We start from the raw sequence: 72,089 nt of genomic DNA, 5'->3' as shown, positions 1-72,089 counted from the left end.
GTTGTGAGTACTTGAAACAGAGCTATTTGTGATCAGTAGGTACATTTGCTATATTTTCTTCTCATTTTATAGTCTTGCCTTCTTTTTCTTTTGAACTTTAATGTACTCTGTTATCTTATTGTCTTTTCAGGACCTTCAGCCTACTAGTTAAAAGTAGATAAGATATCTTTAAGAACCATAATATTTTAAAGCCTGCATACTACTGGATTGTATTTATGAATACTTACATGCAAACTGGTAATGCCTGGGCAAATCCAATAGTTACTGGGATTGAGTAGAATGTTTTGAGACAAAGTTTTAAAATTCCTCTGTTTTGAACTTGGTAAGCCATTTCAAGATCTGTCAAACTATTAATAAGTAGGTTTATATATATATATATATATATATAAGTCAAGTAAATATTCTCTTTCATAATGACTTTCAAGGAATTCTGTCAAGACAGTAAATGAGCAGCTTTTCATGATCATGAAAAGAAGATACTTAAAGAAATATTTTGCCAGCAAAATACAACAAATACTCTTTTAAAAGCTGCAGAACTACATATGTGTAATTCCAGTACTTTGCTGTTTAATGTTTAAAACATTACAATATACAACTCATTAAATGAAGCAGGAAAAGAAAAAAAAAATGGAGAAAGATGTCTGGTAACTTGGTGGTGTATTCTTGTACTAGCTTGGTTAGTACAAGATCTTATTTGTGTCCATCACCAAAGTCCATCATGAAACGAAGTATAGCAGCCAGATCAATGAGCTTTTTGGCATTCTGCACATAGAACCATATTTCAGTTGTATCATCAATCTAAAACCAATTAGAAACATAATTAAAGGGTTATACAAGCAGGTCATCCTCTTTATACAAAAGTATAGGAAAGTCATGATGTTGTTGATAGTGAAAAAAAGTGTTCAAAGAAATAAAACCACCTTCAGATCTAGGTCACATAATGAAGAAAAATAATGCTTGCAAATCAGTCTCAGTTCCCTTCCAAGTTGACTTCAGCTTCACCTTAGCAAGTTTCTGTGTCTTCATGTTTTCAAAAGCCAAGTCATGGATGAAATTGTTTTAGATATAGTTGGCATGTTTGCTTTGTAACTGCTCCAAGAATATTGAAAACTAATTAACTTGTCAAGCCAGAAGCACTGAAATAAACAATTTATGCAGTAAGCACAAAAATGTGGCAGATTTATTCACCCCCAAAATCAAAGAAAAACTGAAAGAGCAAATCAAGATGTAAAAAACTTGGATGGAAAACAGAACACAAACAAATTGATAATGAAGTTCTCAGGAGCATCTCAGCAAATCTGGTTTAACAAATGTTTGGATAAAGTAAATTGCTAAGAAAGAACAGAATCATTAAGAAGTATTTATGCATGCTAGTGTAAATATAGTCTATCACAACAAACTTGCTAACAGAACTACAGTAATCCAGAAAGAAGTCATCTGTTTGTGGCATGCCCTCAGCTGTTAGTAAACAAACTAAGAAATAAGAAATTGTTGCTGAGAGAAATTTATAATAATCATAGATCGGTAGAATCATTAAGGTTTGAAAAGATCATCAACTATCAACCCATCACTACCATGTCCATTAAACCAAGTCCTTCATTGCCACACTACACATTCATTGTGACTCCATCATCTCCCTTGACAGCTTATTCCAGTACCAGACCACTCTGCTGGAGAAGAAATTTTTCCTAATATCCAGCCTGAACCTCCTCTTGTGCAACTTGAAGCTATTCCCTCTAGTTCTTTTGATAGTTATGTGGGAGCAACCCCCATCTCACCACCACCTCCTTTCAGGTAGTTACAGAGAGGAATAAAGCCTCCTCTGAGCACCTTCTTCTGCGGACTAAGCACTTCCTGTTCCTTCAGCCTCTCTTTCATTCATTGTGCTCCAGACTTTCAACCAGCTTCATTGCCCTTCTCTGAACACACCCCAAGACCTTAATGTCTTTCTTATAGTGAGATGCTGAAAACTGAATGCAGTACTTGATGTGTGACCTTACCATTATCAAGTACAAAGAGACAAAACACCTCAATGGTCCAGTGGGCTGCACAGTTTTTTAATACAAGTCAGAATGTCAATGGCCTTCTTGGCCACCTGGGCACACTGTTAGATTGTGTTTAGACAGTTATCTACTAGCATACTTAGATCCTCTTCCTCTGTACAGCTTTGCAGTCACTTCTCTCCAAGCCATAGCAATGCATTGGGTTGTTGTGACCAAAACACACAACCCAGCACTGAACCTCATACAACAGGAATCAGACCGTCAGTCCTGCTTACAATGCATATAGAATCCCGCTATGTATTATAAATACTAAAAGCATATACCAAAAATGTAATAAGATCATAGAACATAATAAGTATAAGAAGTTCCCAGATATGCTCTGGCATGTGCCAAAGTGACCCTTGAGAAGGTGAGGTTCACTATGACAATAAAAAGCCTATTGACCCTGTAGAATTTGTCTTCAAATACTGAAATCTTCAAAGTTAATGAACTCATAACAAAGAAAATGGTAAAATGTATCAGTGAAAGATATACCTCCATAGAGATAATGCTCTCTTGGTTTGGACTATAAAATCAGTTCTGAACTGAAGACCAAAAGAAAATGCACAGGAAGTAGAAACAGGGACAGGTACCGTAGGAAGAGCATAAGGAAGCTGCTAGGCTGTTTAGGGATGGGGTCAGGAAAGCCAAGGCCCAGTTCAAACTGAACTTGGCAAGGGGTGCCAAAAAGAAGAAAGGCTTCTACAGGTACCTCAACCAGAAAAGGAAAGTCCATGAGGACATACCCCCTAATGAGTGACATAGGCAAGCTAGATACAGCAAACAAGCAGAAGGATGAGGAACAACTTTTTTTGCCTCAGTCTTCCCTCATAACTACGTGCCACACAGCCCTCAAATGTTTGGTTTGGTAGGAGGGGATCGAGGAAGCAACATCACTCCCACCGTAAGCAAAGATCAAGTTAACGACCACCTGAGGAACCTGAACATTCACAAGCCTATGGGTCTTAACAAGATGCATCCCAGAGTCCTAAGAGAATTGGCTGATGTGGTTGCCAAGACACTCTCAATGATATTTGAAAAGACAAGGCAATCAGGTGAAGTCCCTGGTGACTGGAAAAAAAAATAACATCATACCTGTTTTTTAAAATAGTAAAAAGAATTACCCTTGATACTAACAACCCATCAGTCTCAGCATTGTGTCAAAGAACATCATGGAGCAGATCCTCCTGGAAGAAATGATAAGGCACTTGGAAGGCAAGGAGGTAATGTGGGAGATCCAGCATGGCTTCACCATGAGCAAATCCTGCCTAATCAACCTAGTGACCTTCTATGATGGTGTCACTGCATCAGTGGACAAGGGAAGAGCCACAGATACCATCTATCTGGACTTCATTAAGGCCTTTACTATGATACTCCATTATATCCTTCTCTACAAATTGGGAAGATACGGATTTGATGGGTGGACTGCTCAGTGAACAAAAAAACAGCTGCAAAATAGAGTCCAGAGAGTGGTGGTCAATGGTTCAATGTGTGGATGGAGATCAGCGATGAGTAGTGTCCCAGTCTACAACTGCCTGAAGGGAAGCTGTGATGAGGAGGGGTTTGGCCTCTTCTCCCTGGCAACAAACAGGACCAGAGGAAATGGATGCAAGTTGTATCAGAGAATACTTAGATTAGACATAAGGAAAAACTTTTTCTCTCAGAAAGTGGTCAGGCACTGGAATGGCTGCCCAGGCTGCTGGTGGAGTCGCCGTCCCTGGCAGTGTTCAAGCTCTCTCCCACATCATCAAGGATTTTTTCACAGAAACATGATTGAAATATGTTTACAAAAGCATGTATAAATGTCAATAAGTCACAAAGAATGAAAACAATTAGACAATACAGAAAAGGTATAATCTTTGCTGATGAGAACTAAAGCTTGCTCTGAAGCCATATATTTTATATATATGACCTGTAGGACTATAGAATCATAGAAAGGCCTGGGTTGAAAAGGACCATAATGATCATCTGGTTTCAACCCCTGCTGCCATATGCAGGGCCACCAGCCATCAGACCAGGCTGCCCAGAGTCACATCCAGCCTGGCCTTGGATGCTTCCATAGATGGGGCATAGATGGGGTATCCACAACCTCCCTGGGCAACCTGTTACAGTGTGCCACCACCCTCATGTGAAAAACTTTCTCCTAATCTCTAAACTAAACCTCCCTGTCTTAGTTTAAAACCATTCCTCGTTGTGCTATCACTATCCACCTTCATAAGCAGCCATTCCCCCTCCTGTTTAAATGCTCGCTTTAAGTACTGGAAGACCACAATGAGATCTCCCTGGAGCCTTCTCTTCTCCAAGCTAAACAAGCCCAGTTCCCTCATCCTTTCCCCATAGGAGAGGTGCTCCAGCCCTCTGATCATCTTTGTGGCCCTCCTCTGGATCCACTCCAAGAGTTCCACATCTTTCCCGTATTGGTGGCCCCAGGCCCGGACACAGTACTGCAGATGGGGCCTCACAAGAACTGAGTATAGGGGAAAAAATCACCTCCCTCTCCCTGCTGGCCACCCCTTTCTTAATGCAGCCCAGAACACAGTTGGCCACATTGGTACATTGATACTTTCCTGTTTCTCCACCATTAATGCTACATAATGTATTTCTTACATACACTAAATTTTAAGGGCAGTGTTCACCTGACATGATTTTGACAGTTGCTTTGGGATGAAATTGGTTCTGGCTAATAGCATTTATTTCTCTCTTGATTCTAGAGACAGCTCAGAAACTGATATCTACAGCACAGATAAATATCTACAGTATAGTTTATTCAGATGGATTCCATCTATGGAGTTCTAAGTATAATATTCTTTATTCACAACACCATTTTTGTCCTTAAATAAAGATGATTACAAGTCATGCAGAATGATATCTTCCTTCCAGGATCTCAGCCCAACACCAATGCCCTGTTCCAGGGAAGAAACCCTACCTCAGAAATTTCCCCTGGTCAAAAAAGATAATAAAAAGCAGCTTGTTCTGCTACCAACCATTTTCTTCTACAGGAAAGTAGAATGTCTTCAGCTGCAGCAGTGGTTGGATGCTGTCCTGCAATACAGTTATTTACAGGAGTTGTTAACTTGCCTCAAAAAGAATCTGAGAGAAAATAAATTATCAGAGCTGCACCTTCTTATACCTGCATAGTGACACACAGTAACAGTTCTCATCAGTAACTTAAACCCAATGAATTTATCTTAAAATGGCATGCTACGCTCATTTCTGAGGTAAATAAAAGGAAACAGTGGAAGAATACCACCTCATATGCATTTGTGACTCTACTGTACTACATATGCTTATATTAGGAATTATTTAATGGAATAGTCTGTGCAGAATATTTTAATTGGAGCTATAACAGAGAGAGAGACAATACTATTTTTCCCCAAAAGGATTTGTAAAATGATTGAAAATGGCAAACCAGCTGGTACAAAGTGACGTAATCTGAGCACATTATGAAAGTCGTTACTTCAGTATTTCTTGATATTAAAGTATCACCTTGGCTGTGTCACATAATCTACCATTTCACACATCATTTTGCATATTGAGAATCCTAAAACCAAGCTATGACTGTCTTCTGGCAGAACTAAAGGTCTCATGACAAATTTCTTCTGAACACATTTCTTATTTTATCAATTAAAATTTGTTTGAGCTGTGTCCAGCAACCAGATACTTGGATCAGCCAGCGAGGGAAGGGACGGAACAACTTGAACTGAAAACATAATAGATGCCCTGCATGCATGTCACAGTCTCATGACCTCATAGCCCTTTTTCTTTACTTCTCTTTGCCACTGTCCATTTGTTTTGCACTGTTGCCACTTTAGTAGATGTGCTCAAAATGCAGTGACCACTGACTGCTGTCAGGTTCAGATATGAAGGGCACGTTTCCCCCCCAAAATGATATGTGTGAAAGTAGGAGTGTTTAGGGTTAGCCCAAGTAAATCTGGGGGGTAAAATAATTTCAGTGATGCTGCGCTGATTTGCAGCAGCCGAGGATCTGACCTTTTCTGCAGACACTGGTAAGAAGGAATGATGAACATTTCACCCCTGAAATAAAATCAATCTGGCAACCTTCACAAGTCTATAAACAGTCTATCAGGAGGACCATATCAACAACTAATCAGTTCCAACCACAAGTCTATATTTGCCCTAGAGGAACTAACCATGGAAGATCTCTATTCAATAGAACTTTTTCTAATTACAGCACAAGGCCAGCCCACTGCGCTGATCTCTCTTTTTGTAACTATCTCAAAAATCACCTGGGCTTTTACTTCAGTCTCCTTTCTGTGAGTGGTAGAAATGTCATTAATAACCCCAGCAATTGAAGGAAAAGGCACAGTTGGATGAAGAAGAACCCTCAGATAAATAATGAAAGATGTTTAAAAGAGATCTACATAGATGAGGTCTCTTTACTAAAATTAATGTAAGCACGCCTTTGTTGAATAATACTTTCTTGGCAGTCCTTCAGGAATGGTGGTCCATGTCTTCAGTAGCTGCAGCATGGAGAGGTGAAAGGAAAATAACTATGAAAATCCTTTTAGTTTTGGACAAGCCAGGTCATGTACTTCTCCTGAGATATGGGTGCTCAGTCTGTCTTAGTTAAACATACAGAAAGAATAATTCAGTCATTACTGTCACTACTAACCCAGGGCACTCACACTCCCTGTGCTGCATCTTGTGTGGGTGAAGTACAAAGAAAATACTGAAGCCCCACATCCACTTTGAGCCAGACAGCAAACCTTCATCCTTCTCCTTCTCCTTCCTCCCCCCTAGCTAAATTATAAAAGGCATTTGTAAAAGCTGAGGCAGAGATAACAAGAACCAAAGAAGTTGTAGCAGGTGTTGAGCATTAGAGTACCATCTGGGGCTGTCTAATTCCAGCCAAAACAGTCTCCTCCTCAACTGCTCAGAAGGGTGGGATGGGATCGTTACTCAATGCCATGTGGACTGAAAGGAAAGCAGAAGCTCTGGCTCAAGCCTGGAGATTGTTACTAGAGCCTGAGAGATTGTAGCAGTGCTATTAATTACAAGGAAGCATTAACACAAATGCCAGCTCACATTCCTTCTCTGATAACTTTTTTTCTGACTTATCATGACATTTTGAAATTGCCTTTGACTCCAATGGTGTCAGTCAGATTCCAGAAACATGCTGCAAACCTCATCAGTAGATGCAGGAAGAGAACTGCTCCTCCCTTTTTGAGGATAAAATAAGCTAAAAGATTCCACACCTTCCTCAGACAAAAGCTTAAAAAAACTGAGGCTACTATGATGTTCTGAAACTCAAGCATCCCTCAAAGCTGGTAGCACAGGTGCTATTCAACACCAAAAGGCTTACAAGAAACACATGGAAGTCAGTCCATGCTTCCCACCTACAATTTTGTTTGCCACTTTTGTCTGACGCTTGTTTGACAAGCATCCACTGAGCCTGGCATTGTGAACTTATCCCTACTCTGTATTAGCTGCAACTTCTAAGGAAATTTAGGAATTCTTCACTCTAAAATACAGTGATAATATTTCTCAACCAACAATCAACTGAAACACATTTTATGATCACTTATACTATGATTATTTTTTTAGGGTAAACTGCTGTAAATCCCATTAATAGATCAAAGCAATTTATTCTGGAGCTACATTTTTACTGGAAACATAGGGGGATATCAACAAATACTTTTTAAAATATCTTACATGTTCAAACAAAAATACAGTGAAAAGGTAAAGCCAGACTAAATGTACATACAGTGGTGAGACTCACACTTTTTGGAGTTACTTCTAAAAATTTTTTTGTTTTTGTTTTTATTATGCAAACATCTGTGCAAATAGTGAAACACTAACCAACTGCTTCGAACTGCAACTCACAAAGTTGATAATAAAGTATTATGACCACAGATGAAGATAAGAATGGTCAGCCTGTTTCACAGTATAGCTTGTGACTCACGCCACTGAGTCACATGGCAGAGGAGTTAGCCTGCACAGAAGATGGGTGTCCTGACCTTGGTGAAAGCCATGCCTGGCAACACATCTCATCACTCACTCTGTTTTACAGAGGTCCGGAGCTGATATTTCAGAAATAAAAAGAGTTAGCCACAGCATGTGTACCAGAAGGGAGAATTAAAAAGCTATATTGTACAATTTTGCTTTAAATAAACATATAACTCAGACTGAAATCAGTGGGAGAAATGAGCTTTGTCTTTGGTAATATTTGAAAAGCTGAAGCCAATCAAGAGGAAGCAGCAGACAATGACTTTGGCTTGCCTGTCTGGCTGAATCTGTGCTGAAAGTTTTGAAGAATCCCATACTTACGGGATATCATCTCATTCTTCTCTAATGATGTTGACTGCAAATGTTTATTTTCTAAACTGGATGAAGTTAAGTCATCAGTTCTTCTTTGTCCTCTAATATATTTTACAGAATCAATTAGTTTTAAGCAAGACATTTGCACTATTCTTTAATTATATTCTCATACACACTAAATTTTGTTTAATAAAAGAATAACAAATGTGAAACACATAAGCAAATTTTGTACATAATTTCCCACAACACGTATCACTTTTGATCTTTGTAATTGCTGTGCCTGTAACACTGAGAGGGAAACACAGCTATAGTTTTACAAGCAAAGAAAGAAAAAAGGAAAAAGAAAAAAGAAAAAAGAAAAAAGGAAAAAGAAAAAAGGAAAAAGAAAAAAGAAAAAAGGAAAAAGAAAAAAGAAAAAAGGAAAAAGGAAAAAGGAAAAAGGTAAAAGAAAAAAAGAAAAAGAAAAAAGAAAAAAGGAAAAGAAAAAAGGAAAAGGAAAAGAAAAAGGAAAAGAAAAAGAAAAAGAAAAAGAAGAAGAAGAAGAAAAAGAAAGGCTATTGTATATTCTGATTCTCATGTATACACACCAGCAACAAACAGCATGATCACACAGGTCAAGTGGCAGCCAGAGGCCACTATTTCCTTGGCAGCTTTTATTATTTCACTTCGGTTTGGTTGGAGGCTTTAGTTTCAGCTATCAGCATCACAAAAACAATACCCTGATATTTGTAATAATGGTGATTTCTGTTTCAGTAATACATAAGAACCGACAGCAAACAGCACTTCTATAAAGACATGTACTCCTGGGTAGCCCCTGCTTTTTAAGCTATTTAACACAATGACCACTCAGCTCCTCTTGCATCACATCTTAGAATTTTGGACATGTTCCCAGTGACTGATATATACTTCTTTAAACTACATCCAACTGTCAGCGCCTAGGCTTAAAAATACTGTAGCCTCACAAGAAAATGATATTTTATCACAGAATATAGACATTAGAAAACAATGATGTCATCTATGTATGTCTCTCCCCATGAATGCAGAGTGGTTTTCTACAGCATATGCCAGGCAGCTTTGTTCTTGCTAGTTAAATGACTCTTGGGCTTTCATCAGACTTTTACAGCTTAACGTATCTTACTAGCATGATGTCTATACGGATATTCAGCCTACATTTTACTACACATATTTTGAATTGCAATGCTTCCTCCTAACTGAATAATTAAGTATGCACAAAATTAGGATCTCTTTGTGTTCTGTCTTCCAGGGAAATGTAAAAAGATTTGACTTCGGGTGCTGAACAAACCGCACAAAGACAGAAAATACCAAATTTAAACTTTTTCAAAAAATTATATTCTTCATCAGAGTACAAATGCCTCTAACATAGACCTATTCTGAGGACTAAATTGGGCCATCATTTTCTATCTCTTTCAGTAAACCTTCTATCATCATCATTTCTGTTTCTTCCTGACTGCATTTTGTGCACTTAAATTCTTCAGATTCGAAAGGTTCAATTGATTGTCATTTGAATATCAACTGAGTAGATACAGTGACTCCTATAAAACAATTGTTGTTTGTTTGTTTTCCTACTAGCACTTTCTAAATTGATTGGTTTAAAAAGCACTTCCACATAACACTGATGTTTTCACTCCTGCATACCCTGCAGCATCCTCCTTCTGACCTTGATCTCACATGGTCACTTGTCCTCCACAGCATTCTGCTTCATGCACCAACATAACCTCAAAAAAGTCTAGTGGATAGACCACCCCTAATTAACAAGGAGTGTTATCTAACTAATCTCATTAGACACCATAATCCTGATTAAAATGTCCAGGCAGCCAACATTTAATGGGATGAGTAAATACATGGATCCAAAGAAAATCTGGATTTATAATTGTTCCCAAATAATGAAATCCTGTCTTTTTTACATTTGAAGAATCTTCAGAAATAATATGCAAAAAGAAACTGGAGGCTTTGCAATACTTCTTTTTAGGTAACTGCAGCATCTCATAGGCCCTCAGTAGCACCTCAAATAGTTGCTTTATGTATTAGACTTAAATCAACTGTAGATACATACCAGTTTACCCACTACATATGTGCATAAATGCCTATAAAAAGGTGGGAATGTACAGACACAGACAAGGACATGCATACACACATATGCAGGTCATCCCGAAAGTACAGCCTCTTATTCATTTCCATTGAAACTACAACAAAGAATACAGTAACGCTATTTGATAGAGCACAGTATCAGTAACAAAACACTACTTTTCAACATAGCAATCACCATTAGCCAAACACTTTTGCCAGTGATGAACAAGAGCCTGAATGCCTTGCATGTGAAGATATGTACCAGGTGGTCCCCTGTTGCTGTTGCCATCAATGAAATGCTCCACCCACCCCTTCACTGTGCTCACATCCACTGTCAGTGAATGACAGTAGGTGCCTTTTTTTTCCACATGGAGGAATTCAGTGGCACATCGTTTCTTCATATGCATTTCCACGTCAGATGCCATTCTGTCAGACTGCCCCTCTGCTGCCATTTGTCACATGGCAACAAAATGTAATGGAATATTGGTGAGAAGGTTCAGCCTCTACTGCCATACCACCAACACCTGCCTCTGACGGTGTGGGCCAACATCATAACATAGGAGGCGCTACTTTCAGAGCTTCCCCATAGAAACATACATACATACATACATACATATATACATACATACATACATACAGGTTCCAACGTGTTTATAAGATGTTTAGCACCCAGGATAGAAAAAAATAAAAATAAAAAAATTATAAGAATATCATATTATTTGCAATGTTATAATCTTTTGTGATAGCAGAAGAATTAAAGCCGAGGAGTGCTCTAGCTCATGAAACAACTGATATACCCTACACTTTAGCTCTTACAGCTTTGGCACTACTTGTTTTGGTATTGCAAACATTCAGTTTCTACCATACAGCATGTGGCCCAATGACATCTAAGGGTATATTTACTCCACCTCTGGTAAAAGCATTGTGAAACACTGTCTTCCCCACCCAAAGCAAAATGTGGCAGCAGATTGCACAAGAAGTGGCCTTACTCTGTAAGCTAAAGTTGGTGTTTGCTAAGCAATTTTAAGCATGCTAAGCTTTCTAGCCTCTTTACAGTCTAAGAAAGAAGTTTATCTCCTCTTTTCTCTTGAGTATTCTCCTTCCAGAGGAAAGTAAACCTGCTTCAAGACACTTGAAGCACGATGACAGATACTAATGGTGGGTATTTTGTACTACGTCTATGGCTGCTGTTTTTCTTCTGCTTTATTAATTACTGACCTAAATTAATCACTGACAGAACTTGATTGATTCAGCAGCAAATCCTCCTGCAAAAATCTATCCCCATGTTTAAGCAGCTGCCGTACCTGTTCTGGCTCTGCTTTACATTGACCCTGTGGTCACCTGAGAAAACACTCATGGAAATCTCTGCATCCCTTTCCTCATATAAAGAAGAAATTATTTCAGGAAGACCTTTTCGTAACTTCTTTCAGTGTATCTTATTTCATTGTTCTTACTTGTAACACTTTGGCAGAGAGATTTGTTTGCTTCTACTGGAAGAAATCAATTCTGCTGTTCCTCATTATTGCAGACTCAAAACATCTGCACTGGCTGTTGGCTTAAACATCTACATAGAAGGACCATCAGTGATAGATCTATAAAGTGAAGAACCCTGCAGTGAGTAGAAATTACAAGATTGCTGGGCACAACAAATTTAAACAAGTAATTCAAGTTGGCATAGAATCTAGGAGTATATGCTAGTCCAGTAACCTATAAATATGAGGAATTGCTCCACTGATTACACTAGTCATAGTCACCCGGGGATGATATCCAGAACAGGAAGCCCCCAAAACATGGATAGGTAGCTGGTAACTGGGTACATATCACAGGAAAAAAAAATAAAAAATAAAAAATAATATATATATATATATATATAAAATTAAAAAAAAAAATTAAAAAAATAAAAAATAAAAAATAAAAAATAGGTTATTTCCCTTCCTACATTTACAAGTTACTGCTGCTCACAGTTGCTGGAGATGGCCTATCAGTCTCACAGAAACTATAGTTCCTGTCATCTAAATATCTCTGAAATTAAGGCCACTGTTTCTTATATCATCATGCAGTATGGATGCATGATACCTCATGATGTTCCTGTTCAGATAAGCCTTCCTTCCAGTCAGCTACACAGTATTTTAATAGCTTCATTAATTGGGATGTTGTGTCTACACTTGTCGTCTTAATTTCAAACACCTCTTTCTAGACTGATGGAGTTCTGATGAAGTGATTTTACATGGATCCTCCTGGCTGAGCTATAAATCTGCCATGGGTTAAGCAGAGCTCACTGGAGCCGTGGGGTGGATTGAAGGACGCACAGCTGCTCCCCATGCATGTGTGCCATGCATGAGGAGCAAAGACAGTCTTCTGTTACCTCCCAACCATCCGCCAGCAAATCCCCTTCTGGATTATGCAAATCCATCATAAGGTTGTCTGTTATCTGGCTTTATTTCATACAAATATTCTTTTTCTACATCTGAGTCCACTGCATTTATTTTGTGAACTGTAAGCTGTTTTAGATTCCAGTTAAAGAGGTAAAGGTCCTACTGTGTGTTTTTACAGATATATAAGAATGTTTATGTGTGATTTTCCAAATCTTAAGTAGGTAAATGTCTATTGACTATTTGTTGTTCACCTTGTTTGAGTGATAATCTAAAGGCCTGATACATAACAAAATTTTCTTGCTGAAATGTTTGTTTGGAACTGTAAAGGTACAACTTTCTTGCATAAACTTCTGCAGGGTCAGAGTCGAAGAATCAGAATGATAGGGGATGGAAGGGACCCCTGGAGATCACCTAGTACAGCCCCCTGCTAAAGCAGGTTCACTACACTAAGTTGCACAGGAATGCGTCCGAGCAGGTTTTGAATATCTCCAGAGGAGACTCCATAGTCACTCTGGGCAGCCTGATGTAGTGCTCTGTCACTCTCAGAGTAAAGCTTTTCCTCATGCTCACATGTGACTTACTGTGTTTTAGATGGTGCCCATTAGCCCTTCTCCTGTGAGGGGCACCACCAAAAAGAAACTGACCCCACCCACTTAAGGCTCACCTTCTGAATATTTACAAGCACTGACATGATCCCCGCTCAGTCTTCTCCAGGCAGAACAGTCCCAAGCCTCTCAGCCTTTCCTCATAAGGGAGATACTCTAGGCCCCTCATTACTGTGACTTCCCATTGGACTCTCTCTAGAAGTTCCCTGTCTTTCTTGAACTATTCCCCATACTCTTCCTTACCCCCATTCTTAAGGGTCTAGCATTCCTATAGATCAGTCTTAGAAGTAAAGACTGAAGCAAAGATGGTGTTCAGTGTCTCCACCTTCTCAGTCTTCTCAGTCCTCCTTAACCAGAAAACCTATTTCATTCCTTTGTCTTCTTTTTTGTTAATGATGTACTTAAAAATAAGCCCTTCTCATTGTCCTTGACCTCCCTTGCTGGATTTAATTCCAAGTGGGCCTTAACCTTCCACATCACATCCCAACAGGCCCTGACAACATTCCTGTATCCATCCTAAATGACCACATTCTTTTTCCACATTCCATAAACTTTCGTATTCCATCAGAAGAAGTCAGAAGAGTAGAAAATAATTGATATTTTAGAAGTTTGCAACAGTAGAGACAAACTCAAATGTCTCATCTGTCCATACCGAGATTCATGACATTTTCATGCTTTGCAGATGTGACGATGTCATATTCTTGCAGCTGCCACACCACTTCTGGATTGCAACCAATCTTACAAGTCAAAGCAAACAACCACTGAAACAGAAAAAATTGAAAACTTCTTTCTTTACTCCTTTGCCAACTGAAACATTAACTAATACAAACCAGCATGTCACTTCATCTGCTTAAAAATATATAAGCCAATCCCATAAGATCCTCTATTTTAAATAATGAAGATACATCTTATGCTTTCTTCAATGAGGCCCTGTCCATTTCTGATGTTGTAACTCATAGCTTAGGATTTAAGCAGCCTGTAGACTGCCAAATCAACTCCAGCTAGGAGAGAAACTACACAATTTCAAAATGACATTAAACTTAGTAGTTGATTTAGTGAGAAGACACCTCTATTGCTGCCTGTATGCACTTCTCTATAGCCATTGCGCTCCTGCTGTAGGATGCCATAGTGCTGCCTCAAGACTGACTGTGAGAGGTCTGCCACAGCAACCAAAACTAAAAGCTGAGATTCTGTTAAGAAAAGCTGAACTACTGGGGCACAGGGAGCATTTGCCTTCCTCTGCATAATTCCCTGCTGTCCAGAACACGTCTCAGCTAGGAAAAAGATTTGTGCAGACAAGACGGCACATGCTATTCAATAACCCCCAGGCAGACGCAGACACTGGGGATGGGAAGAGCCCTGAGGCTTGAAAGCCTGCAGGGAGCCTGCTGGCAGCCTGCGGGGAACTCGGTGGGAGCCTGCAGGGAACTTGCTGAGACCTCACTGGGAAGCTGCAGAGAGCCTGCTGGATCTTGCTGGGAGCCTGGAGGAAGCATGCAACAAAGCCTCAAGGAGCCTGCTCCCAGCTGCTGCTCGCTGCACGGCCCGGCCCTGACCCCAGCTGGCAGCTGCTATAGCTGCAGGTTCGCTCAGGCCAGGTCGGCATTGCCGCCTCCGACGGTGCCTTCCGCCAAAGCAGATCCTCTCAGCCGGATTCCTGCAGCAAAGATGTTTTCTTACCAGATGCATCTCCAAAGAATCTGTGATGCCGGTTTGTCTGTTGCCAGCGGAACTATACTTTCACCCTTACCCACGATTATCTATTTATTTATTTATTCTCAGACAGAGAAATACCTCCTTCTCACTGAAAACAATCAGCACAGCAGCAGCTGTGGCAGGAACACATGCACACCCAATACAGCACATCATGCTGACAGGACCTGTGGCTTTGGGTGTCACTCACTGTGCTATGGAAGCCTGAGGTGTCACCAATGCCGTGCTCCCCAGTTTTCCTCACCCTTCAGCCTGCTCAGAACCACCCTGACAAGACCCACATCATGCCATGTTGGTGGACACACTCCTGTGGCTGAAGCAGTGCAAAACTGCATGGGGTGTGCATTGGTAGCTTTCTGCTGGGATGTTTTGCTGTCACACACCAGAGATAAAAGAGAAAAGCCACAGTCCTGCATCTGGCCTCGCGTTGGTGGGGCTGTGTACCCTGAGCAAGCCACAGAGTTCCCCCAGCTGTAAATGAAGTTGCACCTCTGAGACCTCCCCTCCTGCTTTCCTGTTTCCATTCCTGTGCACACATGTGGAGTCAAGGAGAAACCCACCTTGTCCAGAAGTGGCTGAAAGTCTCAGTGCTGCACACAGAGGTCACAAGGCACTTCTGTTCACACTGCACTGAACTCAGACCTCTGCATTGGGAAAAAATGTTTGCGGTGCTCTACCCATACAGATACAGTAACAGCATATCTGGGGGATTCAGTTACAGTTGTAGAAGAGACATTCCTCTTGGTACTGATTTTCTCCATGTACAAAATTGCACTGGAAGTAATTCCTCCTATTTTATTATGTTGCTTACTGTGTCAGAGCTGAATGCATGTGATGTGGCAGCAGACAGTGAACCTTCTGGCCAATATTCCATTACATTTTTGCTCACACAAAAAGTGATAGTATTGCAAATGATGTGATATTTTAGTAAGTATTTTTCTATCTGAGGCATTAAATACCTGAACATATCAGAACTTGTGTATTTATGTATGTATCTATGAGAAAGCACTGAAAGTAATGCCTCCTATTTTATGACATTGGCCCACAATATTAAAGGCAAATACTGGTGCTATTGCAATAGAGGTTGAGTCTTCCCATCAGTGTCCCATTGTATTCTGTTGCCACATCACAGATGGCAGCAGAGGGAGCAGTCTGACAGAATGGTGTCTGATGTGGAAGTGTTTATGTAGCAAAGGCATGTCACCAAATTCCTCCATGTGAAAAAAAAATGGCACCCACTGGTATTCACTGATGCTTGCTGAATGATGATGGAGCCCAAATGATGGATGTGAGCACAGTGAGTCTGTGGATGATGCATTTCAGAAGTGGTAATGATGATGTTAAAGACAGGTCATGTTCCAGATGGCCATGCAGATTTAAACAAACATGGCATGTAGGCAAAAAAGCATAGCTGATGTTGATGACTATGTTGAAAAATATTGTTTCGTAGCTGAGAATTTGTTCTATCAAATAATGTTACAAAACTCTTTATAGCTGTTGTTATTTCCTGTTATTTTCCTGTTATTTGACCTGTTTAGGATGCTTGTTGAAGGGGTTTATTGGGAGTCGCCCTTTAGTGGTAAAAGGGCCCAGGAAGCCTGGATGCTCCTCAAGGTGGAAATCTTAAAGGCACAAAAACAGTCTGACCCTGAATGCCATGAGGTGAGTCGTAGGGGAAGAAGACCAGTGTGGATGAACTGGGATCTACTGTTGAGACTCCAGAAGAAAAAGAGTCTATGTGCTCTGGAAGCAGGGACAGGCTACTTGGGGAGATTACAAGGAAGTTGCTAGGGAATGTAGGAAAGAAGTAAGGAAGGCAAGAGCCTAAGCTGAACTCAGATTGGCTAAATACAAATATATCGATGGTAAGAGAAGAACCAAGGAAAAATGCTTACCCTTTACTTGATGCAGCAGCAAATGTGACCAGTGAGGATAAGGAGAAGGCTGAGGTCCTCAACACCTCAATATTTGCCTTTAATAGGCAGATCAGTTATCCTCAGTGCACTTTACACCCTGATCTGAAAGTCTGGGATGGAATGCAAAATAAACCCCCAGTGATTTGGGTAGAGACAGGGAGCTTCTCCTCTGCCTGGACTGCCACAAGTCCATGGGACTGGATGGGCTCCAGACTCAGGTGCTGGGGGATCTGGCAGGGCTGATGGCTGAGCCACTCTCTGCCATCTACCAACTATCCTGATCAACAAAAAAGATGAACTGGATCTGAGCTGTAGACAGAAATAGAAAAAGAAATCATGGAAACAATAACAAAATATAAATGGAGGAAGGAATTGTTTTTCTTCTGGTACTGCTTACAATGCAATGCTCAGCTTTTTCCTGGTAACTGCCCTTGCAATGTGACCCATTTAAAATGCAGATTTTATTGGTCATGATACTGTTTTGTTTTGTTTTGCTTTGTTTTGTTTTGTTTTGTTTTGTTTTCCCAGCAGTATCTGTACTCTTCCTGTGTATAAATCTGATTTGTCACTGATTGTCACCATACTTTGAATACTCCCCCGCAATCCCAGCTTTCCTGAAAGCATGACACAGCGTCCAGGCAGTGGGATGTCTGGCTGAGGGCTGAAAGATGTGTCACTGGAGGACTCACCATCCTAAGTGCATGCAGTTACAAGAAACTGAAATCACCAGGAGGAGCACTGTGTAAAGAAATGGGTGTGGAATATAAATTTGTTATTGCCCTTTGATTTCTGCATTAAGAGGCACAGGAAAAGATTCAAATAAACATGATTGGAAAGAAGGTGTGTACTTCCTTAGCTGACTACATAAAGGAGAGGACGTGTAGCCATCTGGTATTGGTATATTGTAAATACTAATGAGAAACAGGGATTTCACATGGAACAGTAATCGTCTGGGAAAAAGGAAAGGAAAGGAAAGGAAAGGAAAGGAAAGGAAAGGAAAGGAAAGGAAAGGAAAGGAAAGGAAAGGAAAGGAAAGGAAAGGAAAGGAAAGGAAAGGAAAGGAAAGGAAAGGAAAGGAAAGGAAAGGAAAGGAAAGGAAAGGAAAGGAAAGGAAAGGAAAGGAAAGGAAAGGAAAGGAAAGGAAAGGAAAGGAAAGGAAAGGAAAGGAAAGGAAAGGAAAGGAAAGGAAAGGAAAGGAAAGGAAAGGAAAGGAAAGGAAAGGAAAGGAAAGAGATTCCTGTTGTTTCTACAAGAAAAGCTAACTAGACTCGGTATTGTATATTTGCCTTACACGTACTAATAAAGTGCCTAGAAGCAGAGAGTGAACTGGTTTCCTTACTATCCCATTCCCCTCATCAGAAAATGCTCACTGCAGTTTCCTGTTTTCTGCATAGATGGGCCTGCTTGCATCTGTTGTACTGCCATGGAGTGATCCCGGGAGCCTGAATGCACAGAGTAGACACTGCCACTGCTGCAGCTTGCAGCACTTGCAGAGCAGCCGACAGCCTGCTCACAATCCTTACTTTCTGCAACTGACAGTGAAAGTCATAAAGAATGCACACAACAGCATAATGGTGTGAACAGCATTGAGAAGAGGATCAAGCATCCGTGGGGTACTGCTGCTCAAAACACAGTCAGAAAGATGAGCTAGCCTCACCATCCTTCTGTGCAGTCAGAGTGGGATTCCCAGTGTGTGCATCCCCATCTGCTGGGGAAGAGGCAGCTTCACCAGCTTCTGCTGGGACAGCACTGTAAGGGGTGGTTTTCTCCCATTGCACTTCAGCACTACAGACACTTACACCTGTCAGATTTGTTCACTTGATGCATTCTTCCCGTCATTGCTTTCAGACCATTTATAATTTGCTATTTACCTCTAAATGACTAATTTCCCTATTTAACATAGAGCTTTATGGAGTAGAGGATGTTAAATACATGTTAAGCCTTTCATGTCTTTTAGCAATTAAAATGTACAACCACAAAGGTTTGTAAAGAGGCTCTCAGAGCTTACCATTCACTGATGATTAGTCATGCTTTGTACTGTTATTCGATATTTGGAATGAGACTTGGTTCATTTGCAAGCATTCTTAATGTGCTGCATAATGTCAGAGATTACTGGCTTCCTGCAGATGAATTTTTTCTTTTTCTGATTAGAAGCATTTAAAAACAAAAACAAACAAACAAACAAACAACAACAACAACAGCAAGTATCTCAACGAAGAGCTGCTTCTCTGGTTCAAAGACCCAAGTGTTGATCAGATCCCACCATCTACTGGGACTCTGCAAAACTACAGCGCTGCTTTGGAGTGCACTCTGAAGAATACTGGATGCACTGCTTGCCCTGCAGTTCACCAGACAGCTCCTGCTGGATGTGGCTCTGGGCAGCCTGGTCTGGTGGTTGGTGACCCAGCACATAGCAGGGGAGTTGAAATTAGTTGAAATTAGATGATCATTGTGGTCCTTTTCAACCCAGGCCATTCTATGATCCTATGATTCTGTGATTTTCCCTTATGTTGTCTTGTACAGAAAGCAATAGTGGAATACCAAGCAGTAGTAGTTGTAGTGCAAATGTTTTAACATGAATTTCCCTCTGTATATGTAAGACCATGAACACAACACCCCTTAGACACAGATGCCATCATCCTTACACTCAATGCAGTTTTAAACCTGAAAGTATCACAGGGAAGACTTTGGAGGTTAAAGAGGGATAGCTACAGCATGGTATGGGTGAAAAACTCACTGGGAGACTTCTCACTCCTTCTAAAGTATGCACAGCAATCATAGCAGGCAAAATATACAAATTGCCTTTGTTCAATACACACATTATCATTTGAGAAATCAGTACATACAGAAGCAGTAACTGGTTTGCAGCTCTTCTGTAGCTACAGAGTAGATTCTCAAGTGTGTTTGTCTTGTTGCTAAACAACATCATGGGATGCTAGTGATATCTCAAACAGTTGTGCCAAGAGAGACATTCTGATCCCAATAAAGTTACAGCCAAAAATTCACCTTGGCTTAGCAGAGGATGTTATCCGATCTTATGAAGAAATAAGAAGAGTAGAACAGACACTCACTCTGACTTACATTCCATGTGGGAAGCTCTAGGATGCACTCATGGTTTCGTTCTCCAAGCTCTAGTTGCTTTTTATCTACTGACACATCAACAGAGATCATCACTGTCTTTTTGAGCCCTGGATCAGTCCCTGCATAGGGCACAAGCCAGTCCTTCTGTCCGGTTGGGATGCTGTCTTGTCTAGATGTGTCTGAGCTTGATGCACTCTGAGGATGTAGCTCCAAAATACAACCAGATGTAAGTATAGGTACAGAAGATATCTGCCCAAAGTCAGAAATGCCTTGCACTCAATGGACAGCTGTGTGCATGTGCAGCCCAGAAGACCAAGGGGGTATCCTGGAAGATAAGAAGAGGGGTGGCCAGCAGGGACAGGGAGGTGATTGTCCCCCTCTGCTCTATTCTGCCCTTGTGAGGTCCCAGCAGGAGTACTGTGTCCAAGCCTGAGGCCCCCAGCACAGAAAGGATATGAAGCTGTTGTAGAGGGTCCAGAGGAGGCTAAAAAGATGACTGGTGGTCTGGAGCACCTCTCTTATGAAGATAAGCCAAAGGAAATCAACTTTTTCAGTCTGGAAAAGAGAAGACTGCAGGGAGAACTTTCAGTATTTAAAGTGCCTATCAATATTTAAAGGGAGTATATAAACATGAGAGAAATCAACTTTTTGCACAGGTAGATAGTGATAGGACAACTGGGAATGTTTTTAAACTACAGGAGAGGAGTTTTAGATTGGATGTTGGGGAAGCTTTTCACTCAGAGTAGTGAGGTATTGGAACAGGCTGCACAGAGAGGCTTTGGATGCCCTGCATATGGAGGTGTTTAAGACCACGTCTGATGGTGCCCTGGGCAATCTGATCTAGCAGCTGGGAACTCTGCATGGCAGAGAGTTTTGATCCTGATGATCTCTGAGGTCTCTTCTAGTCCAAGCCATTCTATGATTCTATGATGACAGAGGGCCCCTGCCACACATGAATGGCAGGGGCCACTCATGGTACCTTCTGAAAACCATTGGGCACGATGATAACCTGCAGCTGGAGATGCCCAACCACACTTCCATCTGCAGACCCTTCACCTATCTGAGCAGCCCAAGGCACTGGCCCACAGGGGTTGCACATGAGCCAGAGGGCAGCAGGGCCACGGCCCGTGCCAGGTGCCAACCATCCGCACTATGCCACATTCCTAGATCTGTGCATGGCCCATGCTTGCCACGTGGTGGATCTCTCCTCAATACAAAAAAGGCAGAGCCAAAGTACTAAGACAGCAGCAGAGAAAAAGAGGCAGAGCATGTCTCACCATCACATTTCAGAGAATTTCAGCTTGGTTCAAGCTGTCGAGGCTGTACTGCTACCTGGAGCACATAACCTTTTCCCAAACAAACAGTTTCAATTTAGGTTCAGACCCACATGCCTGGGACGTAAATCAGTAGCAGATGTACCTCCTACAGTGTCTACATGTAAGTTATGTCTCTGATATGCACTGTTGACAATAGAGTTGGTCAGTTCAGCAGAATATAACAAACATGTAACATCTAGGGGGTTGTCAGTCTGACCAAACATGGACATCATTTTACTGTATCTCCTCTTGGTGCTCTTAGGCAAAAAAGTACCTTACCTTCTTTAATTTTCATGCAATGCCTTGCTTTACTCAGCAGCAGCAGCGTGTCTTTTCCACTGCACAAGAACAAAATTATTTACATGCCCCCAAGCTGCCAGCCGCACTCACTTCTCCAGGCAAATATCTGCTTCAAGTAAACACAGTATTCACTAAATTATTGCTACTTGCTACTGTTTCTGCTATGGCAACATCCTAGGATGAAGTTCTCCGAGGAAACCTCCTTCATATAGCACACGGTCTGAGCTCCCAACTAAGGGAGGCACAGGCCCAGTCAAAAAAGGCAGCTTTTAGACATGAGTCTGCTGTCAGTTTGGTAGATGCAGAGGGTTTGGAACGTGCTCAGTGAACTGCTTCATTTGTTGAACTGCTCTATTGGAGCATCACTACCTGCTTAAGCCACAGTAATGTGCTTACAGTTCTTGAGAACCATTCTTTCATTACAACTTTCATATTAATTAGGTATAGCAATAGCTTCCTTATTTACATTCTGCACACCACAGTTAAATCAGCGAGCAGGTAATCTCTGAAACGATGATGCAGATAAGCACCCCAGGCATGGTGACTGCAGCACCACACTAGCAGGGCCAGGTGGGCGCAGCACATGCCGGCACAGCGAGGATGGCTGCACCCGCACGGCACCACAGCTCTGCACATGCTCCGTGTGCCAGCACAATCCCATTCACGCTCTGAGGCTTGTTTGTCTACAGGCAGCACTCTGCTGCTGAGGCTGGGCGAACTGCAGCATCTCCCGGTGATGCCTGCAGGCAAATTCACTTGCTGAAGGTGTTCTGTAAAAGCTAAGCTTCCAGGGATGTCATTTTAAGAGGGTCCACAGCAAACAGAAAATACTATTTCCATCAGGCTGGTGATAATGTCCTTGCCTTAACAACAACCTGCAGCCAAAAAGGAAGTTTAATTCTCTGACCAGAAGGTTGGCAACAGCTACCATTGTTTACTGTAATATATGGGATTCCTCCTTGAAAACCCCGGAGATGGTGTTTACCTGGCCCAGTTGTAAATATTGAGATAGACCAAAATGGATTTCAGTTCCTCATCTGTATTTGACCAGCACAAAGGTAAGTCACTGCTCCTGATTTCTAAACCTCTGGTGCTCCCTTGCCTCCCATGCAGATGGACTCAGACTCCCTGACAGAATGAATGGCAAGATTTTTTGGAAAAGATCAGGTCTCGTGGAGATTGATTTTGCTTACACAGGAGGTAATTTCTTCTGTCAATCTCAGAGATTTTTCAGCTTATTGCTATAGTTATCTATAAAAATAAAATACTTCAGCAGATAAGCTACAGCATTTGGTTGCTCTTACAGTCAACATCAATAAACAAATGCATATATTTATTGCTTATGTGGTATATTTGTGCTTTTGTGAACATGCATATTTATAAAGCCACTGAAACGTTAGCAAACAAAGTAATTTAAAATGGAGAAAAAGTATAAGAAAAGCTTATTTTCTTAAATCTGCTGGTTTGTGTACACTGAAAGGACTAGGACTACGGTGATGAGTGACTGACTTTGCTTCAGCAAATGTTAGCCGTGTAGGTAAGTACTGCCATAATTATGAATTTAAGATGTCCTTAAACACCACAAAGTGAAGATTTCCTACATGACAAGGTTGCTATGGAAATACTACTGCCTCTTTGCTGTCTCTTTTTAAGTTAAATGAATGAATGTCATGTATTTATTTGCCTAGACAAGCTTTTCCTTCGTGCTGTTTAATCCACTGTCAAGAATATAGCAGTAGTTCCTCTTACGTTCTCAAAGCAGAAAGCAGTCACTGCTTATCTCTGTTGCAATAAATTTCTCTTGAGATCAGCTTGCAAAATGATTTGTTTGCAGCAGCCACTGTTTCCAGCATACTCTCACAAAGTGCCCCAGCCAAAGTGGCCGTGCTGGCCCCACACCAAGGGACTGTGCACCACAGAAAAAGGGACAGGTTCTCCTGGGTCGTGTTCAAATGACATCCGAAACATTTCCTCCAAAAGTACAGAGGTGTGGGACTGACCGAGCTTCAGCAGCTCCAATAGGCATTCTGGAGCTCCCCTGCAGCGCTGCAGAGCTGTGCGCTGCTTAGAGCACGGGGAGCGCACGGGGACACTGTGTGCTCGAGGTGCTGCGGGGCTGGCTGGTGGACGGGGAGCTGGTGGATGTGGTGCCAGCAGGCAGGATGGAGTGTGAGCAGGGCTGGTGAAGGAGCAGACACGCCTGAGGAGCGGACGGCAAGTGCAGGAGACCTAAACCACCTTATCTGGATAAAACTGAAAGAGTGGGGAGGCAATAGCTGCCAGGACCTTTTTGACTCCTTCTTTCCTGCTATCCTATCGCTGGGACATTTTCCACTCTGATCCCATCTCTGTGCCTGTACAGCACAGCATTTCCCAACCCCAACTCCCGCTGCGCGTGCAGCATCTTCCCAGCAAACGGCGCCCTCCGGGCGAAAGCTCCGTCTGTGCCCCACAGCCACGGAACTGCCGGCTCACGGACCTGCCCCGCTGCCTCCTCCTGCCTGCTGCCTGGAACGCCGGGCGAGAAGGAGCAGCGCGCCGTTGAAGGGCATTGAACCCACCCACAAAGACAGCTCTGTTTAAAGCGTGCAGGGGCATGGTGGAACCAGCTAAATGGCACTGCGTGCCTTGACAGATTACCAATTTAATTTAAGGGAGAGCTTTTTGCAAGGAGAAGTAGCATGTTATTCATTGGAGCGATTTCTAAGAATGACAGAATGCAGAGCAGGTATTAAACACAGTGATCAACATCCATCAGTCTGATAAATCTTCCCCTACAATCCCATCTCAATCCCAGTCACCAGAAAATTCCTCCAACAGTAGGTGAAGAAAGAAAATCACAGTCTCTGCAACAGTCCCTTTGATATCACTCTTTTCTAGCTTATATTATTTATGAACAGCAATAGTAGTAGCAGTGTGAGACTTCCAGAAGCCAAGCCTTCCCTCTCCCCTCAATACTGCTCAGTGCCATTCAGGTGTGTGCTCTGTCTGGCTTGAGATGTTTAACAATTAAACAAAGGAATCAGACAATGGTCTGGGTTGCCGCATTCATAGCCAGCTACGCACAGGCGTTATTACTTTGTTGAACAATTATTAAATCTTTAATATTATAGAGCGAGTTATAGTTTCCAACATTTGCACTCCTCCACCCATGTGCCAAGCCCAGAAGGGGCCCACCTTTGCCAGGGTGGCTGTATTATTTGAGACATCAGAGAATGGGGATAAGAGGATGCTCAGTGCATGCAGACCTTTGTAATGGTAAATTGCAGCAAAGTAAGATTGCAGTGTCACACTTCAGTCACTGTCAGGGATTAGCTGTGTTTTGGTGAAAGCAAGCAGCATCTTCTTGCTGAAATCACAGAACTGTCTGCATCTGCTGATAAGCAGTGGGAAACCATATATGGCACTTGGCTAGGGGGTGTGGGGCAGCAATACAGTGTTTGCTTATTGAAAGAGGGCAGACATTTTTATGTATAAATGTTTCTTCTTCCTGGTGAACACAAACTTTTCTGTCATCCAGCTTTCAGCTCTAATAGCCCATGAATTTTACCAGGGTCTAAGTCTATCATTGTCAAGACTATGTACAGTCAGCTAACCCACACTGAAATTATTTGGACCTTACAAATCCAGTGCAGTAGAAAGCAGGCACTTACATAGACCTGACTGCTACTTCATAAAATAACAGTTCAGCCAACATCACAAATTGAGTAAAGCATAATTTCTTCACATGAAAGTCAGAGGAGTGTTAATTGCATAAAGAGTATACTTTCACTGCTGTGAATCCTGTGATCTTTATGTATGTTTCTTTATGTACCTCCTTTCAGACCAAAAGACTTGTATTGCACTTGGGACAAACGACACGCTTTCAAAATACTGCAGCTTATTTCAAGTAGGCTGGCTTTTAGCTGCGATTCTTTCTGCAAATTTTAGCTACAAAAGAAAGCTTCGCAGCACAGGCTCTAAGATGGACTTCCTGCCTTCCTGAAGATTGCTTTCACCAAGATGACTCTAGAGATCATCATTTCCCCTAGTCCTGTCCCCACGCACTACTGAAAACAGACCAGCTTCACCACTATGGCTCCCACACCTCAGGTATTTATAAACCTGGATCAAGTCCCCTCTCAGCCTTCTTTTCTCAAGGCTAAACAGACTCAGTTCCCTAAGTCTCTCCTCACAGGGAAGATGCTCCAAGCCCTTCGCCATCTTTGTGGCCCTCCGCTGGACTCTTTCCAAGAGATCCCTGTCTTTTTTGTACTGGGGAGCCCAGAACTGGACACAGTATTCCAGATGAGGCCTCACCAGGGCAGAGTAGAGGGGGAGGATCACCTCCCTCGACCTGCTGGCCACGCTCTTTTTAATGCACCCCAGTATGCCATTGGCCTTTCTGGCTACAAGGGCACACTGCTGGCTCATGGCCAACCTGTCGTCCACCAGGACGCCCAGGTCCCTCTCAGCAGAGCTCCTCTCCAGCAGGTCTTCCCCCAGCCTGTATTGGTGTATGCAATTATTTCTACCTAGGTGCAAGACTCTACACTTGCTTTTGTTAAACCTCATCCAGTTTCTTACTGCCCAGCTCTCCAGCCTGTCCAGGTCTCGCTGAATGGCAGCACAGCCTTCAGGTGTGTCAGCCAATTCTCCTAACTTTGTGTCATCAGCAAACTTGCTGAGGGTGGTCACTATCCCCTCATCAAGGTCGTTGATGAAGATGTTGAACAAGACCGGACCCAGTACAGACCCCTGGGGGACACCACTAGTCACAGGCCTCCAGACAGACACCGCACCAACAACAACAACCCTCTGCACTCTGCCAGTCAGCCAATTATTGATCCACTTCACCGTACACTCACCTATCCCATACTTCCTCAGCTTTGTTATAAGGATGTCATGGGGGACAGTATCAAAAGCCTTACTGAAATCAAGGTAGACTACATCTACCGCTCTCCCCCCATCCACCCAGCTAGTGACATCTTCATAAAAGGCCACCAGGTTGGTCGAGCACAACCTCCCCTTGATGAACCCATGCTGAGTACTCCTGATAACCTCCTTTACTCCCAGTTGTCTGGAGATGGCATCCAGCACAATCTGTTCCATCACCTTCCCTGGGACAGAGGTGAGGCTGGCTGGCCTATAATTACCCGAGTCATCCTTCTTGCCCTTTTTGAAGACTGGCCATCCTCCAGGATGTTTATATATATATATATACATGTTATTAATTTACTCTAACAAGATAAATTAGGACTTGTGTCATTGATTTTCATTGCATCATTGACTGCTGAGTGCCTAGGAAAGACTCAACGACAGGCAGAAACATCATTTCTCCATAAATTAACCAAGTGCAGGATGTGTTTCGTTTTCTGTGCCTCTGAAACTGATTTCAAGCTGTCAGGCTTTCCCCAGACCTCTCCCTTTGTCTGCCTCGCTGCCAGGTTAGGGATTTCCCTGCCTTCTCTGAAAACCTACCTCACAACAGCTATCTTCATGTTTGTGAGTAATATATTTGGATAGATGCTTAAATACATATTAACACATGGCCAACACTCATGTCTGAAAATAGAAACACTTATTATTATTATTATTTTTAATACCAGTTTACAATCTTGCAAAATACCAATGTCATTTTCATGCATATGTACATACATATATATTCTGTCATAGAACTGTGCCCTTCTGCCATTTCATTCCTCTCTCATGCAGGTTGCTGTATTTTATGTAAGTGTGGGGGACTGACAAAATGCCACATAGGCACAGATTCACTGAGGGCATTGGGGGACTGCTTGTGTCTTTGCATCCCTCCTCATTTTTAAAAGGATATGTCTCCTTTTGGCACAGCCTGTGCTATTTCAAGCAGCTCTCCTTTTTGTTTTATGTTTGTCCTGAAATCTCAGAAGCCAAGGAGTAAGATGGTTTTATAGCACTCTGTCTATGAGATATCATTCAGAATATGGGATTTGGGGCTTTTTAAATTAGCCATAGCTGTCCAGAAGTAGTAGAAAATGTGCAGAACTGTGCCCTTCCAACCCACTGATGACAGTCTCGTTGATGATTATTGATAGTTTCTATGAAAAATGCATTTGAAGGCAGTGAGCCCTTTCTTTAGCCAGCCCTTGACTGGTTCTGTGGCAGAACTGTGGATCTCATTGGAAACAGCACTCAGAGGGATGAGCTCAGGGCTGACTGAGGTCCAGGGACAGGCTGAGAAATGCCTCCCAGCCTGACAGTGCCAGCCTGTGAAATCAGAGTCCAACATCAGTATTTGGAAACAGAGGAAAATGTTTCAAACCAAAAGTGAAATGGAACATTTTTGTGTTTGAAATTCATAGCCAGTTACTATAATAACTAGAATATGTGACCAGGTTAGTGTAAAACAATGGGGATGGGGATGAATTCTAACAGAGTTTTATATTATTTCGTTTCCCTCTATCCATGCAAGTAAAGTTTCAGAGCAAAGAGAAATGTACTCTGCACTGTACAAGAAATACACCTTAGTCCTGAGTTCCAAGAGGAGTTAATTTCCTTTGCATAGGCATTATTAACAGAAGCCAGAGCTGCTGGAAGTGCACCGCCACACAGAGAGCATTCCCCAGACACCTCAGGGAGAGGGAGAAATCCTCCATCTTCTGAGCGGTGCAAGGACAGCACAGGAGCTGAGAACACCTGTATTTCAATACCAGACTCTCCCATGGAAGTGCAGTCAAGCACACGATGAGCCAGTTCAGTTCTTACTGCACCTTTTCTCCAGTTGTGTTACGTTCATGTTCTTTTGATTTCTTATGAGAAGTGAAAACTTTAAAGAAGTTTTGCTATGCCATTTCAACATTTGCATACAACAGTTTTAGGGAGAAGCAAATGATGAAAAGGTTTCAGATGACTAACAAAAGCCGCAATGCTCTCTGGATACAGTTTGTTCCATCTCAAGTTATACAGTCATTCCATTCCAGTGAAATGTGTTACTATTTTCACTGTTAATCATTTGTACTTGCTCTCGGCTTACTCAAGGGCACACTCCTCCCTGTAGGTGATGCTGCAGAAGAGACTGACTTGACTGTGGTTTACCAAGCAGCAGCTAATGGTGATGTGAACACACTGACTGCAGTCATTCGAGAAGATCCCTCCATCCTGGAGTGCTGCGACAGTGAGGGTAAATTAGGCTGAGTTTTTTCTCGGGGGAATCCCTGCCTTTTGGATTGCCATCAAATTTTCCATTTTAAGTCCTGATTTTTGTGCTCGGAAAATTATATTTAGTATCAGGACATGAGAAACTTGTGTTACTCTTTGGAACATCCCGTAGAAATGTATAATCCAGATACTCTTTTATCCTGTGTTTGCATGATTGGATATAAATGAGCTGTTTCTATATAATCAGAACATTAACAAGAAGCTATTTTATCTCCTTTTAGAAGACGCTGAGAAATTTGTGTCATTGCAGTTTTTATCAAAGCCAAATTTTACACATTCCACACATCCTTAGAGCAGAGGGTTCCAGTAATTTGCACGTTAATAGCATGTGCACAGACACACACCAAAAAATGAAATATTTTGCCTTGTGGCTCTTTGCCCATGGGCAAACCATAAAATGTGTGATGATCTGAATAACCAGTTTTATCTGAGACTGCACTCCTTTCCTTTTTGCTTGGTTTACTCTGCAGTGTTCCTACAGAGCACTCTCCTGGGGTTGATTTTAATATGCATTTCCCATGTGATTTAAAGCTATGGATCTATGGAAGCTTCTCTCAAGGAAGTCTTTGTTTATTCAAAAAAAAAAATTAAAAAAAAAAATTGCAATTTCCTTCAAAGGGTTGAGATGAACCTTGTATATTCTAATCCCTGACAATATGAAGGGCAATGAGTGGAGGAAGACTGATCAGGAAAGGGGAGCACTTCAGCTCTAGAATAATCTTGTTTCTGGTTTGTACATACAAATGCAACTAAGATCAGTCTTGCAAGACAAAACATATGTCTGTGTCCTGCAGATACAGCATAACCTTATCTTGAGTAGTGTATATTTGCTCAGCAGTCTCATTGAATTAAGAAAGGATAATTATTCTTCACTTTTGCCTGGTTGCATATTACGTTTTCTAACATCCAGGTTTACTCCCAGCTTAGTAATTTTAAATTGTTCTGTCAGATTCTGCAGGAAAGTCTTTGCTGTTATTCAGCAGTAAAAAGAATGGAAGGAAGGGAAAGCAATTAAGTAATATCATAATACTGAGCATCAAGAAAATCTGCATATTAAGTCTGAAGGTGGATTTCAGTCTTTTTCCTGCACAGAAGTGGTTTGCTGAATATAAAATAAGTTCTTACCAAGAGAAAATTATCCTAGGACAAATCCAGTCATTAAAATAATTTGTTTAAAAAAAAAAAAAAAAAACCATCACAAACACACACGACTTTGCATGAGACAGGATTAGATTTTCTGAACACAGGAACGCAGAATGCAGATGGGTCTGAGAAAATTAGCCAAGCATGACCTGGTGACTATTCACTTTAAAGAATATCAGCTTTCAGTGTCCAACGCCAATAGTGCATACAGGAATCCTGACAGGAGAAAATGAATATTCTCTCCAGATGCAGAGTTAATGAGGCAGTGTTTTTGCTATGCTCTTTTTTGTAATCAGTGGTGATCTTCCGAGTTACCACCTGCCTGCAGAAAGCTGAGTACAGCTGTTGGACACCCGTGAGAGAAAGGGCTTGTTAGTTTGCCAGTGCTAACCTCAGCAAATAATGAAATGTCTCTGTCTTATGGCTTTGACTAAACAAAAATCATAAAAGAACAGCCAACCCCTGCAACTCTGTGGTTCTGTGATGTGACTTTCTTCCCCAGGTTGCACACCCCTGATGCACGCTGTGTCAGGGCGCCAGGTCGACACAGTGAAGATTTTACTGAAGATGGGAGCCAATATTAACACACAAGATGCATGTGGACGTACCAGTTTATCTCTGGCAACTTATCTGGTACCAGGACTGGGGGGTGGAGGAGGAAATGGGTAGAGCAAATAAGATTCCTATTTGTATTATTGAAAGAAATGAAAAAAAAAAAGACAAAATATTTTAATGGGAAATATTGGTGATGTGTGGACAATTGTACTGGATGATCTTAGAGGTATTTTCCAACATTGGTGATTCTATTGGTGATTTGGTTCTAAATAGCAGTGAAAATGTAAACTTTACTATAATGCAAAGCTGGGAGCACTGCGGGATTCTCATAAAAGGATCAGAACTCCTTTCAGAGTGTCCTTCATCTTTTGGGTTGCAGAATCAGGGTGTGGTGTGGGAACCTCACTACGTCCAGGGTCCTCTGCATGGTTTCAGAAAAAACAGTGGTTTCCTGTGCAGTGGAAAAGGGCTCAAAGTTCCCTCCTGTTTTTAATAGGCTGATTAACTTCTCCCCTCTCCCTCCAAGTATCAGATTTTTACAGTTCAGCAGGGAACACACTTCAGTCTCAAGTCTGGGTGGTCAGCTGGCATGTTTACCTGCACACCTGGGCGCTGCTTTTCTCTTCACTAAAGAGCTGGACCTGCAATGGCCAGAATCAAGGTGCTGCAGGTGTCAGTGCAAATCTTAAGTGATCCAATGCCCCCAGTTAGCACACTTGCAAGCAACTGTAGAGGGAGACATCCCAGGAAGAAGTTGGGGAGAAGAGCTGTCGTGCTCTGGTGCTCTCCACCTGAAGCACACAATTATTGTCCTCTTCTTCTTGGTCTTCTGCTCCACTCTGGAAGGAATTCAGGATCCGTGGAGAGGGTCGAAACCAGGTTAGTTGGTCAGAGGGGCCAATCATAGGCTGGATAAATGCTAGTACTTTTGAGCAGATGATATAGTGGCATCTTAATTAAATCACATCCCCTTCATCTAGTTTCTTCCTGCAAATTCAGTATGAAAACAATGCTTCTCCACAGCTATTAGACATTCAGCCAGAAAATATGTGTAGAAAGTAGCAAAACAGACCATTTCATTCAGTGCACGGAGCATGTCCCACTTACTTCAGCACAAACATTTCCTCTGCCAAATACTTAAAAAAAAAAAAAAAAAAAAATCCTGTAATTAGTATCATGCTCCTTTTTTACTCCCTCTTTTCCCACAGGGGAAAAATATTCTTTGGGAAGAAAAAGAAATGACTGGAAAGGATTTAAGCCACCCAGGCTTCAAAGTTTCCATTTCTGTTTCTGTGATGGATGTAATCAGAGGTCTTGAGAGCATTTGGCTGTGATGTCTGTCCAGAGAACTGAATTCAACAGAGCTCTGTGTTCACAATCCCATGCAGAATTTGGTAGTGTCAGACTTCCACCAGGAACCACAACAGAGATGTTCTGATTCCATCATTCTTTTTCTCTATAAATGCTGGTAATGCTGATCCTACATAGTTCATACAGGAGGGAATGGTCTTTATTGATTGCTTGCAGAGGTTTGAAGAAAATACTTAAACACACACTCATTTTCCCTGGGACTGAACGTATGCTGAAAGATCTATGCAATCACAACCAGACTGTTTATTTGTTGTTTAGCTGGGGTGATCAATACAAGGTTTTAGTCCAAGAACTGATTTATCCCATCTGTTTTGGTGCTGTTTTCAGTCAAACACTGTCCCTTATTCAAACTTCTGCAATAATGCTTATAAGACTACACTCTAAGGCTTTTTAGTATTGACTTGGCATACCAGCTAAAATATCATAAAGGAAATCTGATTAAAAGTGTTCATGCTCTTGGTTTAACCTGCAATACTTAAATTCACTCACAGGAATATGTGTAGCATTTGTCAGGGTTACAGAAACTAGCAGGTTTTTAATGACTGCTTACACATTCAGTGTTTGCCACAGATGCAGAAAAAAAAAAAAATAAGAATTTGGTGTAAATAGAACTTCATTTTAATGGATGAATTAGTTTGAGACACACTCCAGAGGGAAACCATTCCCAGTGCTGAGACCCATGTTGTGGAAACCAAAGACCATTTCCTCAGCTGGCTGAAACAGCTAGTGACATGCCAAGGCCAGAACCACCAAGCAAAGATCTGGCCTGATGTAATTTACTTTCCTCTTTGACATACTGTAATTTCTTTTTTAGGGCTGGTTGGATGGCTGTGTCAGCCTGCTCAGAAATGGTGCTAAGCAAAATATACCTGATAAAAACGGGAGGCTGCCACTACATGCTGCTACTGCAGAGCCCGATGTGAGGTATGTCTGAGGATCCCGCAGCTTTTAATGATTGAATCTCAACAGGTAGTCCTCAATTCAGCTACACAGGCCAAAGGAGAGATCAAGACACAAGGTTAGCCTTGACAGTCGCACTTGTGACTTGCTCTTCTGTTTAACGGTTATCATAAAGAGGAGAGGGTAGAAAGAAGGAAAAACACTGCACACTTCCATAACAGATATGACCAAGCAAGGTGAGGAGACAAATACAAAGTCACAAAAGCAAGAAAAAGATATATGTATATAATAGAAGCTGAAACTCTAGATTTCCCTCAGCCCTTCTCCACCTCCCAGGATAAATTTTACAAGAAGCTTCAATTCTGGATATCTTCTCCAAGCAGTACAGCATATGTGTGAAAAGTTTTCACCATGACAGTCTCTCTGACAGCCCCTACAGTAGAGGGGAAGCTGAGGTTTGGTGGTCTGTCTTGATTTTAAACTGGAAGAAAGCATATTTAGAGTAGATATTAGGAAGAAATTCTTTATTGTGAGGGTTGTGAATGCCCCCTCCCCGGACACAGTCAAGGCTAGTCTGGATGGGGCTTTGAGCAGCCTGATCTAGTGGAAAGTGTCCCTGCCTATAGCAGGGGATTGGATCTAGATGATCTTATAGGTCCCTTACAACCAAATCCATTCTATGATTCTATGATTTTTAACTACTATTACTGATGATGGTGTAAAAACTAAAGGATGCATAGATCAGAAGTTGTAAGAAAGAATCTCTGTCTCATTCTTATCTGTGATGACGGGAAGTGCTTTTTGAGTCTTGATTTGTACATTTGAATAAATTCATTCAAAAATCTTTCCTAAGTAAGCCATGCCTGGGGAGAATGGAGGCAGGTAAAACATTCAGCAGATATAAAATATTCACGTGACTTAATCATAGAGGCTATGGTTTTATTGTTGTAACTATATCAGACCAGAGCTCTCTGCACTTCTGCTGATATTACTTCACAATCCTTTTGACAGCTTTATTCACTTTCCACATTCATCACTTCTTTTTGTGCATTACTTTGAGGAAATAGTTTGAAGCTTCTGCAATAGTATGAGTGCATTATCATATCTCCACTGAAAGAAAACAGCATTTCTACAATTCTGCCATGCTGCTAATCGAAAGGGTGCAACTGTAGTTTAGCAGCAGCACACAGAACTCCCTCAACATTTTTCATATTCTTCATGGACACAGAAAGACCTTTTCTCTAAATAGGAATTTGTCATCAGTTCAGTTCTTTTGCTTATGCCCCACAGATGAGCCTGGAGAACTGGGGGAGAAGCTTTTCCATCATGGCCATTGCCATTCTCCTGAATGCTGTGTCCTTACCAAGAGGGTATTTGTAGTGTTGTGTTAGGAAATGCTTTTTCAGCTAAATTTTAAAATCTGGCAATGCTCTGCTAATCCCTGTGTGTTTCCAGTTCATGAACCACACAGAATGCCAGAGACTGTGATCAGCTCATTCAGACTAGATGGCTAGTTTGGACTAGATGATCTTGTAGGTACTTTCCAACCTTGTTATTTTATGATTCTACATCTTAATGTGATAATGGATTCACTTGCATTAGTGCATGTTTCACAAGGTCTAAGAGAAAAGGTGGAAATTGAATCCATGAACTTTCTGATCTCTAGCTTTAAGAACAGATAACAGAGAAATCTCAGTTAGGATGGCTGAATATCTACACATCGACTGCTAATGCTGCTGTTGCTATGGAGAATATAAGGGAGCCAAGATTTGTTGATAGATCCTTTACACTCAAAAAGTGATACGTCCTTCTCCACACTGGTTTCCCTGAAGATTTCTGGCATTAAGCTACAGAACTGTGTAGCTTATAGATCATAAAACTATGATAAAGGGGTTTTAAAAGCATATTATGGTAATCTCACGTTATCTCTTCAAAGTAGCCCTTATTTACTTCAACTTGTTTTCAAATATCAAATGTATTAGATTCTGCTTGGAGTTTATTGAGCCAATTGACCATAAAATGTCTGTTTTACCACTTTGTTTTTTTCAAACTAATCACAACAATTATAAAAATTCCTCCTCTTCTGTTACTGTACTTTGACTCCACAATATCATTCATTCATTGTGTGATTAAGAAAAGCAGGAGTAACACTCATTTACTACAAGTGAATGCATTCATATGGAAAAGGCCTTGATGTCCAGATAAAGTGCTGGGATCTACACAGCCTTCACCATTTAGAGATATGCCAGCTAGAAAAAAAATAAATTTGGACTTCCTGCAGCTGAAAATATCATTGACAAACAGTTAAGATTTTTCCCCAGCAGAAGAGACAAATCATCCCTAAGCAGCAGTAAATTATTTCGAATAATGTCTAGTTGTTTATTTCTGAGAAAAGAGAAAATAATTTCTCATGCAACACTATCAACTTGGTCTGATGAACACGGTTCAACCTGAAAAATGTACCGGAAGATGTTGAATTTTGCCCTGCTGAAATTAACAAAAGATTTTTGTTTAGGTCTGAGAATCAATGCACAATTGCACACATTCATCTGTTCATTTATCAGAATTCCCACCTCATGGTGGTACTTAATTTTCTTCTAATCTTCCTGCAAAACAAAACAAAACAAAAAACTAAAAACTAATAATAAAAAGTCCTTTAAAGTCTGTTTTGAAGGTTTATTATAAATTTGCACCTTCAGATGAGCCACAGTTTTTCATTATGACCTTATTTAGAGATTCACTATAAAAGTACCTTTCCTTTTGCTAGAACCATAAGAACAGTACAACTACCACAGCATCCACGTGATTTGGCTTTGTTACAGGCTATGCCATTCCATGGTCTTCTCATCTACTCAACCTAAGCAATTTTTATGAAACATAACCACCTTCTCTAAAGCTATAGTGATTTCAGAACATCTTCATAGGAAGCCATAAGGAAAACCAAAGCCTTTACGGTGGTAAAAATATCATTGCACTTGAGTAATATTTCGGTGACTATTTTATTGTAACTGTTCCCTCCACCAGAGGGGAGTGTTTGTAGTCTGATCTTCCATAACAAAAGCAAATCAGTGCACTGCTCTATTTTACATCATGACAATGGCTCTATCCCAGCAAAAATATTGTTAAGCCTTGGCAAATGCAATTGGTTTGTGCATGTGCAATTGTAACAGTATGTATGTATGTATTCAAACACACATGCAAGCATATACACAATATAGCATTACTCTTGAGTAGTTATGGAGAGTTACGGAGAGTTACGAGTACTACAGATCCTTTTTGTAAACATTAACATTTCTGTTTGTTTAAAAATCTATTAAATAGAATGAGGATGAATTTCTATCAAAAAATTACACACATTTAGTGTTACATACGCTATTTCACCCTGACAATCAACATAAGAATATTTCCTAGGGGATCTGCTTTTGATCCCCAGCACAAAACTTCTGTTGTTACAGTAAGCTATATAAAGTCTTAACTGCTTTTCTAGACCAGACCTAGGACTCTGACCTGTGCCTGTCACTAAGACTGTTTTGTCTTGAAATTGAACATCTTCTTTCCCAAACGATGTCAAAATCTCAGGTTTAGTCAGTAGTATTGTGCACTTATTATGTATTATTATGTCATTGCTTCCACAGGCTTCTGAACGTGCTTCTGCAGCAGTCAAATCTTAGTGAAATTAATCATCAGGACAATGAGGTGAGTGACCTTGTGCCCCAGGCCCTGGGATCGTGCAGTTCATGCTGTTCAGAAAGAGTCCACTGAACTTTATGATGAGAGTATGCATAAGCCAAATATTTCTATAATGCATTTGCTGAACTCTGCAGAGCCCTATCTCATTTTTCCCACCACGCATGAAGCATCTTTAGACTAATAAAATTTCTCCATGCACTGCCAGTTATTTTAACCAGTCTTTTCTCTCACTTGCCAAGACATAAACTGCTTTTAATTCTCCTTAAGTTAGACAGTGGGCTCAATTTCCATCTTTTCCAAATGTCCCATCACCAAGAACTAACTTTTCTCAAGAAAAATATCAGAATCCTGGTATAGCACAGGAGAATTACAGAAAGACAAAAATTTGTCTGATCTTCAAATAACTGCACCCTGCATGAGTGCATACAGTATGCACAGGAGAGTGTCAACTCCCCGGGTGTATTGTCTAGATAAAGAGGCCAAGGCACAAGAGAGAGCCTGCATGTCTTTCCATGTTTTTCTCTTCACACCAACAAATACTCAAAGACGCTTCTCATTTTCATAGTGCCAGACCCACCACTGGGCTGCTGATTTTCCCTCTTCACATGAGCCTTCCACGTCCACAGGATGGTTTGCAGACCCTGCTTACAACAGCCCAAACCAGACATCTGGTTTGTCTTGGCATAGAGTTAAATTGCTAATGAATTGCATGGAATCATGGATGACTATTTCAATCCATAGTGATTGCTGCAGTGCATCACTGAATGCAATTTACAGTTTTTAGTCCAGCTCGCAGTCACCTGGCACAGGAAAGGCATCTGTTCAACTGTCAGTATTAAGCCCTGAATATTCATGGTTTCTGAAAAGTGTGGATCCTCGCAGATAATTTCAGATAACAGAGCTGTTCTCTTGACACAAGTAAAGTACTCCAGATTTCCCATCTGCTACTTTAGAAAATCACACTGATCAATGCATGAACATGGATCGGTAAAAAATACATCTGAAAGTTTCATTTGGTTTCCACAACCACAGCTTTCTGTAGATTTACTTATGAAAGACCACAGTGGGAAGAAACATTCCCTGAAAAAGCCCAGAATCTGAGCAAAACTGGTATCACACTGTACTTCCCAGAGGCAAACATAGCTGCCGACTGCTTCAGGTCCCCATTTGCTGGATTCCATTTGTTTGTGATTGTGAAACTGTTGATCAATCATCCACATCCATTTCTTTCTCTTTTTTTTTCTCCTTTTATGTATCTCATTGATCTATATTTTTTTATAAATGCACAATTTGGGAACTTTATTATTTTAATATTACATATTTCTAGATCTTCACAGCCCCGTGGCTTTGAACATTTTGTTACCACCTCTATGCTCCCTCTCAAAAACACAGATGACACTGAAGGGTGCACAAAGCAGATGGTATGAGCTGGCTGGCCCTTGCCCGCTGCAGCAGGCCCACACATGGGTGTGCCACTACCACCAGCTCAGTCCTCTGTGCCCTCATGGGCACTCTGAAAGGACACGTGGATCACACAAATTACTAGAAAACAAGAGAACAAAACAGGAAGCAGCACTGTGCTCTTTCTCAATCCTTGGTATACCCACACCTTTAATGCTTGCTGCAACTGTCACCTGAAAAAGGATGTACAACAAAAGGAACAGAAAAGGACTGCAAAGATTATTATAGAATGGCTTCCTTTCATGGGTAGGTCAATAACTAGAACAAACAAACAATGAAAGGACATTCAGCTATGTCAGAGGGACAATGTAAGTCCACAGCATCATAAATGTTATAAAGAAGCAAAGTGCAAGATTATTCACTGTATTTTATATCTAAAATGATGGGACATCCAAAGAAATCATCTAAGAGCAGTTTTACAGGAAATGAAAGAAAATGCTTAGGTTATCCTGTGGAGCTCTGGGTTTTAGGAAGTCTTTAGTGCAATTACCAGATATTATATTGCTGTGCATCACTAAGCCTTATTTCTTAATGCTTCTCTCCAAGTATTTCCTACTGACCCTGAAGTAGGGAAAGCTTTGATCTCTACCCACAATACTTATACTCTCATGTTATACTTGGCCCAGCTGATAGCAACAGTAAGAACAGAAATCTGATTTATCAAGAATCTTGCCTTTTGCCCAGACTGACATACTGAGAGTAGATGACAAAAACCTGGCCTGATACACTGCAGCTTCCCCTCTTTTGATGAGTGTTCTGACTGTCGAGAGCTGGGTGCAAGGATCCATTCCCAGCTGGAGATTACTTCACTGAATTCTCACTTAACAGCACCCACAGGGTTTGTGAGCCTGTCAGTGATACTAGGTCCCCAGTACCAAAACACATATCTACTGACGTCAATGGTAGAACTCTCATTAATTTCAGTGAGACAGAATCAAATCCTCGTTTCTGGTTTTACTAAATAAAAACCCCCATGATTAAGACTTACAAAATCTAACTAAAAACAAAACTGCTCTTGTTCAATTGTTTTATTTTGTCATCACCCACATTTAACCCATCTGGGGACTTGAAAACAATGATGATATATCTGATAGTTCAGAGAAATTAAAGTTAAGGGGTTCAAGCTTTCATTTAGAAAATCACTGCTAACCACTTCTTGTACTAATGCACTGATAAGCTGTCTTCATGAATGCTTTATAGCTTGTGTTCAATCCAAACTGTTAATAAGATTTATGAGGTTCTACTGGAGTTTCAATTTCTTTTCCACTTTACATTTCTGTGTGGTTTTTTTTTTACCATTTTGGATCTCAAGCAAGAACCTTGACATACATCTGCAATTGTAAAAGATGATAGTAAATACATCTGCTCTAAGTAAAACGTTGCCACATCTGAACAATACTACAATTTTTTTAAGAAACATGTTGAATTAGAAACATCTCAGTATTGTGGACTTAGAGTAAGCTATACATGTATACAGCAATGTTGAAGGTTAAATTAACATATCATGAATCCTCTGAATAGAGACTGACAGAACACTGCTAAGACGGAATGAAAATGCAGGTCTGCTTTCTCCCCAAATGAGAAGGAATGGCCTCAAGTTGCAACAGGGGAGGTTCAGGTTGGATTTTAGGAAGAATTTATTCTCTGATAGAGTGGTAATGCATTGGAGCAGACTGCCCAGGGAAGAGGTGGAATCACCATCCTCGGAAGTGTTCAAGAAACACGTAGATGTGGCACCAAGGGATGGGATTATTGGTGTGGTGATAGTGGGCTGGCAGTTGGAATGATATTAGAGGTCTTTCCAACCTCGGTGATTCTGTGATTCTATGATTCTCTGAATCTAAACTGTAAACATTAGGTGTTTACATTGTGAGCCTTTTTGTTGACATCACTGGGGCAGTTCTTTAGCTTGCTGATTAGAGTCAGCTTATAACACTTATTTTGAATTAATGGTAAGGTCTGAGTTAAACACCACACGGTATTATGACAAAGCACATGTCTGAAACAGGCCTTTCTCATAGGACCCAAGCTTAGCAGTGAGGGACCACCTCCCTGGCCATCATTGTTGTGACCACATAGCATTTAAGACAGTTACAATCAGGTATGAAAGAAGCCTTCATATTTGTACTGATGTCCGCAACAACACTAAAAAGATGATTACTAGGTTCCCCATGCACTAGTTAGGAAGCTGTAACTAATCATTTCAATTCAAGGCAAAGAGGAAAGAGTCATCCCAAATGGTTTCAGAGCAGCCTAACTTTTCTACAGCTACAGGAGACACAAAGGGCATTACTGCATGTGACCTTTATTTGCTCTCTGGGTTTGTGGCTTTCAGGGAATGACTTCACTCCACTGGGCTGCTTTCCACAACAGGCCGCAGCATGCACAGACCCTGCTGCACAAGGGAGCAGACCTGACTCTAGTGGATAAAGACTTCAAAACCGCTCTGCACTGGGCCGTACAGGTAAGCTACAACCACAGTTTCACTGGGCTGTTGCTTCAACTGAATCAGTCACCACACTGAACTAAACAGAGGGAAATGGGTGCTAAGGTTGCTCATGAACACCCTCAGCATTTTGCTGGTGCGCACAGGACAAGGATCTAATGCCTGCTCTGGAGAGCATGCCATACTTCATGTAAGCTCAGCACTCTTGCCCTGGAATAACTGTTTATCCCACCAGGACTATCCATGTGCTTCATGCTGAACTCATGCTGACATTTTTTCACTGAATCAAAGTTGGGGAATTCAGCAACTTAAAGTCTCACAAACAACCTGTGGGAAGAAAGCAGAGAGCTGTAATTGTGGAATAATTGGCTGAATGTTTGGGCCGCAGCATTGTGGCAATTAAGAAAGTAAAAGAGCCAAACATAATTAATTCCCTTTGACCTGTGTGTGCCTATTTCCTATGGAGGGAAAAAAAATTGCTAAAAATTGCCTGGGAGGTCATTAGGGAAAAACAAACAAACAAACAAAAAACAGGTAAATGAATGCACACAATATTAAGCACTGTTATGCAAATGGTAATATGTGATGTAGTAAGTGATATAAAGTACAATGGTGTTTTAAGAAGTTGTGCATAAACCTTGCTGCTGCAAAAAATTATCCTGGATGAAAAGGGGAGAGCAGCCACATTAATGTGTTCTTACTTGCTCACTTGCCTTAGCAAGTATCAGTATTCAAAACACCTGCACAACAGATAAGCAAAAACAGAACTTAAACGAAAATTCAGTAACATTTTCCTACAGTGACTAAGTATTTGCATCCTCACCTGATCCAAGGCCACTCACCTTAAAATATATGATACCAAAAAAAAAAACTGAAGAGCGCCAAACTGCCATACGCTGTAAATGAGTGAGGACACCTAGAACAAATAATCTATTTGTTTTAACTGCAGACTCACTCTGATGGTTCACGTATAATTACACTTTATCCTTTGTAACTGATGTTATCTCAACAAAAGTTTCATTACTCCTGAACAGCCTGAACCAGTGTTACTACCTTTACTACTGTGCCTTGAATGCTCGAGGTATCTGTTCTAAAATCCAATGTGCATTTTGTCTAGGCTTGCTCCTGTGCAGGCAGCTTCCATTGTGGCCCTCTGAAACGTCATGATTTAACTCCACTGTTAACTCCTTCCTCTAACTGTCCCATAGATTGTCAAAACAACACTTAAAGTAAAGGGGTAAAATTGCAAATGCACAAAATCTGTGTTGGTTCAGTTGGAGGCAAATTACAAATCCCTTTTCTTTCTCCCCTTAAGCTGCTCTTCTAAGTCAGAGGAAAGAGGAGGAGGACTCCAGTTCTCATCTTCTTGCCAGATTCCTGCTATGAACCCTTATAAATCATTTATTCCATCCGCATTTTTCTCTGTACAACAGGTCAAGAAGGGCTGGTTCAAATACCAGAGCATGGAATAGACCCGTGAGCATTTCTTTTACACAGGCTTTTCCAAGAGAAAACACTTTCAGCCAGTGCTCTCTGTTGCCTTATTAGGTCCAGGAGAAAGATGTACTCTGGACAGCCATGGCTCTCTCTGCTATTACACCTCTGCTGCATGGGATCATCATTCTCACATATGCATTTTAGTATGCTGAATGAGCATTCAGTCCAGGATGAATGTAGGATCATGCTCTTTGAAGAGGCTGACAGAAAATGTTTAATAAACTCTCCCATAGCCGCTGGGAAGATGATATTTTTCCTTTAAGAATTGCATTTGTAGCTCCAGAGCACAAGAGCCTCACAGAGCTCAGGCAGTAACAGCTGCAGGGCCTGTTTTCAGCTGAACAGGGCCTTGTGTTTAATTTCATTTTTAAAAAATGCAGAAAAGGGGAAGGCCAGGCACAGCACAGAAACTTGTTTCAGAAGCTGCAGGGCAAAGGCAGTCAGTGCACACTGGGCTGAAACAGAGTGAACTACATAAAAACCATCATCCACTATTGGAAGCCTAGTTCCCCTGAGTGCTCTGCACAGAACAATTGCTCCACGCTCCCTGTTTCCAAGAACATAACGTTTGTGCTTGGTGTCCCACCAGGCAGACAGGCCCTGCCAAGACCTTGCCCACCTGAGGTCTGCTCTACCAACTTTCAGCTGCCAGAGCTCATGCCTTCGATGCAAATGTTGTTATATTGCTGTTGGAAACACACATCATTTTGATCTGAAGTGAGAAAGACTTGTGTCAAATTTTTCATGCATAAAATATGATTTGGTACGGATAGGGATGCAGTAGGAGTGTCTCAGGTGTTCCTCTCCTTTCATTCCAACCAGCAAATGATGGGATCCTGTAAGCATATTTAAAATCAGAACCTGTTGAGTGGTATTGAAATGAGATTTAAAGCCTATTCAAGTCCAGAATAATAATGCCATTGAAATCCTAGTAAAATATAATAAATACAATATCATTAATAGTAGCATATGACATGCTGCTATATCATAATAGTTCTATCAGCATCTCAGAAACAGTATGGGAAGACTTGGAGGCTTCCTACATTGTTGGCATGAATTTTACCAGAAGTTTCCTGGTCTCTTTCTTAAAATGCTGGCTCCCAAAGTCGTATGATTATGTAAAAATATCAGCTTTCATTTTAAAAACAAACAATGAAACCAAGATTTCTAGCAATCATTTCTTGTAAGGCTAAGAAATGTGAAACTCTAGGATAAAAAGAAAGTGGCAACTAAAAGAAGCCATCAAATATAATTTTCTGCCACGAGGAGCTGCAATGCTGATGCTTTTTTAATATTTTGATTTGCAGCGTTAACATTTAAAAAATTACAAACCTGGAATATGTGCTCCACAGAAACAATGCAATTATTTCATTCCCCACTTTCTTGCAAGCAGAAAGAACTACCAGATTATCTTACATGTACTATAAAAGAAAAGCACAGCTGCTCATTTGCCTTCAGCTGGAAGCCACAGCAACATCTTTGTATCTCTTGGAAGGTGCGAGTTCAAGGGTATTTCGGGATGTCTAGGAACTAACCCACATTGCTTCAGGGCATCTCAAATGGCTGTTTAAAATGTATGAACTAAGTCTGTGCAAAAATAGGTGTATTCCCTCCACATTACATGCTGTTTCCTGCAGACAGCTATTAAGGGACAGTAGCAATTTCTTTTTTTCATGTCACTGACATTAGAAGGCAATTTTGACTGCTAAGAAGCAAATGAAAAACAGTTTCATTTTATATATATATATATAAGTATATATATATATATATATATATATATATATATATATTTTTTTTTTTTAGTTGTTTTCTTAAAAAAATCCCTTTCCTGAGTAAATGTTATCATTCCAGTGAAGGTAAAGCTGTTCCTCATGCATGGCAGCAAAGCTCTGTAGAACAAGCTGTCAAGTTGAAAAATGAGGAGAAAGAGGAATTGCAAAAAGGATACCTTTGAGTAAGAAACAAACATACTCCAGGACTATCACTTCTTTATTTGGAGGTTTATAATAATTTTACAGTATGGTCAACTATCTTCTGATGCCCAGGATCATTCCCCAGTGCTATTCCATTTTACCTTCTTAGCTAGCATGTACTTCTCCACTTCTGTTTACGCCAGTTTGTAAGCTGAAGCACCCTTTGTGACTTGTAAGTGGTACTGAAGTGCACAATACTGACATACTAGCTTGCCAGTACAGCCAGACCATCAGAAAAAAAAACTGTTCTTACTTGAAATCATTGGCTGTTAAGCAGTAGATCCTTCAAGCACGAACATGCTGTTGACAAGGTAATTATTCACGCCAATCAAATTTCTACGGAAATCAATTGCAGAACTCCCACTTAGCTTAGCAGGAATTTGGGGGGGTGGGGACAAAAGCCACAGGGAAGCACAGAGTCATTCCCAGACGTCTTCTTAGCACACACTGTATGTTTAACTTTGCAAGTGGATGCCAGAACATGAATCATGTGCACGCACCACACCTTTTGTTTATCTGCAAATGTCCTAATGTCCTGTGCTTACAGAAAGGCACTGGCAGGTAAAGGTTTCCATTTCTCTGATAGCAGAATGGGATAAATCCTTCTGCTACTGCAGGGAAAAAAAAAAAAAAAAAAAAAAAAAAAAAGATGACCTATTTTTCAAAGCACATAAACAAATTGCTCGTAGAGAGAAATCAGTCCTCACAACAACGCACTAGCAGAGGAAAGCTGCCAAGTAACTTTAGTCACAGGCATGGAACACAATAAATCATACACACTTACTATAGAAGAATCCAAGTGAAAATGAATTCTCAGAGAGACTTGGACAGTATGTCATGCACGTTTTTGTTTGAGCAAAGAGAGCACGAGAGGGGCAGCAATGTAAGGTAGCCATGCAGGTATGCCTCTGTGTCTGCACCTGGCAACTTTTTCTAACACCCAACAAGGGTACCAAGAGCATAAATATTTTAGAAATACCATATACCCTTCCTGTACCAGAGGCAAGAAGTGTTTTAAGGACCATAGGACAAAGTATTTTGTACAACAACACTTTCTCTTCCCAAAAGTACCACAAAGTCAAACCAAGCTGGGTTGCTCTGTGTCAGGAAGGAGTGCTGTCTCAGTGAGTGTATGAGCCCAAAGTACCAGGGTTAGGGGAAGACAAATGGGCTGCTCTGTTAGCTGGCCGCGTCTCACAAGTGTAACTACAGCGGCGTCAGTAGAGTTGTTGTTAATTTATGTTGGTTTGCCATCAGAAACACACCCTGTGAAGTGCCTGGTCTGCTTCCAGGCAACTCCTGGCAAAGCATCGCTGGCAGGAAGAAAGCCGAAGATGGTATTATGGGTCACTCCTTTCCTCAGCATGAGGCCTGGTTGACTCTGTCCAACTAGACTTTTCCTCGCTGTTAAAGCAGCACTGGGTTTGTCTTGCACTTATTCTAAGTTGAAATTCTGAACTTGTGTTACAGTAGAGGAAATGATATATGTATTTATGTATATGATATATATATATGTGATATGCGTGTGTGTGTGTGTGTGATATATGTGTGATATATATATATTTATGTATATGATATATATATATATTTATGTACATATATATACACCCAGCCATAGTACTTTCAACACAAACACTAGAAAAACTGCATTACAGTTACATCAGCCCTATAAGGGAAAAGATTACACTCAAGAAACAGTTCTGTTTTACTTGTATAGCTGTAACTGAACAAACAAGTTGTGACAGCAAAGCCTTGAGTCAAAAATCAAGATTAAGCCTGAACTAGCAGGATGATGTGGGAAAAGTCTTTGGAGTGGTTTTTGCTTTCAGCAAACAGAATTTCAAAATCTAAAAATGTGACTTTGAGAGAGAAGGTGTTTTTACCAAGGTAATCATCTCAACTGGAATTGCAAACTATCCACAGGCAAACTACCTGGTCACATTTAGCTATGGGCCAGTTAACAAATCCTTGTGGTGGCTCACATGTCTGTATTTCAGTGAAGGAGAAAACATTATTTGCTCTTTTCTTCAAGGGCCCTCTTGGTGCTACAGTCAGCTGCATATTAAAATACACTATATGTGTCTGTGAGAGATAAGAGGAAAGATAAAAGCATTGGGAGACCAGCCAGCATTCTACTACACGCAACTCAAACGGCACCAACGATGTACAGGGATGGTTTCCAGGAGGAAGCCGGAAGCACTGCTGAAAATTTTATTTAACCCACAGTCATTTATAGCACTTCTTTATGAAAACAAGTTACCTCCAAGAGTAGCAGTTAAAATAGTATTTGCTTGTTGCTACGGACAGGGGTGAAATGATAGTTAAAATGTCAAGTTGTTCAAGGTCAGAGGAGAAGGACATCAAAGAGAAATCAAAGCTTTGGATTTACAGATACAGAGGGAAGGTGGAAGAAGGGGAAACACAGCCCTAAATTGAAGTGCTAATGTTAAGAAGCAAGATCAGTGTCTGCTGGTGGGGAATTTCCATGCGGTATAAACGGATAAAGATATAAGAATGCACATTAAAGGCAGAGATAGAAAATACAGGCAAACTAATACAACCTAACCACATAATCTCCAGAGACATTCACTTGGAAGAAAAACACTTTGTGAGGATTTCCTGAAAACAATTAAGCAGCCTATTACTTGTTTCTCTCTACCTCCCATCTGTATATGACCAGTAGCCACAAGCCAGTTTTGCAGTATCCCTCACATTACAGTTCTCTCTTTGACACTGTATCATCTACTTCACCAGTGGTCTGACAAGGTGAAAAAAATAACCATCTGTACAGTGCACTGAACATTGAAAACACCATACTATGTATAACTAAAGATCTGGAGAAGAAAATGTAATGTTCTGACAGGACACTACATACGTGCCAATAGAATACCCATTTTAGCTTCACACATCAGTTGGGCATATGCAAGCACTGAGTTATAAGAACGGCACTAGCAACAGTGATGATAAATTGAGTTGACAGAGGTGGAAAAAAATGTCAAAGCAAGAAAAGCATCCTGAATATTCAGGATTCTCTTTGTGGTATTTCATACAGAGGATACTTCTTGAAGAATTGCTTTGTTACTTTGAAAGCACTATTAGAAGCTGGACTTCATATTATTCTACCTAAAGGGAAAGGAATTGTAATCAAGTGAAAGTGATAACTAACAAACCTTATGTTAGTGATTTTTTTGTTAGCCACTCTCTCAGATAAAAGCTTGCATAAAGTGCAATTAAAATTTGCCTTGCAAAGAAAAGCTTTAGAACATTTCTCCTTTGTGAATACAATTTATCAAGATGAATGACCTAAGAAAGTTTGCTTAGGGGAATGAATAATGGCTGGGAACTGATAAAGATGTGAGTAAGAACTTAACTGGGGAGAGCCCTGGGAAATGACATAAAAACATAAAAACAAAAATAATTGATAATGTCAGAAAACACTGCTGAAAAGAATTTGAATACAAAAAGAGGATAATTAAATGTAGGGATACACAGAAAGGTTGCAAAACCATATAATTTTCCTATGGTAAATTTGCCACTGAACACACCAGTCTAGCAATAATACTGTGGGTTTGTGCTGAATTTAAACAGGAAGACTAAATTTTTTGTGACCTCATCTGGAAGCTATCTAAGAATAAGGGCAGCATAAGCATTTCAAGAGAATTTCGTATGCAACTTAAGAAAGCCGCCATAAATGTAACTATGAGAAGGCATTCCTAAAAAGAACAACCTGAAAAGCCACAGACAAGTTGTCCACAGAGTTTCTGCAGAAGATTCACAATATAAGAAATCACCCTTGTTTGATTAAAAAAATAAATAAATAGAATTTTTAGATGGCTGTTCTGAAAGTAGTGCCTCCTGTTTTATTATGGCAGCCCACACCATCAGACGTGGATGTTGGTGTTATGGCAGTAGTGGATGAATCTTCCAGTCCATATTCTGTTAGATTTTGTTTTTGTGTGACAGATGGCAGCAGAGGAGCAGCCTGACAGAATGGCATCTGACATGGAAGTGCAAATGAAGCAAAGGTGTGTCACTGAATTCCCCTATATGGAAAAAAATGGAGGTGGCCAGCAGTGCTGATAACAACAAGAAGGACAATCTGCATCCTGGGTGGAGACACACAAATGTCACACCACAGAATTTAGGGCATCTTGATCAGCTCATCCACATGAATCAGGGGATTATGACTGTGGAACTGTGTAAAGAGCTGAATATTAGCTTCAGTGCATTGGAAATTATGGTGGCAATGCTGGAAAACCGCAGAGTTTGGACGAGGTGGGACCCATGAATGTTTACACAGAAACAGAAAGAACACCTTATTCAAGCTTGTCAGGCCATTTTGAACAAGGCTCAAAGTGGTAGTTTTCTAGATCATATCACTACTGGTGATGAGATGTGGGATTATCACTAGGAACCGGAGTCAAAACAGTAGTCCAAGGTATGGCAACATGTGAATTACCTTGAGAAGAAAAAGTTCAAAATGCAAACCTCAGAAGGTAAATTAATGTGCTCTGTCTTTTGGGATAGGAAAGGGCTAATCCTTTTGGATTCCCTGAAATCTGGACAAATCATTGACTATGACTGCTACATCATGATGCTAACTAAGCTGAAAGCTTGAACTTCCAGAGTCAGGCCAGAGATCTTTCTCTTGCAAGATAATAACGCCAGGCACCTTACCAGAATGAAGACTGTGGATCACATTTCCAGTCCTGGCTGGACTGCACTACCTCACACATCATATAGTGTATATTTGGTGCCTTCTGACTTTCATCTGTTCAGCTGATGAAAGATGGTCTGCATGTGCAGCATTGTCCTAGCAGTGATGCCGCCACAGCACCTGTGGGTCACCTCTCTTGGTGCAGATCTTTACTATTGTGGCATTCAAGCTTTTGTTCACCACAGGCATAAATGTGTAGCTAATGGTGGTGACTGTGTTGAAAAAGAGTGTTTTGAAGCTAAGAATTGCTCTATTCAATAGTGTTATTGTACTCTTTTTATGTGTTGTTTCTATGGAAATAAATAGGAGGCATTACTACTAGAGCTACATACATAAAACAGTACAGAAGGCTAATAGCCATCTTAAACGCTATTATTGCTTTTCTCAGAGAAAAAGCTGTTAGAGTATGTTTGAATGCCAATGAATCAAGGTAACACCTTAATAGGGTATCCTAGTTGAGCAAACATGGAGAGATAACACAAAGTCGTCCTGAAAATTTATCTTACACAATTTTATCTTATCTTAGTCCATATCATCCTCATACAGGACATATCAAATACTCTTTTGTGGGGGACAGCTCATTGATAATTCTACAAAATCTTCGCAGAACCCCAGAATGGATACTCCTGGAAGGACTTGTGGAGATCTCCTGGTCCAACTCCTGCACAAGCAGGGCCACCCAGAGCAGGCTTTCCAGGATGATGTACAAGTGGATATTGAATAGCTTCACAGCTTCCCTGGGAAACTTATGCCAGTGTTCAGTTGCCCGCACAGTACAAATATTCTTCCTGATGCTCTAACAGAATTTCTTGCGTTCCAGTTTGTGCACCACTGGAAAGAGCCCAGTATCATCTTCTGGGCACCCTTCCTTTGGGTATTTATAGACATTGGTGAGATTCCCCTCGATCTTCCTATTCTCCAGACTGAACAGTCCCAGTTCTCTCAGCCTCTTCCCACAGGAACAGTACTCCACAACCCTCAGCATCTTGGTGGTCCTCTGCTGGATTCTTTCCAGTATGTCCTAGTCTCTCTTATACCGGGGAGCCCAGATCTGGACACAGTACTCCATGAATGGCTTCACCAGTGCTGAGCAGACAGGATCACCTCTCTTGTCATGCTGGTGATGCTGTGCCAAGTGCAGCCAAGAACACCATTAGCCTTCTTAGTAGGAAAAGCACATTGCTAGCTCATACTCAGCTTGGTGTCATCCAGTACTCCTGGGTCCTTTTCCACAGCAACTTCTCATGAGAATGTTTTTATTTAATAAGGTAATGAAATATAAAACCTGTATATAAGCCAAAGGTAAAAACACCAAGCACAATGGGACTTGCTTGGTAGAACCTGAAATCAAAAATGGTTTTGATAAATTCTAGGAATGAACAGAAATTAATAAAATAGCACTCCACACAGATGTGTGAAAAGCAAAAGCTGCTAAAAATGAAGAGTAACAAACTGGTGGATTATAAATTGAGTAGACTTTAAATTACAGTGTTGGTACAAAGAAAGAAGCGTAATTCTGGGACACACTAACAAAAGTGCGATACATGTGGGGAACAGGAAGTGGCAGTTTCCTTTTTAATGGCAGAATGAAGGCCACGGTGGGACAATTATGTAATTTGGAGTGCCGTGATTGAAGAAGGCTGAAGATAAATTGGAAAGAGGCCAAGCATGTAAGTGGTATGAAAAGCACGACCCAGGAGGAGAGGTTGAAATGGTTTGTTTAGTCTAGAAATGGAAGATTGGTTGGAGAAAAGTGGATAAAATGATGGTAAAAAGAGTGGAATTTTTTTTTATTTAAATGCTGAGTTGTACAAGAATATTCAGTGAGTTAACCTGATGTGCAGAATGTAAGATTTGAATTTATATAAGTATGCTTCTAAATTCAGATAGCCCTGAACATGACAAGAGATTTCTGTGATGCAAGTGCCAAATAAATGTATTCAAGAATCATTTTAGCATGGAAAACACTGATAGTAACGCTGACAGTTACTGTTAATGAGATCCAGGTGTTACTGAACATGAAGACCAATACTTCTTTTTCATCAAATATTCAGACACTTAAGAATTAATACAAATTTTAAGATGGTTAATGATGTTATAAAATGTCTGATCATAGAAAATAAACTTGGATGGCATGACCATAAGTAGGCTATACAACAAGCAGGTGAGCTCTGGGGTTTACAGATTCCAACACCCTGAAATTTTTTCTACAAATGCTGAGAAATTTATCAGGAATCTGCATCAGAAAAGAGGATAACAAAATGCGCAGAAGAGGCTTCAGATATGACTGGATGTCTAACTATATTTCAACTATATATTTGGAGCAAGCAGGCGTTTTTGAAATAATGGGAAAAGATACGGAGAAGCAAAGATGTATCTTCAAGATCAAGAAGTAAAGAGTAATTAATAATTAATGTTGAAGAGAGGCTGGAAAAAATTACTGGCAGGGATAATCCTTGAAATGTGTCTTGCTTGATAATGTTTTGATAACTTGGCATAAAGTACGGAGAGTTTCTACTGAAATCTGACAATAAGAAAAAGCTGGAAGACGTTTACAGGAGAGAATGGAGATATCACACAAGGAAAGCCACATCATTCTGAAGTCTTACATAATGCATGTAGGATAAGTTGTACACAAAGACCGTTTCAGTCTTGTACTTTGGTAATAATAATAAAACTTCCTAATATAAACAGGAAAATCTACATTTGGAATTGTCCACAGAAAAGAAGAAGGTAGGCACAAGCAGTTATTACAAAATAATTAGGAGCTTCTAGTGGGGTACAGCTGTAAATAAAGCAAATGTTGTTCTGTGTCATATCACAAGACATACTTCTGACAGATACAGGGTAGAGCCAGAGCTAGTACAAAGACATGAGAACAATGTCTATGTATGACTAGGTACAATTATAATTACCACTCCCCAGGGATACACAATTAAAGCATAAAAGGACAGAGGTTAGCAGGTTGATGAGAGAATATTTTACAAGCTAAATTAGAAAGGCTTTGGTTTATTAGAGTAGCAAGAGAATAGCTAAGAAGGGATATAATGGTTGATTGTAAATACATTAAAGGAATTAAGTATTTAATCTAAATAATAGTACTGGCACAAAAACAAAGAAACATAAATCAACCAGGAGTGTGAATAGAAATCAGAAATACTAATCATTAAAGCAAAGGAGTATTTGAACTGCCTTTCACTGGAACGAATGGGGACAGAAAAACTAACTGCTTTTAGTGCACACAGTGTGCTTAGGGAAGGGGTGTTGGTAACAATTTCATGGTCTAAGAATGTTCCATCATAGTGTTTCCAAGTTATTATTTTTTTTTTTTTTAGAAATCATGATCTTTTTAATCTATTTCCACCAAGATAGGACATGAAATGTTCAGTTTTATTTGGGTGTTAGAAAACAATGTAAACTTTCTATTACGATACTAAAGCACTGGACAAACTTGCTAAGAAAGTTTTCAAGAACCACTTGAGCAAATATTTGGTATGGCTTGTCTGGGTATGCTTGGACAGGAGTGAGTCTTTTGAGGTCCCTTCCAATCCTGAATTTCTGTGAAATATGTCAGCTCATATTGTTCCACACTTTGCCCTAGCAAAACAGCTAAAACCCCAAGCTGTTTCAAAGAAAGCCATTGAGTAATTTACACTCTGTAACTTTTGGATATATTTGCAGTGATACATTATTTATTATTTTTGCAGCTAGGAAATTCATAAAGCAAATCCTGTTCTCCGCAGGAGATTGGAAGCTTTTGGTTTTTATATTGGAATAGGCTACATATACATAAAACAAAATACTATTATTTTATCTAGTTTTCTCTAGCAGAGAAAATGTAGTTTGATGTGAGCTCCACTGTAAAATGCTTTTCTCCTCTGAATTTCCTCCTAGAGTGGCAACAGGATTCTGTGTTCCATCATCTTGGACCACTACCAAGGACCATCAATAATAAACTACGATGATGAGAATGGCAAAACTTGTATGCACATTGCTGCTGCTGCGGGCTACAGTGATATAATCAGTGAGCTGGCTAAGGTCCCGGAGTGCAACCTGCAGGCCCTTGATGTAGACGACAGGTAACCATGGAAACCCTGAAACTGAAATTGCTGCTTCCTTTCTATTAACCTGAGACTAGGTCTGTTTATTCTATAATCATGTTTCCTGTTTCACAGGCCATGGCCTAGTTAATGAACCGCACTTGCAGAGAACTGTGTTTGCTCAGAAGCCCTGCAAAGCAGGCCGACTCACATCTATCACACTGAGTACAACAACTGGCTACTAGGAATGTTTTTTAACTTTGTGTTTCTGGTAGGAAATGATAAGATTATATACGAAAGGACTTTGTTGCCACTTGACTTAACTTCTTCCAATCAAACTGGACATTCTTCTCAAAACAATGGAACAGGATCCTGCTGCTGGGTCTGTGATCCACTGTTATTTGCATTCAAGAAATGTCAATATTTCCTTATTACAGTTAAAATGCTAACACAGTATTCTGAAAAGATACCATCAGGAGTCCCTCCCCTTCCATTCTCACTCAATCCTTACCATGATTATACCCTTCTATCATAAATCCCTGTATCAAACCACACTGGCCTCCCACAGAACTTTGCTTCTAATTTAATTAATGCAAACAGACTCAACTGGCCACTCTGAGCTGAGCTTTGTGGAGCAAAAGCCAAAGTTTTCTTGGCTTAAGTTTTAAGGTACTTAAAATAATATCATTCTTCATGGAAAAGTCCAATGAAATGGAGCAGAAATAAAATCAACACAGTTCTGGAGACATTTCTAAACATCAGAAAAATGTAAAAGAGAAGGTTCTATTTCTATGAAAAGGAGGAAGGGAGTAGCTTAAGTACACCTAGCAGTTTTAGGGGAAAAAAACTCCTATTATGTGTCCTTAGCTATTTCCATAGAAGGTATCACACTTGGAGAAGGGAAAAGATAAGCTGTTAACTATAAATACATAGTACATTTCCATTCTATTATGTTTCCTACTGCATTCAACTGAAATCACTGGGACTGCAGCAGGCATAGAGAAGTCATCTTTATTCTTTCTTGTAGTTTCCTTGTGGTACTTTCCATGCTTTTAGAAATTTAGCAAGTAATACTACAGTTCTGAAACTGGACATTAGTTTCCAATGGTGTGCATCCTCTGCCAACGAGAAAATCAGGGTGATTCTCCCACCAAATTTAGGACAACTATATCTGATCCAGTCTGTGCCCAGCAAAGAGCACAGAAGTTGTCAAAGGGCTAATTACAGCCTGTTAGATGTCCAGTCCTTCTCACTGTTGTAGGGAGGCTTCTTCAGCTAATACTTTCCTGGAGAGTCCTAAGCCAGCCACTGTTAATTGTGTTTGGTCTAAGAGTGAGGAGTGCTTTTCCCTGTGCAGTGCACAATACAAAGAGTTCTTTCAAATTCTGCTCTGAAAACTTCAGGTGCTCCTTCTACTCTATAACGCCACAAATGAAACTGATGCTACTATATACCACATACAGGCATCCTACAGCTTCATATCTACCTTTAATACAGCTAAAAAAATGCATGTAGACAGACGCTGATCTTTGGTTTTACTCCTTTTACTGGGAGCTACATCAGTGGGGGATAAACCAGTGTGAAGCAGTATAGAAACACGCCTCATTGTGTCTTTAATACTCCCAATAATGTATTTATTAATCTGTTTTAATGATATTCTCTTTTCCCTAGGACACCTTTGCACTGGGCTGCAGCAGCAGGGAAAGCTGACTGTGTGCAGACACTTCTAGAACTGGGGATAGACAGCAGCCCTCGAGACATCAATGAAAACACTCCTCTGACATATGCAGTGTACTGTGGTCACACGGCATGCATTAAACTGCTGTCTCAGGAGAACAGGTAAAGCAGGAGCTCACATCTTGCTCACATGTCATTACTGACTAAAAAAGAAATTAATAGTGTTTATTAGTATTATTAGTATTAGCAATTGTAAGTATTATTTCTGTATGCTACTGAAGGGTTTGAGCCCTGTGTGGTGGTTCAGTTCACATGCAATACACAACCCAAATTTTCCACCAAAATAGCAACACTAAAATTAGTCATCTTCTGAAGACTCATCTCTGCGGTCACAGTGCTGGTCTTCCAGTCAGCAGAGGGTTCTGAACAAAGAAAATGTGGGCATAGATGTTGCTCAGTCACCTTTGTGCATGAAGTCTGCATAGTTTCAAACTTCAGACACGTGCTTTCCATGTTTTTGAAATCTATATACATTAGCTGTGTGTTCGTATAATCAGAGAGATAGATCGAACAAAAAGCAGCTTTGCCAGACAGACAGTGAAATAAATCTCATGTTTTCATCCTCAGAATAAGGGCTTCCAAATAATTTCCTAGCCTTCCTTAGCTGTCTGCTTCAATTATCTCATCTTAACCAGTTTCCTTTTTTTTTTCTTTTTGCTGTTAAAAAATATAATTCTTCCGCCATTGCTCACGATTTTCCTCTCTCTTTATATTTCTCAACTGCTGTCATTTAATTAATTTCAGTTTTTCAGTGTTGGCAAATGAGCACACACTTAAAAGACAGTTATCGCATTTCTTTGAGCTTGCCCCTGCTTTTCAGTCAGCCGTCAGTATTATTTCCTTTGTTACAGAATGGTGAGACAGGGGTAATGTTACATCTCCTCCTCCTTCTCCCCCTGCTGTGCTGTGCTCTGTTTGTCTGAGTAGGCCTGCAAATTTTATTAGTCAAAATCTCATCTAAAAATCTCTACAGCAACACCACTGTAGGTAATTATCTTGACAGGTCTTCTGGAATTGTGCTGGGCCTGCTCAGTACATGGGTTAGAGACTTTGAAAAATAATAATGATAATAAAAGCAAGGCAAGGCAAGGCTAGGAAAAGAAGTGAAAATGAAGGAAAAGAATGTAACATAGTGTCTTTTTCACAGAGTTAGCAATGACTGTGCTGCTGGAAATCATGTTTTCTGAATAAGACAGAATACACTGACCACTTGGTTTTAAAGATCCTAGGGTGTTCTTATTATCGGATCTTGCTTTACATTTGGAATAATGATTTTGCAGCTGGTAGGCGCTGAAGCCAGAATAGTTTGTTTTTATTCCTGACAGCTGTGCTGAGCCTGCTTTAAGGTAAGTGTAAGGCAACAACACCATCAGAGTCAGTGAAGTAATGTACTATCATTTTCAGCCTTTGTTAACTATAAATTTGTAGTCCTCATTTTCTGCCTCCTTGAACCACCCCTAGAAATGTATCTGAACAGTATGTACCCCATCTCACAGGCTAACAAAGGCAGTACTTGATTCATTATTTGGTGAATAATTGCATCACATTTTGATTTGTACTTCCACTAGATCTGAGTTAGTTCATCAGTTTCCCCCTCAGAACAATAAACTCTTTAAGAAAGAAGGAAGATTCAGTATGCTGAATCACATCTTCTGCAAAAAGAAGAAAGAGAATCAGAAAACCATTCAGAAAGACATAAGCAGAGACCAATCTGCTACAGAGGAGACCTCTGAAGTAGACGATATCATCACCACTTTTGATTGCATTATGGATACAAGCTGCAAAGACATTCCAGATGAGCATGTGACCAATACTGACTTTAAAAGAAGGACCGCAGACACAAAGTACCTCATACCAGAAAAGAAGCCAGCAGAATGTCATGGACTTCTGCCCATCAGAACCCAGAGCCTTCCCCCAATCACTGCTGGCAATTCCTTCCTAACTGCTGCCCAGAGCACAACATCAAGCATGTCCTTCAGCACCAGCACCCACCATTTTGCACACAAGTCTCAAAAGAGTAGGAGTGAACATGACTTGCTGGATAACAGAAGCAGCTGCTTGGCTTTGCTGGATAACCCTTGGAATACAAAACCTAACCAATTACTCTCTCATAAAGCCTGTATTAAAACTCCTTCAGACAAAGTGATAAATGGCTTAAACTCTGATAGATCTCATCATGTGCTTTTGTGCCCTCCCCACCTTCCCTCACTTCCTAGTTCTCCATCAGGTAATTTCCTTCTTCTATCTCTTTCTTATCATATAATCCCTACTGATATGGCAAGCTGGGAAAGAAAAAAAAACAGGTAAGTCAGCCCTATGGTTTAATACTTTTTCAGTTTCTTCTCCTTGTACACGCAGGAAATGGATTCAGTGATCCTTACAGGTCCCTTCCAATCTGGGATAGTCCATGATTTTAAGCAGTCACAACCGCAGATAACGTATGTACAGAAGATCAGCTGACAGCTAAAAGAGAGAAGCTTAGGTGTGGGAAATCAGAGATCTGAGTAGATATCAGAGCTCTAATTATGAGAATTGGAGATCTGATTATGCCTAACAGCAAAATTACATGTAGTTAGGAAACAAGGAAGGTACCTGAGCAAGCTAAGTGCCTGCAGATCACATAACATGTTTTGTGAATTGCAAGTTAATATCTGCTGGCCCACACACTGCTTTGTGTCCACATTTAACCCTGGAACTGGATATGCAAGGGAATTGTGCTGTATTCAAGTCTCTAACTGTGCCAAGAGCTGCTTCTCAGTCTAAACAGGTAAGCCCATGTGTGCCATGCTGTGCAACTTTACCATGCATCCGTTTCCTCCTGCAGGCATGTGCTAACTCTGAGGCATAGCATCACTCCTTTCCTCTCTCCCAGCCCTGACAGCCATATCCTTGGTTAATGTGCTGTGCTTAGGTTTCTTCTGTGGCTGAATTCAAGTTTCTAAATTTACAGAGAGAGTAAATGCTTTTTATGCTGTGGTCTGGAAACGATAATGTACCAATACTGAAGCAGAGTAAAATAATTCTGAAAGAAGCTTGAAACTGGGGCCTGGAGTTTAGTACTTTGACTCATATCCATGTTTGAATGAATCTTGATGTATGGCCTATATGTGCTGGAGTTCACTTTGGCGTATCAGTTTCTCAGACTTCATTTCCTTTGAGATTAGTCACATGCCGAAATTAAACACATCTAGCATGCCTTCCAACTACTGTAATATCCAGTTGAAAATGAAGCAAGCAAGAGCAGCTGCCAAACTCACCAGTACATCATTACAAGGAGTAAACATTACATAATAAATTAATCTAACCTCCTCTCAGCAAACATGAGCTGTTATCCTCCAGAGAAATGAACAGAAACCCATTCTGAGAGGATGAGAGGAGCCCGCATTTAAGTCAGGTCACCGTCGAGCTCTGTGTGACACAGCAAACAGTGCTAACTTGTGAGTGAATAGAATGATAGAATGGGAAATCTAGATTGAATTCTCTAATAGTAAGAGAAGATAAGGCGATTTCAGAAATTCAGGTAGTTTTACATTGTGCAAATCAAGGCTGGAAATAGTTTTCCAGCATAAAAAGGAGCTATTCAAAAAGTTCCACTTCCTGAACATCAGGCCAAGTTCCTGAAAACTAAACAGACCTGGTTTATAGGCATAACTACTTTTTTACTGTGCATTCTTCAGCTGTTCACACAGCCATACAAACCCCAACCTCCATATGACTGTCAAGGAATGTTCCAGCATAATTCTTTCTATGCTGAGGTCCGCAAGCTTTAGCTCACATGTAGAAGACAAGAAAACCTGCAGGGCTTCCTTGCAACCTAAATCTAAACATTTGTGTGTTCAGCAGGAGGAGGAATTAGCTAAAAGTGGGTAAACCAAACCTGAGGATGATTATGGGGAACGTTTTTCTGACAGAATCAGTTAGACTATGAATACGTTTGATGGGAAAACACCTACCACGGTATTTAATACACGATCGTAGATTTTTCTTATGACTTTAGCATACCATATGATTAAATCCTTGCTTGCTGTGGATAGAAAGACAGGTGAGTTACTATGAACATCTTATGGAGAAAAAAAAAAACAAAACACAGCCAGGCAAATGACTGAGAACAGACACTCAGGGCTTCATTCTTTGCAGTCGGATTCAGTAGAGGAAAAGCAGTCTGTATGCATGAATGAGAGCAAAAACCTATAAATTACCTTCTAATTATTACACAAGGAGTTGTTTTTCTATGTCCAAAGAAAAAACAGATCTCTGACAGTTTATTATCTGCCTCTGAAGAAAGGAAGCCTGAGACTGCTGCTATCTCAGTCCTCTGTGTACCTGCTGCCTTTAACAAATCTTTCCAACAATGAAAAGATTCCTGCAGGCAGCATGAAGGACTTCCATTGAAGCAAGTGCAACAAGAGCATGTAAGGATGCAGAGAACGTTTGTCATATGTGCGCTGCACAACCCAGATATGGGCTAAATCTTTTTCATAATAAAAGGAACGGCTTACTCCCTTTCATGCTCGTGTGGTTTAAATCTATCTGCCCTTGTAATTAAAGCTACCTCCCTTGCTGTGAATTAGAGCTGCAAGGGCCTTTATGAGCTTCAGGGCCTCCAGGTCTCCAGCACACACATAAGTGCTGTGCCTGCATGGATTGCAGAGATCAGGAGTAGAGTAAGCCTGGCTCCCACCCAGCCTGCAGTGCTGCACAGGCAGTTCTCCCAGAAAGAGATTTCCTCATTGCTGTTTTACTGCAGGAGGCCTAGCTGAGGGGGAAAACAACATCTGGTCTTTGATGGATGCTGAAGTCTTAATATTCTGTTTCTCAAGACTGTGATGGTTCCATGTAGTCTTCTAATCATGATATATCCAGAATAGGATCATGGGCATCAGTAATCTAGGGGAATTCAATTTAAAAATTATTTTTTCAGCTGACACACAGTGTTAATTGTCTTCCATAACCATGCCATAAAGTCAAAGCTCTTTTTTGTGCATATTGCTGCTAAGGCACTTGACACATAGATGGGGATTTCTGGAGTCTTTTTGTTCTGTTTTCTGTGCTGCTGGAAAGATGAGTCAATTTACCAGCTGAGTCCTGACATGTATTCAGCGGAGAGAGGTTGTTGTGGGTAGGAGACTTACCTACCATGGTCTGTCTTATTATCTACTGAAGAGAACAAAGACAAGTTGTACCAAAAGCTACTGCCAATATTGCAAGCAGAGCCCTTGTAAGCCACATGGCTGGGCTGGCATCCACTGTCTGAAGCATTTTATACTTATAAGGATTGCAGTTATCTCTTTTTGCAAAATGCTCTACCACCTACTTTTCATTAGAAAAATTGTATAGATGGAGATATTCCAAGTGACAGGGACAAAAGGAGGCAGTTAACAAATAAATAAATAAATAAATAGGAAAATTAAAGAACCGCCTGTGAAGAATTTTGCATTTTATAATCAATCTTTTCCATTTAAAATGCCATCATAAATATGCACTTACAGTGACAAAGACAACGTCTAAAGAAGGAAAAGCTTTTGTTCTCTGATATTATGTAGAGTATATAGGAGGGAAGAGCAGAAGAATAGTTTCTCTTGATGCCATAACTTGCAGACAGGGTTTCTTTTCCAAATGTCCATATCAGTCTTGCAAACATAATTATGCTTTGTACTTTTGTTTTGCTGCCAGATAACCCTGTTTATGAAATAAACATATTCCTTTACAAAAAAGAAAACAACTTCACCCTTATCAAGGCCATTATGATACATATATAAAAAGCTGTTAGTTCTCCAAGTAAGCATCACAATAAAACCAATGTAACTTGAATTGCCAATGGGAGCAGCTGACTTGAGTATCTGCTGTGTATTTATTTGTGCAGAGGATTCAGTATGTATAAAAGACATTTACTGATTTTGAGACACACAGTGATTATCTTGGAGAGGTATTAAAGTGTAACTAAAAAATAAAACATGGGAAAAGAAGAGCCAAGACTGTGTATGTTAGACACAGATCATCTATAGCATTTATTTCTTCATGCATTAGCCAAGCATACATTAGTTTTATACAAAGGAGCCAGTGGAGTGATACAGTGCCTATCAGCTGCCATGGACTTTTGACCAGAATCTTGTTCCATTCCAGGCTGAAGACTGCACTGTTACATGGCAGTTTTGACTGGTAAACACTGCACTAGCTCTTTTTGCACAGAAACCATCTAGCTAGTAACACAGTGGTCTTCACAGTGACCTTGGAGCACCATAGGAAACTTCTGTAACTTTTTCTGAAGGTTTATCTTGCACAACCCATACATATGTAGTGCCAGCTACAAAGTCATCAGGGCAATTTACATCATTTCATGTTTACTGTTTCTTAAGATGTTGTTCTAGGTCCACTCTCTGTCTTCCCACATCTCTGCATGCCAACAGAGCATATGTTTGTTCTGCAGTGAGCCATGTTGCAATGGAATGTCCAGCAAACAGTGATTTGCCAAGACAGCTTGAGACTCCTTAGAAGATTCACTTCAGATTTAGGAGTAGCAAAAACTAAAATGTTGAGGGACTCAGACATCACAAAATATAATCAAGACAGGAGAAGGATGTGACTTAGCAGTTGATTTCCTACTTTTTTTATGATATTCAATGTGGCATTTATAAAGTGAAATACCCTATATCACTTGATACATTGTGTTTTCTTTTAGTACTACATCAGAGTTAGTTGTAATCATAGTAAAGAAGCACAATTAGGCATTTTCATTTCCCAGCATCTATTTTTCTTGATAAAAAGAAATTGTCATAAAGCATTGTTTAATAAGAATCTGTATCCATTTATATCAGTTCTGCTATATTTCACCTGCAGCAAAACCCTCTAAAAGCCCATCTTTACTGCTGATAGACTACAACTAGCCTGACTTTCCAACCAGGAGCTGAACACTATTTGCATAGGACTGCTTGCATTGGAAGAGACTTCAAAGATGGTCTAGATTCAGTCCCCTGCTGCAGGCAGGACTGCCCCCTGCCAGCTCAGGCTGCCCAGGGCCCCATCCAGCCTGGCCTTGAGCACACCCAGGGATGGGGCACCCACAGCTTCTCTACACAGCCTGTGCCAGCACCTCATCACAGTATGAGTAAAAAAATTCCTCCTAACACCTGATGTAAACCTACTCTCCTTTAGAGTACAGTCCCTTTATTCAATCTCTATCTGCTTGTGTAAAAAAACTATTTTCCAAATATTCTTATGTAGATCTGGCTACTGGAATGTGGCTATTTGAACACCAGTTACTGTATTATGCAAGAGTGAGGGAAAAGCTTTTTTTTCCAGAAACCAGAGATCTTCTGTGTATCTTATGGCTTACAATTATTTTCACATAATAATGGACTGTCTTTTTCTTCCACAGGTAAAAATTTTCAGAAGATACCTGTAGACCAACCCAAAATTAAAGAACTCACTCCTGTAAGGAACAGCCTGGCTCCCTTACCCAACCGCTGTGCTCACAGATGTAAGTACAGGCAAACCTTCACTACAGTATCATGCTGCTTGTCTCCATAACTGGCACCTCTGCATTTGAGGGAGTTCACATGTTCCCCTTCTTTACAGCAACAGAATGTGTGGTCTTGAAGGTGCTACCTCGATGCTCCCTACTCCAGCCCCCCTGCTCACAGCAGTGTTACCTACAATAGATTGCTCTGGACCACAGAGTTAGGTATTTATTATCTCAGTCTCTCTGGGCAACCTTCTCAAGTGTTTGACCACCGTCAGAGTAAAAGCTGTTTCTTCTGTTTAAATAGAATTTCCTGTATTTAAATTTGAGCTCCCTGAGTCTTTTCCTGTCATGGATCTCACTTAGTCTCGATCCCTCTTCCTTGCCTCCTCCTGCCAGGCATTTTCATATATTGATAAGATTCCTCTGAGCTGCCTTCTCTTCTCAAAGATAAAAAGTCACACTATCAGATTGTCCTCTGATATCAGGTGCCCCAGTCCCTTAATCACCCTGTTCCCCTTCACTGGACTTGATCTAGTTTGTCCATGTCCCTGTGGTGGCAAAAGCCCCAGTACTGAGCTCTGTAATTCAGCTGTGGATGCCCCACCTCCCTCAACCCGCAGGCTACACTTCCTGGCACAGCCTGGGTTGTTGTTGGCTGTCTTTGCCAGAATGGCACATTGCTGGCTCTTGCTCAGCTAGCTGTCTATCTGGACACCATGTTCCTTTCTGACAAGCTACTTTCCACACAGCTGATCCCCACCCAGCATGTACTGCATGCAGGGTGCCATTCCTTTCCAGGGGCAGGATTTTGCATTTCACTTTGTTGAGAGTCACAAGTCCCTTGTCAGCCCATATCTCCAGCCCATCTAGGCTCTCTGAATGACAGCTCTTCCACCTGCTGTATCAGCCATTCTTCAGGGCTTTTTATTGCCTGCAAGCATACTGAGGATGCACTCTGTGTCATCATCCAAGTCATTAATAAACATGTTTAGCGGTATTGGCCCCCATATCAGCACCAGGGCTGTTTCACTATTGACTGGCCCACTTCCAGATGGACTTTGTGCTGCTGATCACAGCCCTTTTCTCCTCCATATTTCATAGAGTTCATCTAGCAGAAGTGATCTGTATCAACAGAGAGGAGAGCTTGGTGCTACATTTGCTTTCCAGAGCAGAGGAGACTGGAATTCTCACAGACATGGGATTTTTCACTATCAGAAAAGATTGCATTTGCCTGTCAGTCTATGGTAGCATTTAACAGGAGCAGGACACGATGTAACAAGGTGACCTGCAATATATAGTCACTAGAGATGGATGATAACACCCTAATAAATACACACCATAGGAAGGTTAGGCATGTGAGATGGAAGTCAAAATAAGGAATGACTCTTCTACAGACAGCGTGAAAAATGTCATGATGGACACTGATTCTTGAGTCCTTTTGCTAGTGAAAATCTGAGAGAAGAGGATTAGATCAAGACCATTGAGTTTCCAAAATAGAAGCTCCTTCTTAACTTCCAAGACAGATCCCACTCTGTCCTAAGCACTCGACTAGTTCTTATTTGAGGCTGGGAATCATTCAGTTCCCTCATTCTAACAACAGTAGTTTCAGGGAAGCTTCTATATCACTGGAGAGAGGGGGGAAAAAAGAAAGAGGAGAAAGAAAAAAAAAAGAAAAAAAAAAAAAAAAAAAAAAGAGTAGAGAGAGCAGCAGCCTTTTTTCCTTTGCAGTGTCAGCCAGCTTCTCATTCCTAACTCAGTTATAAGCCAGGTCCTACCCAAAGGCAAAGGAAAGCCTCACCCTGCTCCCACAGCCCAGGCACGGTGTCAAAACTCAGTGAGTGTCTCAGTCCAGATCTAGCCAGGGACTGGTATGTCCTTTGCATGCAAAAACTACTTCATGTCCTCACTTTCTTGTGTTCAACTATCCAAATCCCCCACTGTGTTTTGAATAAGGATTTGTAGTTTACTATTTGTCATTCTGCAGATTAGCCAGATCCTAAAGTATTTTGCCTTCAGGGCTAAATATAAAATCCTTCCCTCTCATGATCAGAGCTTATGAAGCAATAACTGCACTGTGACAACATTACTAAAAATGAAACAGCAGAGGTAACTTTTTAGAGAACATCAGATTGTGTACAGGAAATACAGAATCCTCCTGTGCTACTGAGCAAAATGGGTAAATGCAAAATGCTGTGGAATACTGAGGTGGTATTCTCTGCCTCCTTGGGAGAAGGAAAATCTTCCAGCTGCTTTGGAAACCTAGGCTCCAAGTTTTCCTTCTGTTTTTAAGCTTTTCATTGGCATTCTTTGTCTTCTACTCAAAATATCATTGTTAGCAAAATTCTAAAAAACAAAAATATTTTTTTAATCACTGGTATTTTTGCAGAAATTCACACAAGAAACCAAGATTTTAGTTAAGATTTTATTCTCATGCCAGAAAACACACTCTGCAAATTAGGTATGCTTATTAGAGTTAATAACTGTCACATTATGAACTAACAAACTACATTTATACAAGTGGCACTATTGCCCAAAGAGTGGTTCAAGATAATAAAAGAAAAGAAAAGTTATTTAAGTTATACCTGGATTTGTGCAAAGCATTTGACATTGTCCCACATAACATCCAAATTGGAGAAAAATGGATTTGATGGATGGACCACTTTCTGGGTAAGGAATTGGATAGATGGTTGCATGCAGTGAGTTGTGGTCAATGGCTCAGTGTCCAAGTGGAGATGGGTGATGAGTTGTGTTCCTAAGGGATCAGTGTTGGGACCGATGTTATTTAACATCTTTGCAGACAACTTGGACAGTGGGGTTGGGTACAACCTCAGCAAGTTTGCAGATGGCATCAAGTTGAATGGTGCTGTCAACAAACTAGAGGGAAGGAATGCCATCCAGAGGGACCTCGACAGGCTTGAGGGGTGTGCCCATGCCAACCTTACAAAGTTCAACAAGGCCAGCTGCAAGGATCCACATCTGAGTTGGGGCAATCTGAAGCACTGATACAAGTTGGGCAGAGAATGGCTTGAGAGAAGCTCTGAGGAGAAGGATTTGGGAGTGGTGATTGATAAAAAATCAACATGAGCCAGAAATGTATGTGTGCATCCCAGAAGGCCAATCGCATCCTGGGTTGCATCAGGAGAAACATGACCAGCAGGTTGAGGGAGGTGATTTTGCCCCTCTACTCTGCTCTCATGAGACACCATCTGGAGTACAGCATCCAGTTTTGTAGCCCCCAACATAAGAAGGACATTGAGTTGCTGGAGCAGGTCCAGAGGAAGGTCATGAAGATGATCAGCTGAGAGATCTGGGGTTCCTCAGCCTGCAGAATAGAGGGCTCCAAGAAGACCATATAATGGCTTTCCAGTATCTAAAGGGGACCTACAGAAAAGCTGGGGAGGGACTTTATATAAGGGCTTGTAGTGACAGGATGAGAGGAAATGGCTTTAAACAGGAAGAGGGTATATTTAGACTAGATATTAGGAAGAAATTCTTTGCTGAGAGGGTGGTAAGACACTGAAACAGGTTGTCCAGTGAGGTTGTGAATGCCCCTTCCCTGGAAGCATTCAAAGCCAGGCTGGGTGGAGCTTTAACCAACCTGACATAGAGTGAAGCGTCCCTGCATATAGCAGGGGAGTTAAAACTAGGTGACCTTAAAGATTGTTTTCAACCTAAACCATTCTACTATTTCATGGTTCTATGATTTTATTTTCAAATACATTTTCTTTTTTGTTAACATAAATGACCCATTTGATCCTGGGGCTTTCCAAATATCTATTTCAAAGCCAGAATTTCAGCCACCCTCCATCCAGCCCTAAAAGTACTACTGTTCCCATCACATTACTCAGGCAAATGGCTCCAGCAATGAAGTCTGAGTATAAACATTTGTGTTTTTCTGCTAGTTTCATTACAGTAGATGTGTGCTAAAAGCATGCAACAAAACCAAGGGAGGGGGTGGGGGAGGTGGGAAGCAACCAGGGAACTGGAAAGATAAAATAAGCAAAACATAGAAAGAGAACTGAAACTTGCCAGAAATAAATAAAAGAAAAAGGAAAAAAAGAAAAGGAAGAAAAAACCAACAACAGCAAAAAAAATCCCCAAAAAATGAAGAACAATGAAAAAAATGAGATGTTTTCACCTCCAAGTAAATATATCTTAAAATTCAAGTTAGTAGGACAATAGTAGCGATGGACTTCAGTGACTTTAATCCATAAGCTCCCATGCTGCAGATGATCCCAGAGCTGAAGAGTTACTTTAAATGTCTTTATGAGTAGCCTTGTCATGAATTGACATCTCCTTTACACTGCACACAAACACCCTTCCTACCTCATCAGACAGCTCTCCCAAAGACTGCTGGACAACGCACTTAACAGCAGTTACACACTGCTAACACCATGCTAGAAGCATTTTCCAAGTAAATATGGAACTTCAAGAAATCTCTCTGTTGCTCTCACTTCTTCATGTGGCGAGAAAGGCCTGAAACCACTGTGAGGTTATTACTTGTTGAAAAAAAAAAAAAAAAAAAAAAAAAAAAAAAGGAAAGAACTATTTCTGCAGGTCATTTAACGATGTTATCTGGGGATGAATAGCTGCTTTTACTTTTATTTAACATGATTTGAAATTTCCTCTTTTCCAAGTTAGCAGCAAAGCATTGCACGAAGCATCTTTCTCTCTGCAGGAGGTCACCATGTTTCGCTGTTTGTAAAGGGAAAGAGTCTAAGATCACCCCCTCTCCTGGACAGCTCATAATCCTTCAGCAGTGCCTTCCTGACAGCCCCCATTTTCTAGACTCTGCAGTTTATAACAACTGCTCCAGAGTCTCTACTGAGTGAAAAAGACTTTCTGCATTAGTAGCTCTTTTAGCATCACTCCTTCCTGGGTAACTGACTCTGCCTTCTGAACACAAATAATCACCAGTGCTTTTGCTGTGTATTATTTCAGGAAGCGTGGTGACTTGACTGAATGGTTCTGTATCTCAGGGACTCCCGTATTGGGTTCCGTAGCCCATGTTTCACTACAAATAATAATACTTCTCGTGACATGTATTATTTCAAAATCTTCAGGGACCTAGTCCTGAATTTCTGATAGCATGTCCTAAGCCAAAGGTCCTGAGTGTAGTATGTGGAACTAAGTAGGCAGTATGGATGCTGTTTTTCTCTTCACTGAAGGAATATGGGTTTGTGATGGCTACCTAGTGCATGGAGGTAAAATTAAGATAAAGCTTTCACCCTGCTTCACCCTAACTTTAAGAGCTTATCTAGTACATAAAGCTTTCTGGAGATTTTTCACACAGACATAAACACTGAATGCATTAACATAAGGAAACAATTCGTCTCACTATGCATTTGGCTTTCATGTCAAAATTTCAATGAACACAAGGTATTCCACCATGTGTTGCACAGCATATGATCTTGTATCTTGTGTTTACCCCTGACTCACACACATGCAGTATAAACTAAAGCAAAGTATTAATTGTGCTTTTTTTTCTCTCTCTCTCTTAAGAAAGGGGAACTAAGCCATTTTCTGAGCTTCTGAGCATAAATGAACCTTGAATATGATCAGTGAATTAAATTAAATTGCTGAGAGCCAGGCAAGTCTCAGACAGTGTTGCCTGCCAGGCAATCACAATTTGCATTGTACTAAAAATAGTTTGAAATGGGAAAGCATCTTCCAAATTACTAAATTCTGTGAAGATCCTGCTTTGCCACAAATAAATACCTGGTGAGTCTTGATAAATAAGTAATAGATGTTGACATGATCATGTGGCACATAGCACAAGGGAGACAGTAAGAACTTTAGTCTCTTTTACAATGTACAAGGAACACTCCAAAAGTAATTCCTATCTTATTATGCTGGTCCACGATATCAGAGGAAGATACTGGGGGTGCGGCAGTAGAGGTGGAACCTTCCCACCAATTTTCCATTCTATTTTGTTGCTGAGTGACAGATGGCAGCAGAGGGGAAGTCTGAAAAATGGAATCTGACATGGAAGTGCCACTGAATTCCTCTATGAGGAAAATATGGCAGCCGCTGACATTCACTGACATTTGCTGAACATTTATGGAGTCCAAACAGTGGATGTGAGCATACTGAGCTGGAGGGTGGTGCATTTCAGCAGTGACAATAGCAGTGTGAAAGACAAGCCACATTCCTGACAGCATCTCGATCAGCTCATCCACACAAAGCAGCAGATTGCAACTAGGGAACTGTATGTATAGCTGAATATCTGCTTCAGTGCACTGGAAACGATGGTGGCAATGCTAGAATATCACAAAGTTTGCATGTGGTGAGTCAGACCAGTGCTCACAGGAGTGCAAGTTTTTCAGTATGTATTGAACATAGACAAGGCTGAAAGTGACAGTTTCCTAGATCACATCATTACCAGCGATGAGATGTGGTGCCAACACTATGAGCTGGACTGAAGGTAGCAGTCCAAGGAGTGAGAAGGTGTGAATACCCCATTGGAAAGGAAGACACAGCCCTCAGCAGCTAAAGATTTGTGCACTGCCTTTTGGGCTAGGAAAGAGCTGGTCCTTCTGGATTTCCTGGAAAACTCAGACAAACATCAACTCCGATTACTACATCATGATGCTGGCTGAGATGAAGGCTTGAACTTTCAGAGTCAGGACAAAGAAGGCTTTTCTCTTGCAGGACAAGAATGCCAGGCCCCATACTAGCATGAAGACAGTGGATCACATTTCCAGTATTGGCCTACCACACCCACTGTGTGGTCCCTATTTTGTGCCTTCTGAGCTCCACCTTTTCAGGACAATGAAAAAATGGCTGCATGTGCAGCATTGTCCTAGCAACGATGAGAGTGCAGCAGTTGTGAAGCAGTTGGCCACCTCCACTGGTGTAGATTTTTACAAAGACTCCACACAGGCTCCTTTTCACCTCAGGCGAAAAAGCGTAGCTTATGGTTATTACTGCATTGAAAGGGAGTGTTTTGAAGCTAGAAACTTACTCTGTCAAATAGTGTTATTGTGCTCTTTGTTGTAGTTCTTATGGAAATAAATAGGAGGCATTACTTTCTGGGTGACCTAGATGCACAGTGAAAAAATTCATAGATGCAAAATTTTTCCAGTGCCCACTGAAGAAATGTCTATAATGAGGTAAATTTCTGATTTCTTAACTATATACTTGATAAATCTACAGGCACATAAGTGCTTGTATGACAGTACATTTGTGCTTCCTCTTTACTAAGGCGTGGAAGGTTCAGAGTTTCTGTTTGAAATTTTGAAGTGTATTTTTTCACTTGAGCACAGACTGCATCCTGTTAGCTGTGCTACTGCTGCTGACCTAGCCAATTACTTCCACTTTTCCTGTTGGCTTTGCTGGCTTAGGGTTTGGGTTTTTTTGTTTTTCTGTTTTTTGTTTGTTTGTTTGTTTGTCATAAATGTCCTGTCTAAAGTATTTTGTATATTCCTTTGCTGAATTTCATGATCTGAATTTCTTGCCATTTCTCCAATTTATCCAGGCAATTTTACATTATAAACCTGTTTTCCACCTCAAGAGCCTTTTTCATCAGGTCTAATGGATGAATCTTATCCTGAAAACTTGTGACAAAGTTAATGTTCCTTCCTTGTTAAAATTACATGATTTCTTGCTTCTCCTGCATCCACTGTGCCAGTGTCCCAGTGAGTGTTTACAACATTTCTTGATGAACAATGAGAGTTTCACTTCATATGTTCGAAGACGCACTTCTGAGAAACACCTAACATGGAAAGTTTTTAGATACAAAGGTGGTGTTAACTTATCTGTAATGTCTTATGTCCTGTTTTCTTGTCTTTTTAACTGACAGCACACGAGACACTCCATGCATTATTCTGTCTGTAAGTTCGTCAAGTGTATTAAAGGTTTAATTTGCTTGGAGGGAATTTTAAGATTGAAATTAAGTTATGAGGTCAATCTTAACATAGGTGCATTGACTGCAGTAGTTTTGAATACCTGATGGCTAGGAAACATTTGTGACTTATTTCAAAGGATGAAGTCAACAAAAAAGACAGAAACAAAATAACTTCCTGGAAGCTGCTATGACTATTAGGATGAAACGAAAAATAGTTCATCTCAGATATAAACATTAATAGCCTCTTGTATGACTGATGAAGATGGAAGGAAATTGCTGATAGATCAAGGCAGCGATCAGGAAAATACTGATGTGAAGAACAGCAAGGAAGAATCCGTGGCCAAAATAAGGATGGTGTTAACTGCTGTTGGAAACTCCTTACAGGGTCAGAATGAAAAACAAACAAACAAAGAAACAATACATGTTTAAATTAAAGAGTTTAGTCGAAGGTGGAGGAAAATATGTCTATTATTAAGGTCTTGAATTCTCCTTTTAAAAACTTGTGAAATACATTAACAAGTTGCCTGAATGAAGGAGCTGGAGGACTCCAAAATACAACACTGTTACAGTGCTGTAACGTGGAAGCTACACATGCTCTAAATCCACATCTTCTTCCATGGCTCCTGAAATACACAAAACACACAATAGCTGTGGCCCTTGTGTTTCAGTATTGGTCTTAAGCGTGCTGAGGCTATTAGGCTTTTGTGGCCTGTGACATGCAGAGCATGCATTTATTTGGACTTACATTCATGACTGACCTACCTAAAAAACCTATGCAGCATCCCAAGTGCCCATTTCATCCCCCTAGAATTTTTTTTTTTTTTTCTGCAAATTCTCTTGAAAAAAATAAAGCATCCCCCCACAGCATTTTTGTTAATACTAATATATTAGCATAGAACAGTTCTGTTTCAGGCAGAAAGAAAAGATATCTTGTCTCTCTCTCTCACAACAAATCTCCTTCAGACAAACTGTGGATTCCATGTTTATCAAAAGTAGATGTTAGAAATTTTTGGGTCTTACTGATAAGTGAATCTCCTGATACTGGAATTCTTTTCTGCTGCTGAAGAATAGACCTGAAAGGCCTGGGGAATTTATTACTCTATTTTTATCACTCCTTTCAAAAGCAGATCTAGGTATACACAGCACAAGACAAAATAAATACTTTAAAGAAAAAGCAAACCTAGCACTTGTAAAAATGTCCCACTTCTCACCTTCTGTGCTCTCTCTCTCTCTCTCTTTTTTTTTTTTTTTCTTTTATTTATTTATTTATTTTCCTGTAGTTCATCTACCACTTCAGGATGCTCAGAAGTTTAAATACCTGCCTTTAAATTCCTTAAGGACCGGAGCAGTTGTTCTCCCACCAGCGCTATCCTCCAGATCTCAGAAAAGGGGACATTCTCACAGTCATCTGCTACATTCTTTCTTGCCTGATCTGTCAGGAGAACCTCTGAAACCAAACCGTGTCCTACCGGCAATCCCAAGCCAAAAGAAATCCAACCCTGCCAAACAGCTTGAGAAATCCCCCACCAACACAGACACTGAAAATTAATTCATTGCACTGGCCTCAAACACATCAGCTGAAATATATCTCAGAGCTTGTTACAAGATAAGTATACTGTAAAAACTCATTAATTTGCACAAATGATGCTATTGTAAGCTGGAGTGTAAAAGGAAAACAGCAAAGAAAAGAAAAGATAGCACATAACAGAAGCTGCACAGTGTATTTATATAGTCACTTTCATTACAGTTTTCATTTCTGATGGAAACACTAGTTATTTAATGTGCTGTAAATCTATTTTGTGAATGGAATTCTTAAAACATGCAATCTTGTTGCAGCACTGCACTGTTAAGCCCTCCACTGAAAACAGGAAGAAAGAGTAAGATTTTCTGTGTGATTTACATTTCAGAATTAAAGAAACACAAACTGATGGGGATTCTCTACATTTTGTAAAGGTGCTGATTCTGAAGCTATCAAAATTATCTTTTTAAGATTAAAACAATAATCTCAAAATAAAAGAGAAAGTTTTAGCAAACTTTTTTTAGCTCTTTATTTCTGACATATTTTCTGCATTTCACATTTGTGGGTTTTGTGACTTCTGCAAACCAGAAAAGTATAATGAAACACATATCCTTGTGGGACAGACAGGGCTATAGCACATTCTGTTCAAGACTGTACTTTGCACTAACAGATTGAAACATCTTTCTTTTAATATTTAATATTGCTCGGTTATAAAAATGCAGTTGTTCACTGTAGTTTTCTTGAAACAAAGATTGTATGATACTGAATGATTATGCACCATTTTAGTGCTTTGATCCCCCAGACAGGAGGAAATCTAACTAGTCAGCTGTTTAGTTCAAAA

The 72,089-nt window shown here is 40.5% G+C and overlaps 1 protein-coding gene across 4 annotated transcripts; it reads left to right on the top strand.

The window, feature by feature from the left end:
* Positions 1–22,368: 22,368 nt before the first annotated feature.
* Positions 22,369–71,759, top strand: ANKRD55 (ankyrin repeat domain 55). Of its 4 annotated transcripts, none has more exons than XM_072359563.1 (11): positions 22,369–22,773; positions 28,731–28,853; positions 30,537–30,667; positions 32,775–32,884; positions 36,496–36,556; positions 40,347–40,475; positions 52,539–52,723; positions 54,356–54,523; positions 55,990–56,648; positions 61,797–61,898; positions 71,010–71,759. In XM_072359563.1, exons 1-11 carry the CDS (start codon positions 22,734–22,736, stop codon positions 71,276–71,278), a joined length of 1,977 nt encoding a protein of 658 aa, XP_072215664.1. In that variant the 5' UTR covers positions 22,369–22,733; the 3' UTR covers positions 71,279–71,759. The 4 variants fall into 4 exon arrangements, with proteins under 4 accessions (XP_072215664.1, XP_072215665.1, XP_072215666.1 ...); XM_072359564.1 differs by having other exon boundaries at positions 71,027–71,144; XM_072359565.1 differs by lacking the exon at positions 32,775–32,884 and having other exon boundaries at positions 22,379–22,773.
* Positions 71,760–72,089: the final 330 nt, after the last annotated feature.

Source organism: Excalfactoria chinensis, chromosome Z, assembly GCF_039878825.1.
Source record: "Excalfactoria chinensis isolate bCotChi1 chromosome Z, bCotChi1.hap2, whole genome shotgun sequence".
In the NCBI taxonomy this organism is placed as follows: Eukaryota; Metazoa; Chordata; class Aves; order Galliformes; family Phasianidae; genus Excalfactoria; species Excalfactoria chinensis.
Note: the sequence above shows the minus strand (reverse complement) of the source record. Positions and strands in the feature narration are given on the sequence as shown.

Excerpts from the sequence above, each read along its gene's own strand:
- ANKRD55 (XM_072359563.1), top strand. The coding sequence starts at position 22,734 with ATGGATTTCAGTTCCTCATCTGTATTTGACCAGCACAAAG. Across the intron at positions 22,774-28,730 it reads TGTATTTGACCAGCACAAAG|GTGATGCTGCAGAAGAGACT; the intron begins GTAAGTCACTGC and ends TCCTCCCTGTAG. Across the intron at positions 30,668-32,774 it reads TATCTCTGGCAACTTATCTG|GGCTGGTTGGATGGCTGTGT; the intron begins GTACCAGGACTG and ends TTTCTTTTTTAG.